This window comes from Monodelphis domestica, chromosome 3 (assembly GCF_027887165.1).
Source record: "Monodelphis domestica isolate mMonDom1 chromosome 3, mMonDom1.pri, whole genome shotgun sequence".
In the NCBI taxonomy this organism is placed as follows: Eukaryota; Metazoa; Chordata; class Mammalia; order Didelphimorphia; family Didelphidae; genus Monodelphis; species Monodelphis domestica.
The window spans coordinates 179,500,426-179,572,514 of NC_077229.1; the positions used below are offsets into that span (position 1 = coordinate 179,500,426).

Consider the following 72,089-nt stretch of genomic DNA (forward strand, 5'->3'; position numbering starts at 1 on the left):
CGTAGGTAGATAAAGGAAATTGGTGTCTTTTTTTTTAATATACACCAATCTAGGGTAAGTATATTCTAGACACCTTTGACTATGTAATGGGGCCTTGAAGGAGTAACCAAAACAGATAGCCTTTTTAAAATGGGCAGATGAGGACATTTCCTATGTGCTGTTCCCTGCTGCTAATAATAAATGTCTGACTTCAATTAATCAATCAACTGAAATTTACTAAGTGCTTTTATTATGTATAAGGCACTATGCTAAGCTCTGGGGATACAAAGAAAAAGAAAAAAAATACACCTGCATTTGAAGATCTTAAAAATTCTCATGGGAGAGAGAGACATGTACATAAATAAGTACATATGATATACATACAGAATAAATGGATGGTAACTTTAGAGGCAAAGAAACTCTGAGCTGGAAAGATTGGGAAAGCACTCTGGTAGAAGAAGGAACTTGATCTGAGTCTTAGGATTGGAGTCTTTAAGACCTGATTTTAAATCCAGATTCAGATGCTTTCTAGCTGTATAACCCTGGGCAAGTAACAACTTCTGCCCCATTTTCCTCATCTGTAAAATGGAGTAATAATAACATCTACCTAGGGTTACTGTGAATATCAAATTAAATAATAATTGTAAAGCTCTTAACATAGTAGATGGCATATAGTAAGTACTATATAAATATTAATTATTATTATCTGTTATTATTATTATTATTATTATATCTAGTGCACAGACATGGGGATAGGATGGAAGGAAAGGTGTGGGGATTGTGATCTAATTCAATGGAAAGAAAAACCTTCTCCAACCCCTTAAAAAAGTCAGCAAGGTAGCTAGAAGATATAGTAGATTTGATTCTGGCCTTGGAATCAGGAATACATGAGTTCTAATCTGGTTCCATAAACTTATTATCTGGTTGACCTTAGACAAGTCAGTCAATTTCTCTTTTGGCTTTGACCTCCTTCTCTGTAAAATGGGGATAATAATAGTACTTTTCTTAAGACTTGCTGTGAGGATCAAGCAGGATAAATATGTAAAGTGATTCATAAATAATAAAGCACCATAGAAATGTGAGTTATTATCATTTTTGAAAGCACAGTGTCTCAATAGTACAATAGTACCAAATTTTGATTCCACTATGGCACCGGCCAATGCCTTTTCAAAATGGTACCAATTTCTATGCTATCTGAAAGATAACATGGGGAATTCTATTTCTTCTCCCTATAAGCCCGGATTTTGAATATTCTTAGTTCTAGTGGATTCTGCTTGCACCATTGGAATCCTTGTGATCTCCCTGTTTTCAGTAGTTGAAGGTTAATATGACTCAAAGGAATACCATTTGAGCTCTAGTTTTCTGTGGTGCCACAGACAAGCAGCTTCTATCCCCACCTCCTATATGATGTACTCATTTGGTACTTTTAAATGACCGACATCCTCATAACCATTGTGATTATCATTGCTGTATACTGACCAGAGCTGAATATATAATTCTCAAAGGGGCACAGCCACAAAATTATGTAATATATGCACAATAGATTAATGCTGTTCATTTTAAATGTAAAATTATAAATCAATTACAATGGTGGCAAAACCCCTTTTCTGACATGCCACAATTTACTTCCAAAGACATTTAAACCTATCTTGCATGCCGAACAATCTGTAATAAATTATGATTTTTTTTTGCTTCAGAAATGAAGCTATAATTATGACAGTTGAATTCTTGTTCTGGGGAATAAGGTGGCATTTAATTCCTTGAGAACAAATGACACTCACAAAAGAACAGTTAATTATTCTCAGCTGCAAAAAAAAAAAGTGGGAGGGGGAAGAAAAATGATGAAAGAGAACATGGTGGCACTTTATGTGAAGAGTCTATTAACTAATCCTTAACTAAGGTTGAATGATAATAGAAAGTCTGTGGCTGTCTTTGGGACCAAGACAGAAACCCCCTCTGAAAGGGTGCAGGGAGCTGTGAATAATGCTAAACGTGGAGTCCAGAAAACCAGGGTTCATATCTTATTTTTGAGGCTTAGAGCTGCACAATAATGGAAAAATTATTTATTCTCTCATAATATCAGTACTCTTATTTGTAAAATGAATATAATACCTCTTGATAACTCTCTCCGGGTCTGTTCAAGGATTCACGACAGGACATATATGTGAAATGCTTTAAAAAATTTCATTGTTCAGCCATTCAGTGACCTCATTTGAGGTTTTCTTGGCAATGATACTAAAGTGAATTGTCAATTCCTTCTCCAGCTCATTTTATAGATAAGGAAACTGAGGCAAATAGAATTAAGTGACCTACCCAGGGTCACACAGCTAATAAGTGTCTGAGGCCATATTTGAACTCATGAAGATGAGTCCTCCTGACCCCAGCCTCAGTGCTCTAGGGTTATGCAAATATCAGTTATCATTTCAACTCTAAATGAAGAACTTGGATACAAGGGAACTGTCCACTTACCCCCCTCTGAGAAGTATTATTATTATATTTCAAATATGCTGACCATTTGCTTTCAGCTCCAATTATAGGAGATTGACATCCAAACACAGATAAATTAGACGGAGGGAGAGTTGTATTTTTAATTGTTATTGTTCAGTAATTTTTGATCATGTCCATCTCTTTGTGACTCCATTTGGGTATTTCTTGGCAAAGATAGTGGAGAGATTCCTCATTTCCTTCTCCAGCTTGTTTGACAAATGAGGAACCTGAGGGAAATAGTTCTACAGTGACTCACTTTAGGCTGATTTTCTTGTTTACTATCATAGTTTTAGGTTTATATCCAAAAGCAAACCAAGACAAGCTTTGTATTCCTTAGTGTTTTCCAGCTGGAAGCATCAATAATGCTAATATTGACATTCTTAGAAGAGTCTTGCCTAATTCCTTCTGGGTAGATCTTCTCTTCACCTGAATACACTAGCATAACAACTGGACCACACCTCATAGCTAATCCCTACACCATCAGCTGCCATTTGAATAGCAACTCATTAAAGATACCACTTCCTTTGACTTGCCTTTCTTCTCTTGGACCAATAGCTCCTCCAGAGAAGGTCCCTGCTGAGTCAAGTTCCCCATTTTAACTGCAATTAAGGGTTGTAACTTGATTGACTTGGAAGGCTCTCTGAAACATAGCAGGATCAACACAGTTGCACACAAAACAAGGCATAATCCACTGGGTTAAATTAATGTTAAATCAGAGATGATTGGATTAATTGCTATTACATTTTATCTTCAGTGCACATGTGCTGTTGGCAAGCTTTCAGAGTCTTTTTAAAATTAGCTTAGGATGGTATGGAAGAAGTACAGGTGCAAATGATTTGTACATTGGGTCTTTCCAGCACACTCTGGGTCCAGAAGGAGGTGTGTTTTTTTTCCCTTTCAGATTTGATTTTAGAAGCTTTTTTAAACAAACAAACAAACAAACAAACAAAAAAATAAGCCAAGGATAAAGCTTGACCCTTCTACCATAGACAGCCTGTAGGTTTGTCAAGAAATGCTGTGCATACTGTACAGGAAGACAATTTGGAGAAATGATTCAGATCTATAGAATTTCAGAACTTTAAAAAGCCTTAATGATTTTCTACTCTAAATCCTTTATTTTAAAAATGAGGCCCATCTGGTGGCAAAGCAAGGCACAGGGTTTTCAGTCATATCCCATTCTTTATGACTCCATTTGGAGTTTTCTTGCCAAAGATAAGTGGAGTAGTTTACATTTCCTTCTCCACTTCATTTTACAGATGAGGAAACTGAGGCAAATAGGGTTAAGTGACTCACCCAGAGTCATATAGTAAAAAAAAAAATATTTGAACTCAGGAAGTCTATCCACTGTTCCATCTAGATAGGGTACATATGTCTTAAAACCCATTTCAGTACTTCCTATCAGGTCCTGTTTTTAGGACTATAGGGACCCCCTCTCATAGTTTTTCTCTTCAGATTCATTACTGTCTATACCACCTTCCCTGGAAGTTGAAGCTTGTCTCAAGAGAGACTGTTCACCATTAAACAAGTGAAAATTATTTATTTAATGCTTATTTTGTGCCAGGTACTCTGGAAGTATATCAATGACTAGGGTGAGGACATGGGAACTTTGTCACAAGAGAGGGAAATGTGGAGGAGGCAGACAGCACTGTCTCAGAACTTTTCCTCTTTTTCTTGACTTATCTTCAATTGGGGATGATGAGCTTGCCCTTGGTTGGATTTTTCTCTCCCCTCACCAGGATAAAAATCTTCCCAGGTTATATTTCTTCTTTGGCTATACTTTTAGCTTCCCATTTCTGCCTTCCCTCCTAATGTCCCTTACTGCTTCCTCCAGGTCAGAAATTGTTAGTTATATGTCTGTGTGGAGGACACAAAGAAATAGAAAGTCTCTACAGGGATTAGGAGTAGGTAGGCTAAGATAATCAGTCACTTATGACACAACATATGGGTGATGCAACAAACAGCACTTCAAAATATTGCTTTTCACATATGCATATAATTTTAAAGCCAGAAAAATCCTGCTCTCTATAACCTGTGTTTGTCTTTTCTGTGATAAGACAAGCCACATGTGTTATAGTGAGGGCTTAGAGGCTTTGATGGACCTTCATATACACAAGAAGGACAATTTTCAAATCTTGCCTAGGGCGCACACATTCCTTATTCCAGTGCTATGGAAGATGTTGCACTAGAGCAAAGAGTTTAGCATCATGAGTTTGATGCTGGCCAGCAAGCTTTGATCTGTTCTTCTCATCTCCTTGTACCCTCTAGTCCATATATTGGCCAAATACGTTGTCAATGGCAGTGCCAGCCACATGGGAGACTAGCTGAGAACTTGGATGGATTAGTCTAAATCTCAAATAATACTAACTGCATGCCCAGCTCCTAGGGTTCATAGTTAAAAGAGAGCTTATTAAGGATTGAAATATAGCTACCTGTATCTATATACACACAGCTAATAAGACCCCTTTGCATGCTTTGTATACAAAAGCACAGAGCTCAGACTAGGTGAGTACCAGTGCTAACAGAAACACGGTAGTATTTGTAACACTCTAGTGCTGAATTTGTAATGTGACAAATGAGTGACATACCTATTCTTTACTTTATCACCTTTACATTCATGCCTGATTAAACCTCCTTAGAAGGAGGGCTGTGGGCTAACCCAACCCCTGTGGAAAAATCAGAAGGTTGGGCAATTCATTTTATTTTTGCACACAGTTTGGGGAGAAAGCTGAAGATTTATTGATGTAATGTAAAATATTAGCTGGCAGGTAAAAATAAGCCTGTTAATGAATATGATTAGAATAGCAGCTGGAATGAATTGCAGTGTTTGCAACATCAATGGAATTAATAGACCTTAAAATATTCAGGGAATCAATTAAAAGGCATCTTTGGGATTAAAAAAAAAATGCGTGTTCGCATGTTTAGCTTTAAAGTGAACACCAGGAAGAGAAATGCCAGACCTATGGTCAGGAATGAAGTCAAAGATTCCAAAAGTGTACTTCCTTGTTCCTAATTGCTTTTAGTTTAGGAGGGGAGTTCCAACTCAGGAATCTCATAGCACACAATCCAGACTTAAACAATCAAATGAGAAAGGAGCAAGAGAACAGTTGAGTTGAGTAGCCCTGTTATTCTCCATGAGGATGTCATTATATTTATCTTCAAGATCACAACTCCTCCCCAAGATGAAAGGATAGAAGGAGTTTATAAAAACCAGTTTTAAGTTGCCTAGTTTTTTTTTTTTTAGCAATGTGAAATGAGCAGAACTAGGAGAATATTATACGCTATAACAGCATTATCATACAAAGATCAATTGTGAATGATTTAGTTATTCTCAGTAATATGATGATCCAAGATAATTATTAAGGATTTATAATGAAAAATGCTATCCATCCCTAGAAAAGAATGCTATCCATCCCCAGAGAAAGAACTGATAGCAATTGAATGCAGCTTTAAGTATCCTTTTTTTTTTTAAACTCTTACCTTCTGTCTTAGAATCAGTACTTTGAATAGGTTATAAGGCAGAAGAGCAGTAAAGAATAGGCAATGGGGGTCAAGTGACTTGCCCAGGGTCACACAGCTAGTCAGTGTCTGTGGCCATATTTGAACCCATTATCTGCCATCTTTAGGCCTGGTTCTCAATCCACTGACCCACCCAGCTGCCCCATGAAGCTAATTATTTAAACATTCTTTATTATTCTTATTTAAGAATACATTCTTATTATTCTGCGGTACCTTTTGTAACATGGTTAATGTGGAAATGTTTTGCATAACTGCAATGTAGAATCAATATAAAATTGCTTTCCTTCTCAAGTGAAGAGAGGGGAGATGGAAGAGAATTTAGAATTCAAAAAAATTAAAAAAAATCCAAATGTTAATTGTTGTTTACATGTATTTGAGGAAAAAATTAAATGGGAAATAAAAGTCTTGGAAGGACTTAATTGGGCAGTCTAATACAAAAGTCACTGCACATAGACAGTAGCTAACATTGTAAGATTAATTTAGTTCTACTTCCTCAATGAACACATGTAATATTAAGGAGTCTTTTTAAACCCTGCTTTTCTTGTTATTTTTTCCTCTGGGGAATATCCAGTGAATGGCCCATGAGTCCAGTAACTGTGCTAATAAGCAAAGGTCTCAATTAATTTTCAGTGGAATAATAAAATAGAAATACAAGGTAGGAGCGGGTAGGAATGTGAAAGTGATGTAGGCCATTCAATTCAGTAATTGAGCAGGTCCAGGCCTATAGCTGTGAAGTCATGGCTAAATGAAGAGGAGGAATGTTTAACCAGTTTCCATCATAAGAGGATGCTGTATTGCTTGATTCTTCATGTTTTAAGATAGACATCAGGTTGGTATGTGAATAAAGGGTTGGACCTGGAATCAGGAAAATCTGTGTTCAAATCCAGACTCAGACATTTACTTCTTGTATGATCCTAGGTAAGTAATTTAAAAAAAGCCCTTTTACCTTCCATCTTAGAATAATTACTGTATATTGGTTCCAAGGCAGAAGAGTGGTAAGGGGTAGGCAATGGGGGTTAAGTGATTTGCCCAGAGTCACATAGCAAGGAAGTATCTGGGATCCGACTTGAACCCAGGCCTTTCATCTCCAGGTCTGTCTCCCAATCCACTGAGCCATTTAGTTGCTCCCCTGTAAGCAATTTAACCTCTGTTTTCATCAATTTTTCATTTGTAAAATGTGAGTAATGATAGCACCTTACCCAAAGGGCTGCTTTTAGGATAAATGAGATAATTGTAAAGCACTTTGTAAACCTTAAAATTCCATATAAATATGTTATAATTATAGGAGATAAATTGTCAGTCTTTGAAACTTCATGCTTCCCTCATCTATAGAAATTTTCTGATCTTAACCTATGCAGAACTACTCTCAGATTTAAACATTTCATATACAGATCCAGCTCCTGACTTCTCGCCCACTTCTATAGACTGATTGCCTTTGAGAACATCTGGGTTTGTCATTTGTCCAGTTTTTTATTTATCTGCATGGAATCTTCATTGGGACTATATTTCTCCTTTCTCTCTCTGACAGCAAATGGGCATGTAGGGCATTTAGTGTCGTACAACAGAGAAACACCTGTGGAAAAAGCACTAGATCAGAGTCTAAGGACCTGCTTTCCAATCTCATCCCATCATTTGCTAGCTTTGTGACTTTGGGAAAATTATCTCCCTTCTCTGAGTGTCACATTCCTCATCCATAAAGCAGAGATAGTAATGTCTATACTACTTTTAACTGACAAAAGTGAAGAAAAGTGCTTTATAAATCCTAAAGTGCTATAGAAATGCAATTATCATTGATATTGTTATCATTATTATCATTAATCCAAATAGTAAATGGTAGCAATAGAACTAGAATCCAGATGTCATTCTAAGGTAAAACTACATTTCATTACACTACAATGTTTCTCATAATAATCTTTTGCATTTTTATTGTCTTTGCCAGCTGATGCTCATCATTTTTGAGCATGAGGAGGAGATGGGCATGAAATGCTGATAACTCCCCTAAGTCTTTGAGGAAATAAAGCATCTTTCTCTGTTTCTTACCTGTAGAGTTTATGCTATATGTGTGTTATTGAAAGGGCCAAATGACAATTATATAGGCAGAAAATGCAGGCTAGACTTCCCTCAAGAGCAGGAGGCAAGAGGACTTGGGATATCAATCTATATTAGTTTATCAGAAAGAAGGAACAGTTTCCTGGAAGAATGGAAGCTGTTCAAGTGGAAAATAATGAGAGTAAACTTTCAAGAAGAGGAAAATGTATTCACCTATTTAGATTGATGGGTAGCTAGATGATGCAGTGGTTAGAGTTCTGGACCTGGAGGCAGGAAGACTCATCTTCAAGAATTTGAATCTGATCCCAGACATTTACTAGCTGTGGGACCCTGGACAAATCACTTAACCTAATTTGCCTCAGTTTCACAGAGTTGGACTGAACAACAACACTAAGATTGTGCAGCTAGGTAAATGACAAAGATGAAACCAGCTCTCAGGTCTTCTTCCTCTTCTTGTAACATGCCTTTCACCATGCAACATGATATTTATGCTTGGAGGACATGACTCCTCAAGGAAGTCAGAAAACATCATGGCTCTTCAAGGAAGTCAGAAGAAAAATTTCCAGGATGTAATATATTTTTAGGAACTTTTTAATGAATCTTAATAACCATGCCAGCTGTTTAGATTCATTAATGGATCCTTTTTTTTTAGTGACGATGCCAAAAATAGGAGAAATATTCTAGAAATACGCCAAGGGAGGTGGCGTGGGATAGTGTAGAGATAATGGCCAAATTATCACAGAATTTCAGAGAAAGGGTCAACCTGTGAAGTTGTAGAGTACCACCCACATAAGGACTGTTGTCTAGCTACATCTCCCCTTCTTCATTTGAACAGTTCATTTTTTAACCCAAGTTAAAACACTTTCCATTTTTCCAAATTAATATTATAAAAATTTGGTTTGTCATTCTAGCTTTTGGAGAACTTTTTGAATCCCAGTGATTATCTGATATGTGAACTCTCTTTCTGGGCTTTATAACACCCATAAATTTGATGATAATACCATCTATAAATACATAATTGATAAAAATATTGAACACCACATTACAAAATACCAATATCTGGGGCATTCCACTAGAGACTGTTCTTCACAATGATTTTAATCCATTAATTATCATCCTTGAAACCCAGTCACTAAACTAGTTTCAGATTAATTTTTCAATGTTAACATATAACTCAAATTTCTCCATCTCATCCACAAAATATTATTCAAGATTTTGTCCTTGCCTTTCTAAAGATACAGTTACTGTCTATATATTTCTGTAACCTAATAATTTATACAATATTAAAAAAAAAAGGAATGTTCTTGTTGGTTATCATTTTCTTCCCTTCTAAATTCTCAAAAATCAACCTTTTAAAATTCAGTTACAATCTATGGCCAGGAATAGATGCCAATCTTATTTGGTTTCTATTGTTCAGTCTTTTTCAGTCATGTCCAACTCTTTGTGATCCCATTTGGGTTTTCTTGGCAAAGATACTGCAATGATTTGCCATTTCCTTATCTAGCTCATTTTTATAGATAAGGAAACTGAGACAAACATGATTAATTTACTTATTCAGGATCACACAGTTAGTAGATATCTGGGGCCAGATTTGAACTTGTGCAGATGAGTCTTTTTGAAGTCAGGCTCTGAATTCTATCCTATATTCATTGTTCTATTTAGCTGCATTATTCTGGGACCACTTCGAGCCTTGGAAAGTTAAATGATCTCAGAGGTGAACCCACCACATTTTTAGTGGTCATTTGATTGTGAATTTCTAATTGGATAATTTTATCTGTAAAAAGTATTTAAGTTAGTCTTTCAAGCCCCATCTAAACTTAAAATTTTATAATTTAAAATTTGTCACATAACTTTAAATGGCAATTAAAATTATTGTTCTTAATTAATGAATCACATTAGGTTAATGAATACAAAACATGGAGCAGTGAAAGAAAGAACACTGAATTGGGTGTCATTGGATTGGAGTTTAAATCCTAACTGTTATAATCCTGGGCTAATTGTTTCAACTTTCTGGGCCTTAACTATTTCATAGTAAACGGAGGGAATTAAATTAGATATCTATAAAGTTCTATATTTCTGATGTCCTGAACTAAATAAAAATCAATAGAAAACTAGTGTTAAAAGTAATTTTACTGAAAAGCCAGATAATAATAGTAATACTGTAATGGCATAATGGTGTCACAATGGATAGAACTCTGGGCCTAGAATCAGGAAGATTAGTCTTTCTGAATTCAAATCTGACCTCAATCACTTAATGTGTGACCCTGGACAAATAACTCAACCTGGTTGTCCTCAGTTTCCTCATCTATAAAATGAACTGGTAAAGGAAATGGCAAACCACTCTAATATTTTTGTCAAGAGAACCCCATGTAGGATCATGAAGAATCAGTCAGGATTGAAAAATGACTGAAGAACAACAACAGATGGCATGAAAGGGGAAAAATGACTATCAAATTAAATATTGACCCTGTCCAATTGTTTGCCTCAGTTTTCTCCTCTGTCAAATGGAGATAATTGCCTCTATTTTTCAGGATTGTCATGAGGATTAAAAGAGATAATGCAAGTATTTTTGCAAATCTTAAAGCACTATATAAATGCAATGATGATGATGATGATGATATTTATATTTCAATACTCAAGAGATTCATGATCTTATGGAAGTTACTGCCTCCATCAAAGCAAATCAGAAACCACCCATGTCTTCTTGAGTCTGTGACTCTTACCAATGTCTTTATATTAATTGTTCATAGGAAGTGAACCCAATAAACTGGGAACCTTCCTTTTATCTCTTGATATTATGCGAGAATTGCAGAAGCACAATGGATCTATAGCTATAATTTCTTACCCTCACTATAAAGACCAGTGCATCTCCTTTCTTGGTCATCAATTAAGTTGATAGCTTTGATTTCATTTTTATATCAGAGAAGCATTGAGGTGGTACAGTGGGTACTGGGCAATGAATCTGGGAAACCTGAGATCAAATATGGTCTCATACTCTTACTAGCTATGTGACCCTAGGCAAGTCACTCAAGCACTCTGCCTTCCTTCCCTCAACTGCAAATGGCTTTTATCTCCTAAGGTCATTGTGTGGCTCAAATAAGATATTTGTAAAAAAGCACTTAGAACAATGTCTGGCACATAGTATATAAATGTTTATTGTCTCCTTCCCTCTTTCCCTTGTCTTCCCTGACTCACCCTCCTCTTCCCTGTTTAGTCTCTCTCTCTCTCTCTCTCTCTCTCTCTCTCTCTCTCTCTCTCTCTCTCTCTCTCTCTCTCTCTCTCTCTCTCTCTCTCTTTCCCTCTCTCTCCATCTCTCTGTGTCTCCCTCTCCCCTCTTTCTCTCTCTTGCCTTCCCTTCCTTTCCCTCTCCCCACTATATCTCTCCCTCTCCCTCTCCTCCGCTCTATCCTCCTCCCCTCTCTCAGTTTCTCAGTCTCTCTCCCTCTCCCTCTCTCTTCCTCACTCCCTCTCTCCCTTCCCCTCCCTTTTTTCTCCCTTTTCATCTCTCTTTTCCTCCCCCTTCTCTCACCTCTCTCAGTCTCTCAGCCTCTCCCTCGCTCCCTCTTCCCCCTCTATCTCTGCACCCTTTTTCCCTCCCTTCTACCCTCTGCCCTCTCTGTCTGTCTGTCTGTCTCCCCCCCTCTTCCCTCTCTCTTTCTCTTTCTTGCCTCCCTCATTAAAAGCACTTTACAATTTTAGGATAACAAAATAAACTACATGCAGATGGCTATGGAGTATACAGAATCTTTTGTTGAAATCTTTTAGATTCTGAATTCTATTCAATAAACATTGGGTACTATGGCACATGCATTACAGGGATTACAAAGAAGATTATTACATGGTTGATACCTCTTCTAATAATGTTTACAGTTTAATGGGAGAGATGAGATAATATACAAATATATGTATATAATAGAGTTGAGAGAGTTTGCCTAGGGACAAAGAAGATCTAGAGTAAAGTCTCCTCTCTGACCAACATTGGTTGTGTGACTTTGTGTTAATAACAAAAAGAATTTCATCTTTCAGTGCTCTCATCTAACTCTCTAAGACTATAAGTTGTCTGAAAGGTGCTGACCTTTATTGCAAGAGAAGTTTCTCTTTAGAATTTTCCTCTTCTAATAAAATCATATACCTAGTCCCCATCTTCATGTGTATTGAGTACATCAAACTCTATGATAAAGTTCACAAAGATTTAGATGAGTGGGGCACAAATTGGTATAGTGAACACCTGAATTCAGAACAAACAATCTTTTCTGATTCTGAAGAATCAGTTGGAACCATAGGCAACTCTTTATCAGTAGAGGGAATACTATATATTGCAGGAGTCATTAGTTATGAAGAATTTTGCAATAAATATAACTTAGTGGACAGTGACATTGAATTGGAAGTAATTTGATAGAGAACAAACTTAAAAAGAGATAAACAATGAAATGCTATTATCATATCTGTTTTCTTCAACCTTGAGGATTCCATAACACAACAGATATCATCTATTGAGATGACTTCTTGAGGCTAAACCAGCTAGCCTTTGCTATTTTATAATTTGAAGGCGAAGTTAAGATTTATAAAGATAATAATGGTACTTTTTATTTAGATAGTATAAATTTGGATTAGTTAGGTCAGGGAGGATTAGTGTAGCCTGTGAAACACAGGAGAAGCTGTTCCTTGTGGAACCTGGAAGTTTATTTGGGTGGATTTAGAATCCCTTAGAATTAGTAAACATATATGCAAATATCCATCTCAAGCCTAGACTAAAATATCATTAACCTCTATAATCAACCACATAGGAATATAATAATTACCTTACAATCACACATTAAGAAAGCTACCTACCTACATATATAAAATTAATCTTGCTTGCACACATGAAGATGGCACAAATATCCATATAAAGTTTCACTCACATGCATCAACTTATCCACTCTCACATGCATGAACACGTTAATCTTACACACTCTCATGATCCTGTAGTTCTGGATACCCGAGATCATCTTCCAAGGTGAGACGACAGGCAAGTATGTATCCTGTAAAGGTGATGGGACCAGTGACAAACTTTAAGCAACACCAATGAATGGAAGACACATTGACAACAGGAAAGAACTTTGAATCAAAGACATTATGGGGAATGGACTTCAGGAAAATGGGTCATGTAAGATTAATTACTGATCACGTTAATTTCACATATAGGGAATTGCATCCACATACACATTGGAATCTACACAGGAAGAACGAAAAAGAGATCTTCAGGCAACATGAGAAGAGGCTTTCCCGAAGAGGAATAAGTATGCATCCACCACGACATATCTAGAACATGAACAAATTTCACACTGACATTAGGGGCTGTGCTATAAATAAGGACAGCCCATAAATTGCATATCTGTAAATAGATCTCTACTATCAGAGGATGTATATATGTATATAAATAACACATAACATATGTAAATGTGTACAAATAATAGACATGTATATATGTAGCATAATAATGATCTAATCCACTAATATAGATACAAAGGAAAGAGTTAACATACTAACTATTAATAGGGATGACAGAATAGATTAGGGTGGAAAAGGGAATGTTATAACTAGAGAGGTAACATAGGGACAGAATAAATCAGATTTCATTTAGATACAAGTTAATGTTGTTGGTTGTCTCTCGAACTGAGGATGATGATTGTCTTTGTGCGTTTTTGTGCACAGACACCTGTGCATGAAGATTTAAGTGGAAAAGTCGATGCACAGAGACAGCCCCACTCTCTCGGCGTTGGAAGCCTGGGTCCAGTGGCACGAAAAGTTGTTACACCTGGAGACTTCCTCAGCTGCATTGGATGGCCGTGTTGTCCTTTGTGCTCCAACACGCCCTAAGCACTCCACAGTGCTTTGCTGCGTCGCCATCTCAGCCTTTGAACCTTCTTGTTGGTTTCTTCCACCTGTTCCACCGAAGCAGTCTTCACATGCTGGGTGAGCAAAGCCCTGGTTCACCAGGGGTCTATGACCCGATGGCTACCCTCACAAGGTTTAGCCGGCCTGTCGAAGCCGTTGCCCGGGGTGTGGCTGCTGCCACATGCTAGCAGCTACTGGGAGCCACAAGTGAGAGCTGGGTGTCAGGTGAGGGTCAGTGGCTGGAGAGCTGCCCTAGAAGGGCACGACAAGCCCTCCATACCAGAGATACTACCCCTCCCTGAGCACCGCATTACATAAGATATAGGATAGTTTAATTTTACTTAAGAGTTAAATTTTATATTGATTGCAATAGCAATAACCTTTGTATTAAGAAATTGTTATATTGTAAAATTTTGTTGGCACATGATCCTAACCCTCTTCCCACAACTCAGTCTTATCATAAAATAGGAATTTAGATTAGCAAATAGGCAGATTAGGATAAGATTTATTATTTTGAGGGGGGGTTAGATGGGAACAATAAGTAAGATATAGATTAGAATAGACAGAGAAGGTAAGTAACTGGCATGGGTCAGGGTGGCACCACAGGAACAACAGGAAATGGAGGATTTGTGACCGAGGCTGGCACATAAGAAAACTACCAGGCTGAAGAGTGTGTGAAACTGATCACCTCGATGGGGGAGGGGCCTCAGCAGTTTGGAATCTGGAGGAGGAGAAGATTCTGGCTGATGGAGGAGTCAGACTCTCAGTCAACAGAAGCTGAAGAGAGAAGGTTGAAAAAGACTTTCTCCTGTGGGTTACTCACTTTTCCCTGTCTGTGATGGAAATCTTCTCCTCCCAACATTTCCCAATTGAAAAGACTATTGAAGAGGAAACCCGAGAAAGACATTTTAAAATCTCTGTCCAACTTTACTTCAGCTCCTGGTGCTCTGAGTCTGATCTGTGGCCAAGGTGCCAAACTTAGGGTGAGTCAACCTGACTTTCTCTCAGGGGGCTCAGGCTGTCAAGGCCCCAGGTCCCCCCAAACTTGAGGAGGGAGGGAAAGGGGTTAAGTTAGAGATAGGAACTCCCTTTCCCCTTTCCTCTCCCATTCTTTCTCTGTTAGTTATTCCTTTGTATTACCCATTGGGCTGATATTAAATAGTTATCTTTTCCCCAAGCTGTGAATCAAGTGTGAATGAACAGTTCAAGGGTAGACCCTTTGGTCTCAAGTAGTGGAGGGGGAACAAGAGGGGACAAGAGCAAATCTGGGAGAACAGCCATAGCTAAGGAAGGAAGGCAGAATGGGGAAAATCTTCAAACCCCTCTCTCCTCTCTTTGAGCCAACCCTAAACATCAGCTGTCTCCCCTGAACTCTGCTTAGAGAAGGGGGTCTCCACTCTTTCCCCCTCTCTATACTGAAAGACTGAACCCCTCAATTACAACTAAACAACCCCTTGGATACAATATATGCATAATATGTATATATAATTATATTTATTAGTATACATGAATGACAAAATATAAGGTTGAATATAAAATGCATAGTGCTAAATTACACATAGAAAATGAACAGTAAAATGTACCACATCTTAGTCCAAGTACCATGTTTAGTAAATGGAGTAAGGAATTTTGAAAATTAAGTCATTTAATAGAAGCAATTTCTAATTTACAAATGGGTTGTGTTCCAAAAACTCATTTGTAAGTGCACTGCTTGGAACTTGGAGGTAATTTTCTTAGAGAAATTATAATTATAAATCATAAGAAACTCTACTTAGTCCATAATGGAACTGAAACCCAACACTGTATATTTACAATGAAAAAAATAGAAAATCCTATCATTATTACACTAATAATTAAAACGAGAGGTTTTCCTAAGGTAATTAATTGGGCAAAGGTTGTAAGAGAGAAGGAAGAGGGGCAGAGTTAAAGAGTATGTGTATGAGAGAAAAAGATTACGTGAAAGGAATAAACTGAGTTTTGAGTGGTGAGAGATAGAGGAGGCTGGATTAGTGGTTGTGATCTTGATTTCTCCTGAGGGAGAAGAAAGTAAGGTGGGAAGTGGTGTTGGGTCAGCTAGTCCTCATGCTTGCCACTAGGTGGCACCATGAGTCCAGGTCAGCTTGGCTGCAATTAGGTGCTTGCCTTAAGGGTCAGGCACAACCATCTTCCTTGGGAAGAATGGGGCAAGGGAGGCTTTTTGTTACCAGAAATGTATAGGCATAGAACATTCAAAAGGCCAGTATTTATTATTTGGAAACATCTACGACTGGGGTATTTGATATCCAAGTGACCAGTGTCTTAAGCTACTTTCAAAACAAATATCTAGTTTTTACATGATATACTTTTGTTTTTAACAAAACAATAAGTATAATATTATTCTTCTGTTTGAGGATTCCTGGAGATGACCACGAATGCTTGAAGACTGAACTTGGAGCACAAATTTTGGCAGAACCGACAGATCTGAAAAGGCTTTGATGATAGGATTAAGGACCTATCACATCTGCTTTCCCAGGGCTGTCCTGGCTAAAAATAGAGAATCTTAACAAGAGAAGGCAGACTGCAATGTGATTTTGCTAAGTTTTTTTTTCTTTTACCACAATAAGCCATTAAACTCAACAAACAAACAAACAAAACCACCTTAGTTCTGCTTGCTTCCTTTCTACTTCTACAACACTAGAGACTGAGAATCCTGGAACTTTTAATTGCAATATTAATTGAATTCCTGATATTTTTACTTGCATGACAGGGGGCACAGTGGATAGAACATTGAAAAAATGTTGGATAGAACAATTTATGGTCAAGAAGACCTAAGGAAGAATCTTGCCTGAGTTACTCTCTAGCTGTGTGACCCTGGGGAATTAACTTAGATTTACTCAGACTTAGTTTCCTACTCTGAAAAATGGGAGCAAAATAGTACTTATTGATACCACCAAGTTGTTGTGAAGATCAATGAGATTACATATATAAAGTGTTTTATAAGCCTTATGATTTGACAGAAATGCAATTATTATTACTATGACTTATATGAGTACTGCTATTAAACCTTTTTGATCCTAAGTTTCTTTATCTGTGAAATAAAGGAGTTGGACTCGATGGTTTCTAAGGTCTCTTTATAGTTCTAATCTATGATTCTATGATTTTGTCCAATGACCAATGAGTAGATGTGTGATCTAAAGAATAGAATCACATCCACTTAGATATTTTTGTTATAAATGAAATGAGGAAGCCACATTGAAGTTTAAATTGAAAATGGAAGACCAGTTATCCTGTAATTATAAAATTATAAATGTGTAGTTTGAAATGAAGAAGTGGAAGAGACTAAAAGCTTCATATTCAGAAGTCCCACACCAACAAAAATTGGAAACTTTAAGAAGAGAGTTGGGAGGCATGGATGTGGTGAGCAATGAACAGCATCATGAAAACAAAATCAAATTGCATCTCAAGAGAAAGTATATAACTGGATACCAATATGAGAATTGTTTCAGAATCAGCTGCTGAGTGTTCAGATCTCTGACTGGTTATAGTAAAGACCCAAATGAACAGCAGATTTCAGGAATGGATACAGATGAGAAGATATATATGAGATTATGGCTTCCCCAACCCAAGTTTCTTCAGATAAATTGTCAACTTTTAAAAAAGGAAGCATACAAAGGTAAAGACATTGACTTTAATGCCATTTCTTAGAGAAGTTTGAGTGATGCCAAAGGTCAACAAAATGAAGATGTTAAAGAAGGATGGAGACCATTTTAGTCAGTTGATACCCAATAGTCTACTCTTTCAAATAGACACAAAAGGTCTTGGAGTGGCAGTACTTCCTCTATCATTGATCATGTTTCCAGCCCAGGCATATAGGTCTCATCTAGGAAAACAATTCCTGTAGAGAAGGGACCAGCCATTCCCCTGCAACTGGCAATCAACTTCCATACCAGGGCAAGCAAGGCAGAGTAGATTACTTCCGTAGAGAGAGCAAGGAGGCAGTATGTGCCAGGCTAGTTGGATCATCACCACTATCTCGGGCACCATCTTCCTTTGAATTCTAATGGAGATAGCCTAGAACCTTGAACACAAGAATCCTGGGAAGAGCAATGTGCCCTGAGAAATCTTGGAAAGCAATTGGTCCACACCAGATGCAGTTTGTTAATTGCTCTTGCAAACACTATAATTGTAGTTTTTGAAAACCCACAAAAGAACGTTACCACCAAAGTTACTGTCAAATGGTTCAAAATCATATAGCAATATGTTTTGATCAGTGGAAATGACATTAAAGAAAAGGCAATAACAGCTTTGCCACTGTATCTTACAAACCCTTCAACCAACTTGAAATTAAAAAATTCTATCTATATTATTTCCCCCATTAGCTTATAAGTTCTTTAAAAGAAGGAACTGTCTTACTTTTCTATTTATATTCCCAGTACTTATCAAATACTAAATCCTTCATCCATCCATTTCTTCTTGCCAATAAGAGAGATATGTCAAGTAAAGGCAATGTTATTGGTCATTTCTAATATAATAGGCACTGCCACAGAACCATCAACTCATTTGCAAATATTGAGGAGGAAGAAAAAGAAGAAAGATTAAAGGCAATGGTCCTTTCATAAAAGAGAAAAAGGAAGTTTAAGGGAAAAATTACTGTAAAGAGAACTAGATTTAATAATCTAGTTCTACAGAGATCTGTACTCATTGGTGATAAGACTGAAGGCAGTACATTTATAGTCTGTTACCTTAGTACCCAAGATTTGCCAGTGTCCCTTTAATAAATGAAGCTTGAAAATGAGAACTATATTTTTGCATGAATATATATATATACATATATATATATTCAGGTACACATATATATACACATTATACATATATTAAATTTATATTGAAGGCAATAGAATTTTCAAAGTATTCAGTGTTCCATTTTTAAGATTTATCAAGGAGAAGATTTCAAAATAATAAGAAAAGTCGGTGAAAGAAAAACAAGTGAAGGAGGTATTAGACCATATGAACAGTTATCCATCTCCATAAATTTGTTTTTTTTTTTAAACCCTTACCTTCCATCTTGGAATCAATATTGATTCCAAGGCAGAAGAGCGGTAATGGCTAGGCAATAGGGTTCAAGTGACTTGCCCAGGGTCACACAGCTAGGAAGTGTCTGAGGCCACATATGAACCCAAGACCTCCCATCTCTGGGCCTGGCTCTCAATCCACTCAGCCACCCAGCTGCCCCCTCCATAAAGTCTTAATAAGAATGGTCTATGTATGCAGGCTATGCATGTTTTAAGAGTACACTTGATGAAACTATAAGAAAAAAATAGGATGTTGCATCGATGATTTTTCTTGCAGCAGATTCCAGGCCCACAGTGGTAAACAGAGATGATAAAATGCTAATGATTCTATGCTTTATTGATTTATTAAAATATTAAAAAGACTTCTCTCAAGGTATATTCCCCACAGAGAGATTTAATGAGTGGATGGCACTTTAGCATAGTGCCAGTTTTCTCTCCCTCTCCTTTCACACTGTTGCATATCTCACTATTTCTTTTTCCCAACTTCACTCCCTCCTTGGGATTATCTAACAGGGGAAGACTATTTCTTGCATGTTCCCATACCATAAATGAAAAATCTAGTATGGGTACTAGAATTTCAAATTATGTTATAGCCTGCATTTAGTTTTAAATATTTAAATATTTTATCACAAATATTGACCTGAAGATTATTTCATTTAATGATTCACATACAGTATCAAGTTAGGTATAAAACAGGGAAACATTTATTCACCTGAAGTACTGATCAGTGTAATACCAAAGAGGGATTCATGGTCAAGTTTGTAAATGACATTGAATTAATATTTTGAGCTTCCTGTGTGAAATCCAAACCACCAGAAAGAGATTGATCTAATTATGCATGTTGGAAACACAAAGTGGATAAAAAATTATATAGACTAGATTTTGAATGCAATCTTGATGGATCTCTTTAACAAATGTTGCAAAGGACTTTGAGTTGAGCACAGAATTGAATAGAGGGGAGTTAGATTGCATTTGGGAAATTATACAGTGATTTCTCTCTATGTTTATTCATTCATTCATTCATTTATTTATTTTTATTTAAAAAAGAACCCAAACTTCAATTGAATATCTTCTGCCTTGGAACCAATAGTTAGCATGAAATTTATTATAATTATTCTTTACCTTCTGTCTTAGAGTCAATACTAAATATCAGTTCCACGATAAAAGAGCAATAAAAAATTGGGATTAAGAAACTTGCCCAGGGTCACACAGCTCAGAAATATCTGAGGTCAGATTTGTACCTCAGATCTACCATCACCAGGCACTCTATCTACAGAGCCACCCAGGCTGCCCTTCTCTGTTTATTTTTTAAAAATTAATATCTTTTGTTTTTATATATACTTTATTTCTGGATATATCTCTTCTTCCTCACTTTTCCACGATGCCAACCCTTATAATGAAGAATGATAAAGAAGGAAAAAAATCAGCTTAGGAGAAAAAAACAACAACAATTAGACCACTTTGGGAGGCATCAGGGTGTAGAAGCAACAGCATTGGATCCAGAGCCATGGGATTCAAATTCACATCTTCTTTTTCCTGTTTACTCTCTTATCTGACTTTGAACAAGTCACTTAACTAACCTCCATGGACTTTAGTTTCCTCAACTGTAAAATGAAGATGTTGGATTAGATGACCTCTGAAGGCCCTTCCAACTCTAGATTTATGGTCCCACAGAGTTCCGCATCCATAATCCTTTACCTTTGCAGAGGAGAAGGGAGAGAGGCACATTCATAGTATTTTGAAGGATTCCCAAACTGCTTGATGCTGCAAAAGACTTTATTTGAAATTTAATTTTATATTTTCTAATGAGCAGAAGATTTCTATTCCTCTCACTGAAAAAAAGAAATAAAGGAAAACAAAACCTTTATAATAAATTTGTTCAGTTATTCAGCTGTGTTAGATTCTATGTGACCCCGTGGACTTTATCAATGGGGTTTTCTTGGTAAAGAGACCAGAGTGGATTGCTACTTCCTTTACCAGTATGTCCCCATTTAAAAGATGAGGAGCTGAGGCAAATAGGACTTAAGTGACTTGTCCAAGGTTACACAATTAGTAAATATCTGAGGTTTGAACTTAGATATTCTTAACTTCAAACCTTTTGCTTTACTACATTACTTAGTCTCCTCCCTCCCCAGGGGTGGGGACCTGCTCCCTTCTCCCTCTCTACAAATGCCTGAGGGCTTTTCTCATATCACCTGCCCCTCTGTTCAACAGCCCAATGGGTGCTCTTCCTCCCTCCCCTAGCTGGGGTAAGCTGGGGGGGCTCACATGTGGTATGAATGCTGAAGTTTGGCAACTTGGTCTCTAAAAGGTTCACCATCACTGACTTGGATGTTTCTTTTATATCAATAAATATACATAAACAAAAGAAATATGTGATGATCTACAAAAAAACATATTTCTTTCTATATCTTGAGTTCATCACCTCTCTGAAAGATGGTATCATGTTACATTATCAATTCTCTGGAATTATTTTTGATCAATTATTACTCCTATCAGAATTCTTGTCTTTCTTAGTTGCATAAGTTCATATTTCTGATCTCCTGGTGATGCTATTTGGTGGTAAATTATGAAATACCACTATGTCAGAAAAGTTAGAATTTCAGGAACCCCCAAAGGGAATGGAAAGATAAAAGGTGGTAATAAGATAGAATACTGTATATTCCAAGGAATGAATTGTATTCAGGAAGAAATATCTAGAAAATAATTAAAGATACATACAAAAATATGAGGCAGTCATGTACAAAGAGTAAGAGTTAATAGCCTGAATCCTTTATTGTTATCCCATAAATATGAAAAAAGATATTCTAGAACTTGGCTTATTGAGAATACAAAGTATGGAGTGATTGCAACCTGCATGGGCATAACACTTGCATATCCCAATGAGAAAGTGGCACCATTGAAATGTCATCCAAATGTACTGTTATTCTGGGCTATCCAGCAAGGCTACTGTCAGTGGAGGACTTTCCATCATTTATAACCAAGTACCCCCCATTTTCCTTTGCTAAATGTTGAATGAGAGATTTTATGCACATCATGCAGATTTTTTGATTCCCCCTGCCGACATTAATGTACTTAAAGGTCAATGGAATGGTGTGTGTTGTGGGAGATTATAATATAAGACATTTAAAAAATATAGATTTGACAGGTCTTTTGCAAGCTTCATTGTCTACAATGTAATGCTTAGTTTTAGCAAGATTAATATAGCCACAAAAGAAATCATTACTGGTACTTTGACTACTGAATGGTTCCTTAGCCTTCTGTAACACCAAATCCATACTGAGCGAGGGTGTGGGCAGTTCAGGAGCTCCAGCAATATAACTCAGCCCCATGAGATTATGATGTTTAAATAGCAAACAAGATCCAGAAGTGTTTTGCCACAATGTCCTCTCCATATGGTACAGTGTTTACTGATTCCCTTAGAAAACGCCAGTGTTCAAAATGACTGCTTGGTGTCACAGGCAATGAGGATGTCTGGGGGAAACATCTGTAATCCCTGAAACAGACAGGAAGATGTTCTCTAGAATGGGAAATGCAGGGGTCATTTCTAATGTAATAGATACTGACACAGAACCACAAACAATTTTAAGGTTTTCATATCACTCAACGAGATCAGATTAGAGCCAGAACAGGAAGAGAGGCCTTCTATTATAGCTTAAAAAAAATCATAAGGGTGTTTGGTGCCTAGACAGCACAATATCTGCCTTCTTTGGAAACTCAATATATGTGAAAGCAAAAGGTTTTGTGTCACTTCCCAGAAAAATATTGCTACTGTTTTCAGTCTAATCATCCCAAAAGGCTAATCATCAATACTAATAAGTAATGAAGCAGAATGCAAAATAGTTCTCAAAAGGTATTCAGATGAAGTGTGGAAAAAGGAATATTTGAAAAAAAAAACATACATTGCTCAGTTGAATGTGTTTATCAGGTATTCTACTACCCTTTGCTTAAATTCTGACTTCAGAAAGATTGCCATTGTTTTTTAAAAGTACATTTTAATCAGGTATTATTATGGATTATAATTTAATTATAACATGTATACACCTCAATATTGAATATATACATTGGTTTATAATATTCAAAATATGTGTATACATGCTATATGTAAATACACAGAGAGGCATGTCTATCTCTTTGTTTTTTAAACCCTTACCTTCTGTCTTAGAATACTGTGTTGATTCCAAGGCAGAAGACTGATAACAGCCAGACAATGTAGATTAAGTGATTTGCCCAAGGTCACACAGCTAGAAGTGTCTGAGGTCACATTTGAACCCAGGACCTCCTTTTTTTCCAGGTCTGGCTCTCTAGCTACTGAGCTGCCTAGCTGCCCCCCCCCCCCATCTCTCTCTTTTCTAGTCCAGAATCCCTTCTGAGGAGAGCAGTATGGCTTTTCAGTGGTCTCTTCTTCTGATCTTCTAGACAGGAATCAGTCTCCTTTAAAGGAGAGTCAGTATGCCAGAAATAAAAACAATTCATGCCTCCCTGTGAGCTGTATTTAGACAATCCTACGTGGCCATACACAAAACCCACGTGAGCAACATACCTACCCTGTACACTTGGCGACATGCCTGTGATTTCATTTTTATTAGGATTAATGTCCGGAAAAAGAGCTAAGCTAGTTTGTGTAGCAAGAGTAAATAGATAAAGATGGAGAGCCTAAGTCAGGAGCTGGTGTTCCCTAAATAAATATGCAGAAGACCAGAAAGAGGAATCTAGTTTGGGACTGGTCTTATATTGGAGGCTTTATGGGCGATCATACTGATTATGTGACCCCTTATCAACTTGTTTAACTACTCAGCGCCCCCAGGCAACTCTCCAAGGCTATTACCCAGAAGGTGCGATTTACTTCGGTAATGGAAGTTCCCGGATCTAAGAGTTTCCCAAGTCAGTGAAATCACAGACTCAGTGCCTGCCCCTCTCCTAAAGAAACGAAATAGGATGATTTCCATAGTCCCTCAAGTGTATTTTCTAGCAAATCAGCTCAGAAGGGGGATATCTTCTTCTCTCCCTTCTGCCAAACCCCCATCCTGAGAATGAGGTAGTGTTTGGGCAAATGATCCTTCTGGGCTATTGAGCTAAATGTTAATATGTTGGTTCTTGCAATATTTGTAAATACCCCTTTGTAAATGCTCTCTACTGTTAAATGACTAGGAAAAAAAAAAAAGAGGCAGGGGTTGCCGGGAAGGGAAAACAACCCCAGAACCGTTATAACGCCCAACGGCCACAGCCAGCGCTTCATCTGCAATCTCTGACTATCCCGGCTGTGGCCAGGATTCGTTTCCCGAGATGTGGTTTGAAATTCTGCCCGGACTGGCCATTATGGGAGGTTGCCTGATGATCCCGGGGATTAGCACCATGATCATCCATAAGTACTGCAATGGGGGCAAGGAGAAGAGAATTGCCCGCAATCATTACCAGTGGAGTGTAATGGAAAGGGACAGGCGGCTCTCCGGAACTAATCGTTATTATGAAACGAAGGGGTTGGAGAACATCAAGGAGGAATAACTGGCCCCTTGATGCCTACCATCCTGACTGTGAAAAGGTTATACGATATTGTGAATGGGGCACATTAAAGACAAACTTTAAAAAATTACTTTGTACTTGAGTATAGATTTTCTGTTAATTTACTCAGGTACATGCTTTTTTCTCTAGGAGAATGTAAGTTCCTTGAGGGCCAGGGATTTTTTTGTTTGTTTGTTTTATATCCCCATTGCCTTAGGTCAGTGCCAAAAGATTTAATTAAATGAATGGAACTGATCTGAAATGGTTTGTAGGTCATGATGAACTCTAATTTAAAAAGAGCACTAGACTTAAGAAAATCACATATTGGCATTATCTATGCTAGGTTGTATTTTTATTTATTTTGGTAAATATTTTCCAAATATATTTTATCTGCTTAGCTGAAATGGGAATGTACAATGAAGCCTGTTAACTGGGTGTTAGATACCTCTAGTTAGGATGCTGACAAGTTCAGGGACTTGCCCAGGAACCCTGAGCCAGCACCCGGTTTTAGACCAAGATCTTCCTGTCTACCAGGGCTTCCTGGCTCTAATGATAACTTCCTGCTTCTCTGTATCTTATTACACTGCTTGTCATTCAGCTTAACTCATTAGCTAAAACAGTTCTGATTGTGTGTTTTCTTTTTTTAACCCTTAACCTTCCCTTTTAGAATCAATATTGTATAATGCTTTCAAGACAGAAGAGTGGAAAGGACTAGGCAATGGGGATTAAGTGACTTATTTGAAGTCATACAGCTAGGAAGTGTTTGAGACCCAGGATCTCCAGTGTAGCTCCACTGAGCCACCTAATTGTTCCCTCTGATTGTGTTTTAATAAAATGTGATCCAGCTTCTATCTTCTAAAAAGCTTCTTTCCTATAATGATCACCTGAACAATTGGGATAAGCAAATTTTCAAAAGAGCAGGTTAGTTCTTTTGGCTGTGTAGATCTAAATGGAACAGTGATATGTTAATTAACTTCTGCCATAAGGTGTCTTGATAAAAGTAGTAATCTTGTTCTCTGGAGTTTTAAATAGCTCTAGGGCTATGGAGAATTGTAAATGCCTGGAAAATCCTGCAGGATTGAGATAAACAAGGTGATTTTGAGTCAGTTCTTGTACAGTCTCTGAGAAGAGTCAATGATAAAGTTTTTAGTGATGTTGGTATCTGGATCTGGACAGCTAGTTGTGTGGAGGCTTGACTTTCTTCTAGGTTAATTAAAGGAGAAACTAGGTAGGCTTGATACACTGAAGCATTCCATGGACTAGTAGTTATTTTGATTTTCTTCTGATAAAGGCACTGTTAGCATATTTTGTATGACCTCTTAGAAAATGGCTTTAAGGAAGCATGAACGGAGTTTGTTGGATGCCCAAAGAAACCACAGTTCATGTCTGGAGCAAGTCAGTTAATAGCCCTACCCACTTTGTCTTTTAGGGTATAAATTGCAGGGCAGAGATCACTTGAGTTCTTATGGTAACCTTGAACAGAGAATTGCCCATGTTTAGGCATCAGGGAATGTTTTGGGACCCTACCCAGGCTAGATGTTTTATAAAAGTCCAGCTAAAAATCATTGCAGTTGTCAAGGCTGATTCTGACTTGGAAGATTGACATTATTTTTAAAAAGTATATTTGGACCTGATCAACTGCCCCACACCTTATAAATAGACAAAACAGTGTCTATCTATTGTCTCTGACAGTTTCTTCAGGCTCCCTGCCAAGAAAACCCCAAGTGGGGGTCATGAAGAATCAGATATGATAGGGAAATGACTAAACAAGAATAAAGTCTTAGCAATGATAAGAGCACAATTCAGGATCTTTTGGGTCTGGGACACTGAACCTCTGCTCTCATAAGTGGTTCCTTTGTTCTGGACCCACACAGACTAACTAGGTCCAGTCCTAGGGAATCTGTTTTTATTAATTATGTGACTTTGAAGTTATTAAACCTCTAGAGGTCTTGGTTTCTTTATGCCACAAATTAGGGGGAAATTAGAGTGCTAGGCACTATGTCAAGTGCTGGCAAGAAAACGAAAGAGTGGAAACGGCCCTTGTCCTTGAGGGGCTTATATTCTAATGGTGGACACTAGATCTCTGAGGTTCATTCCCTCTGCTATGAATGCACTCTTTCCTAGTATTTATGATTCTATAGATAGCAGTAGTACATCCATATCATGGATGTGTTTAGATTTGTAGATGAGTTAAATCGTGCCCAGATTACAACATGCATTTGGACTGACAGTTCATTAGATTAGTTCACACACACACACGCGCGCACACACACACACACACACACACACACGCCTACCATTTCTCCTTCCTTCCTCTCCTCCTTCCTCTCCTCCTTCCTCTCCTCCTCCCCTCCTTCCCTCTTTCCTTCCTTCCTTCCTTCCTTCCTTCCTTCCTTCCTTCCTTCCTTCCTTCCTTCCTTCCTTCCTTCCTTCCTTGTCTTGGTATCTTTGTATCTCACTTTCTGTCTCTTTCTCATCTTCTGGGTAGGCACACAGGCACCATAAACAGCCAATGAGCCAGGAGCAGAATGGAATAGGAGGAAGAGAATGGGCTGGATTATATTTGGGAAACTGTACAGTATTTCAATTATTCTGAACTTCTCACTGCTGTACTATCCCACTTAAAAAAAAAATCCATGTTCGTTCTTCCAACAATGCTAGATAAGTAAGAATAATAGATTGCCATGATCTCAGGAGAATCACAATTTCAGGTGCCTCAAACAATAATAGATAGATGAATAGTTGTTGCGAGTATACTGTAGCATATTTACAATGATAATGTACATTACAAAGTGGTATAAATGCACACAAGACTAAAGGCTGAGGAGAGAAGATCATGGACCAAGAAGAAAGGAAAACAGACGGACAGCCCAAGTGTCCCCAATATGTGGAAATAACCAGGGAGAATTCTCCAGGGCATTGGGTGAATTCTTTGAGCAGGATTCATGGGGAATATATATATATATATATAATATATATATATATATATATATATATGAACCAGAATAATGTAGAGAACCACATATCTTTAGTGGAATAGGTAGTGTCTGCAATGAAATTATAAAATAAATGCAAATGTTGAACTTTCTATATGATGCCATGTAGGATGAACAGGGGTAGAACAAACAGGTCATTGACAAAGCTGACCTTTCTATTTCTTGGTGAAGCCAAGTGCCTGACTTATTGTTGAAGGAACCTAGTACTTTAAGAGGACTTTAAGTCCCCTTCTTGGCTGGTGAGTGGGAAGAAATGATGATTCAGTGGTCTTTTAAATTGTGACCCCACCCCAAATTCTCTCTTTTCCAGTTTAGGAAATTGTCAGGATTGTTTCACAGACACTTCTCATGAAGGATGGGTGAATTGAGGGTTGTTTTTGTCCCCTATCTCAACTGCAAGGAGACCATGAATCTATTGTACACATTCTGGCTAGGAAAACTTGAATTTAGGTTTTGGTCTTTCCATTCTGTATTCCCCCCCCCCCCCAATTACGTGCTATAGGCAGCTAGGTGGCCCAGTGAAAGCCAGGTCTGGAGTCAGGAAGGCATGAGATCAAATCCATATTCAGATACTTTCTAGCTATGTGACCCTGGGAAAGATACTTAGCCTTCTTTAACTTAGTTTCCTCCTCTATAAAATGAGCTAGAGAAAGAAATGACAAAGGAAACCAATATCTTTGCCAAGAAAACCCCAAATGGGTTCACAAAGAATCAGACTTGACTAGAATAATTGAGTAACAGCAGCAGTCTTGTGCTAACTTGTGTCTGAACTAAGATGGGTGTATCCAGGCATGGTCCTTTGAATTCACGAAATCTAGAGGTCCTTGGTTCTTTCTGGTTTGAGCTGACTGACAGTAAGAGGAGGTATTCCTTGCAACTGCTCTAGTGATCTAGAAAAAGGCCACCACCAATAAGAGGAAAGAGCTCAATTAATGATTGACTTACCAGAGGATCTTGTCTTGGAAGTCAAGAAGTGTTTCTTAAGTACATATGCAGAAGGCTCTTTGAATGTTTTAGCAGCGGTTTACTCCCAGGAATATAAAAAAAAAATCAATTCAAGAGCTCCCAGGCCAAAGAGAAAATACTACAAGTAGCAGGAAAGAAACAATTTGACTACCTTACAACTAGAGTCAGGATTACATAGGACTTCACAGCCTCCACATTAAATGACTGGTAGGCTTGGAACATGATATTCCAGGAGGCAAGAGAACTAGGTTTATAACCCAGAATCACAAACTCAGTAAATGAGTATATTTCAGGGGAAAAATGATCACTTAATAAAATATAAGGTTTTCAAGCATTCCTGATCAAAAGAACAGATTGAAACAGAAAATGTGATGTCCAAATACAAGACTTAAGACAATCATAAAAAAAAGATAAATAAGAGAAAACTTAAGAGACTCAATAAGGTTAAACTGTTTGTATTCTTACATGGAAACATGGTATTTGTAACTTAAAATTTTTATCAGTTTTAGAGCAGTTAGAAGAAGTATATATAGACAGAAAGTGATAGAGTAAGTCAGTTAGGATGACGTGATATGCAAAAAATTAGGTAGTAAAAAGGGGGATTGCACTGAGAGAAAAGGGAAGGGAGAGGTAGAAAGGGGTAAATGAAGTATCTCACCTACAAAGGCATAGAAAACCATTATAGTGGGTGGGGAAATGAGGATGGTGACAGGCAATACTTAAACCTTACTCTCATTGTAATTGGTTCAGAGAGGGAATAATCATTTGGATATCCTTTAGAAAGGCAGGAGGTAATTAAGACAAAGGGAGGGAGTAATAGAAAGAGGTGGGGAGTAGGGGTGGTAATTAAAAGCAAAACACTCATGAGGAGAGACAGAGTGAAAGAAGATAAAGAGTAGTATCAAAAGGAATATGGAGGGGACTACACAGTTGGTAATCATAAATGTGAATGTGAATGGGATAAACTCACCCATAAAAAGGAAGCAGATAGCAAAGTGGATTAAAAACCAGAATTCTATGATATAGTTTATAAGCAACTCATTTGAGGCACGGAGACACACAAAATAAAGGTAAGGGGCTAGAGCAGAATTTATTGTTCATTATCTGAAGCTAAAAAAAAATAGCAGGAAGAGCAATCATGATCACAGACAAAGCTAAAGGAAAAATAGCCCTAATTAAAAGAGGTAAGGAAGGAAATTACATCTTGCTAAAAGGTGCCATAGATAATGAAGTAATATTGAAACTAATCATATATGCTTCAAATGGTTCGCCTCCAAGTTTTTAAAGGATAAGTTAAATTAGCTTCAGGAAGTAATAGATGGTATAGCTTTATTAGTGGGGGATTTCAATGTCCCCTTTCAGATATAGATAAATTGAACCAAAAAATTAACATGAAAGAAGTGAAAGAAATTTTAGATAAGTTATAACTAAAATATCTCTGGAGAAAATTGAATGGGAATAGAAGGGAATATACCTTCTTTTCAGCAGTACATGGAACCTATGCAAAAATTGATCATGTATTAGGACATGAAAACTTTACAAATGTAGAAAAGCAGAAATAATAAATGTATCCTTTTCAGATCATAACACAATAAAAGGTGTAATAAGTAAATAGAAACATAATTTGACTTAGAAAAACACAAATTAACATTGCATTATACTGCAATTATTATTTATTTTGTTATACATTTCCCAATTATATTTTAATATGCTTCCAGGGTACTCAGAAATTTTACAGTCAGATTGATACCTCTGGTTTTAAGTATTAATCATTCTGTAGAGTAGAAAAATGGAATTACTACTTGCTTACATTTGTATATTGTCCAATGCATATTTATGTGTGTTTTGATCTAGACATGAACCACAACTTAAGCTCTAAGTAATTCCCTGTGCAATCAAGATTGAGGTTTTAGTGAACTGAAAAATGTGAGAACAAGGGGCCAACTTTTTTTTTTTTTAAGAATTCAAGTTCCCTAGGACAAAACCTGGATAGATTGGAGCAGAGACTTGTTTGGAGACATTAGGAGCTAGAAGTAAGATAATTATTGCATATTATTTGACTAATTATATGATATTAATTAACAAAATATTAGGAAGGTATTAGGTGACATCAGGAGGGAGGTAGAGAAGATATGAAAGATAATAGAATATGAAGTAAATATCTCACAGGATTATTATAATGAAAAGTGGTCTGTAAAACTTAGCATTATATAAATGCGAGTTGTTTGTATTATTAACAATTCTTAGATTTTCTGTGAGCTTTTCCCTTCTCTTCTTCCTTACAAATTAGATAAATAGAATAATTAGATTTGGTGTGGATTACAGAACTTTGAATTCTATTATCATATGCATGTTCTTTGCCCAGAAAACTGATGCCTTCTTAGGTCTATGGGGAACAATTAAGATCATCTAAATATCTCAAATATTGACTAATGCAAAGATTCTTGGATGAGACATCAAGTCAGAAACAGTGTTTGAAACTGGGTGGAATATTGGATTTCTAGGTACTAGGTATTGGGAATAAAAAGTTCAAACCAAGAGAAAATTAGATACAGCTTCAGAATTAATGTTTTAAGAATAAGTTATGAATGTCTGTTTCTAAAGAACTTATAAACAGAAACACAAAAGACATAATTTATACATATATATGGGTATGTATATACTTTTAAAAAAATCAGTTGATACTTTCTCCAGTGTCAAGAGGGGAGAGGAGAGAGAAATCTGGTAATTATAATCTAACCCATAAATTAATTAAAAATACTCAATGCTTAAAAAATGAATAAGGAGCTCATTTGCCTCTTTTTAAAATCTGACATTAGATGGCTAAAAGGATTATACATACCTAAAGCTACAAGAGACTTTAGATGTCATAAGTTTAGCCTTCTCATTTTACATATCCAGGTTAACCCTTATATAAGGGTTAAATGACTTGCCAAAGTGGCATATTAAATGGGTTGAAGGTTAGGGTGACAGAGTCTAAAAGAGGTTCAACTGTGCACCTGTGACTTTGGGAACCATCCATCTGCCTATAACTGCTTAGTAATTCTCCAAGTTATTTAAGAAGCTCCAAGATACAATTTTGATACTAGTGTCAGGAAAGGTATCATGGTAGATAAACAGCCCAGGAAATGTGAATCAGTCAAAAGAATGACCAGAAGTACAGTGGCAAAGAAGTAGAGTATTTGCCAGGAGAAAAGGTGATTTGGGAAAATTGAGGCAATAGAGACAATAGAAGTGTGAATGAGGGGAAGTGAGCCTCCTGAGAGAAAAAGTATAAGAGTGTCTGGGATTATTAGGGTTACAAATTTGTTCATGAATCTAGAGTAGAAAAGGTGAACCCAAGTCAGGAGAAATTTGACTTAAAGAAGAATAAATAAGCTAAGGCAAACGAGGCAACCTCAATTGTATATTAAGCTATGAGCGGCTGTATATGGGCCTTGGTGACTTGGTACCCTTCTACAGAGCAATGATAGTTTTGAAGTAAAATGATGAGAGGCACTTAACCAAACCAATCAGTATTTATTAAGTACCTACTTTGTGCAAGAGACCTTGCACTGAAGATATAAAGACAAAATGAAAACCAATTCCTGCTTTCAAAAAGCTCATATTGTTCTAGGAAAAAGACATTGATTCTCTGAATTGTCATTTTCTGAGACCATCATTATATCCACATGCAAAAAGAGTCCTTTGGTAAAGTGAAGAAAGTGGTGTAAACAAACCTAGAATAATTTCTTTCCTTCTTTCTTTTTTCTCTTTCTTTCTTTCTTTCTTTCTTTCTTTCTTTCTTTCTTTCTTTCTTTCTTTCTTTCTTTCTTTCTTTCTTTCTTTCTTTCTTTCTTTCTTTCTTTCTTTCTTTCTTTCTTTCTTTCTTTCTTTCTTTCTTTCTTTCTTTCTTTCTTTCTTTCTTTCTTTCTTTCTTTCTTTCTTTCTTTCTTTCTTTCTTTCTTTCTTTCTTTCTTTCTTTCTTTCTTTCTTTCTTTCTTTCTTTCTTTCTTTCTTTCTTTCTTTCTTTCTTTCTTTCTTTCTTTCTTTCTTTCTTTCTTTCTTTCTTTCTTTCTTTCTTTCTTTCTCTTTTCTCAAGTACTTTTCAACTTTTTATTCATTAAAAAATCCTCCAACTCTTAATTCCTTTCTTTCATCTCCTATAATCACCTTGGCAGATATATTTTAATCAACACAAATAACTTCATTTTCTTTTTATATCAAGTTAATGGTTATTGCTTTTATCATCCCTTTGATAAAATTCTGGAAAAATTATATCAAGTTAATGGTTATTGCTTCCATCATCCCTTTGATAAAATTCTGGAAAAATTTCCAATAATCATTATTAAGGTGACCAGCTTAATCGTTTGACATTTCTATTCTCTTTTCTTTGTTTCTTTGTTTCTTAATTTAGACATCTTCCCCTATCCATGGTTATGGAACTACTCTTCATAATCTTTATGATTGCCAACAATAGCTAAGTGATCACATTTGTCAGCAGGATACTAGGGAAAGTTTGATTTTCTTATTTTGTGAATGAAAATATCAAATTGTCTGATTTAGAAAAAGGTAAAATCCAGTATATTTTTCTGTGCTCAAAAGTATCCTGAAAATTTTGCATTGCTGAAACAAACCCTAGTATCTTTTCTAGCTTGGTATGTCCTCTTGTCTTGTGGGTGGAGATAGACTCATTTGATTGTCTACTTGTAGCTTTAAAACTGGTAACATTATATTGATCACTCTTTCTTCATGTTCTTTTCAGCTGTGTTCCCTGCCCCATCATTCTTTATGCTGTATTTGGCATGGACACCATAAACTGAACTGGTGATAGGGGAAGACCTTGCTTTCCCCTGCTTAGTTCTATTTTACTTCAGTTCCAAGAGGTAGTTTATGTTCTGTGTTGTTTTTCCTTTATTTTGTGAGATTTAAAATGGTTGAAGGTCTTAAACTGTAGTGATTAAAATGGTGGAAGATATAAATTGTGATAGATATAAGAGAATGTGAGTAAATTTGACCACAGAAAATATGTTTCACTACAGTGTCTTGGTTTTTAAATCAAATATAAGGTGGTTGCCAGGGAAATATTCCCAATTATTCAAATACCCAAGTCAACTGGGTTTTTAGAGATTTTAATTAATACAAATGTGGAATTAAAGAAAAGAGAGAAAGAGAGAAAAAGGAAATAAGTATGAAGGGCCTTAAGCCAACATGGCCTAGACCTGAGTCTTAAGAGAGAGAGATCAGTCAGTCAGTCTTTTAACACTCACCACAAAGTCTGCCTAAGCAAGGATTCTAGTGACACCAGGCCAGCTCCATCTCAGCTGACTTCACCAGAGAGCCTTCCAACCAGAGACTGTTCCAAAGGGCCTCTCTCCAGAGCCTCCAGAGGGACAGAGTCCCCTTAGGGGCGCTCCAGCGAGACCTCCTTAGAGATTGTCCTCCAAGAGCTTCCCTTCTCCAGAGCCTCTCTCAAGAGATTCTTCCCAAGCAATCCTCATCAGAGATCCTCCAAAAGGATTTCTCCAAAAGGATATATATCCTCAAGAGATTCTGCTTTTTTCTTATATAGGGGTTTTTCTCCCATGTCACCTCCCCTAAGTCCCTACATCTACCAATCACTGTAGACAATTTCCAAAGGACTGCCCATCTAAATTCCTGCTAAGTCGACCAATCTCCTCAGTAAGTCTGAATCAGAAAAAATGCTGCAGTGTCGACCAATCTCCTCAGTAAGTCTGAATGAGAGAAAACACAGCTGAGTCAACTAATCTCATCAAGAGAAAACTTGCTCGACCCTTTTAGGTACCTAGCATCCTATTGTATCAATTCTAAAAACAGGTCTGGCTCAAAGAACGCCTTGCTTTATTATAAGCATGGGTCCAAGTACTTTCTTTGTTTAGCAAGGAGTTTTATGCCCTAAAGCAGTCTTAAGTACGGGTGGAATAGAGCCTCCCATTTCTGATCCTGGCGAGTTCTCACATCAAAATGGGGAATGTTTCTCAGTAGGGAATTTGTTCCAATTAAGAATTCCCCGATGAGGAAATTTTTAACATTCACAAGTCTGAGAGATTTCAAGATTTACAATTTCAAATGCCTGAGGTGATCCCCAAGGGACTTGAAATTGGAGCTATGGCAGTCTTGGCACAAGGATTGCAGGCAAGATGGCACAATGAGGCAATTCAGCATGGAGGCCCAGAGAAACCAAGCACACACACACACACACACATACACACACACACACATTTATATTTATCTGTTCTCTTTCCCAATAGAATCTAAGCTGTCTGAAAGTAGGTACTATTTCATTGTTAAATCAGATTTTCCCAGTGTCCAACACAGTGCTTGGCATATAATAAGTCCTTAAAAGCTTGCTGAATGATGGTTGATTGATTTAATACTACTTGAACCTGAGCAATTCAGCCATATTTTTTTTTTCATGTATAGTGGAGCTATTTTTTTTATAATGAACTAATCCTGAAAATAAACTGGACTATTTAGTCAGCAATTAAAGGTATCTCTTTCTCTAAATAGACTATTTTACCTAACTAGAGAGAAAAATCAAAGAGAAATTGGATTTCTGGTTCATTCCCTGGCCATGTGTGACCTTAGCAGTTTTTCTGATTTTTTTTCATTTTCACAACAGGAATATTCATTTAAACTGAGGCAGAAAACTGTACTAACCCAGACTAATTATTGGAGAGATCAGTGTGAAAGGCCAGAGAGTTGAAATCAAAGACTTTTTGAAAAGAAAAAGCTCATTGTTTTCAAGTACATGTAGTTACTACTTTTAATTTAATTAAATTCATTCAACAAGCAACTAAGCTGATGATGTGCTACTTAGCAGGTGACCTCTCCCTACTTGCTTTAGTCACTAGATAAAAATGGCTTGTAATAAGCATATTAAACCCCCTTACAATCTGGCTGCCATTTGCCAGTCTCAATGTCTCTGTTCCCCTCTCCCTTCTTCTCCTCTCCTTTCTTCCCCTCTCCTCTCCTCTCTTCTCCTCTCCACCCACCTTGTCTCTTCTCTTCCTCCATACTATGATTCTCAATTTTTTTAATCTTGTTCCAGACTTTTTCTTGCGTGCCCAATTCCTTCCAGATGTCTCAAACTGGATGTCCATTAGCCATGTTAAACTCAATATAATCACATTAAGAAATATAACTAGTAATTCTGTCATACAGGAAAGGTTACATGAAAGCTACTTTTAAGACAACTTAACATAGAACCTAGGACTTCTCAAAGATGTTTCTCTGAAGCCACCTCTAGATGGTGAGAGAGAAGTAGGAATGAAGTGGAGAGAAGCTCAACTGTGGTGTGACTGCATTGAGGTGGGGAAAGTATCATCTCTTAGTGTGCTATCTTACCAATGCTTTCTAATAATCTGTTAAAATCAGCTGTTTCCTCTTGCTGAAGATACTGTAAATACTGTTAAACCCTCTAAATTTTATTTCCCTGTGGAACACTTTATTTGCCCTATCATATCTATATACATCTAAATATTAATTAAATATTAAATAAAATCCCTACATTTAATATAATTTAATATTTTCTTTCTCCCTCCCTCCTTCCCTTTCTCCTTCCTTTCTTTCTTTCTCTCTCTTCGTCTCTTTCTCCCACTTCCCCTCTTCTCATTCTTTCTTCTGTCTCTGATCACTGTAAGCCCAAAATTAACACTCCCTCCATATTCCATTCTCTAGTCTATATTCCTTACTCCTCTGCTCTCAGAGCTCTCAGATCTAAGCACCAGGCTTCCAAACATAACTACTACATCAATTAATAGCATCAGGAAAAATGTTCTCACAGCTCTTTCGGCTTGCAGAGTAACTACGCAGTTCCAGGCAGTTATGATTGCCTTTTGTTTTCCATGTGCATCTGTCTGTCTTTTCATACCTAAGAGTAGGTATGAAATGCTATATAAATGATGGCTCATGATGAGAGAATGTGGTATGTAAGACCTGGGACCATTTAATCAGAATTACTTGGCAAAAAATTGTCACTAATTTTTTTATGTCCTTTTATTTTGCGTCGAAAAGCGTCACCACGGATCTTTTATTGATTTATATAAGTGGTGGTGTGTGGTTGTTTTTTTTCTCCCAGATCCCCAGAGCAGAAATATGCATGCCACAGACAGTCTTTATTCTGATATCTGGATTATGTTTTGGAACACACCACATGAGGGAAACATTAGGGTGGAGAAAGAAACAGTAGCAAGAAATTAAAAAAAAAATTCTTTGACAGATTGACTGAACAGATTCTGAAGTCCCTGTTGTACACAAGGAGGCTTGCTGAGGTGCAGATGAAGTGGGTATTTTGCCAACTGTGGCATCAGTCAGAGTGTTGTCTAATGGTTTTAGCACTGAAATAAATACCAGGAATCCCAGGTTCTGTTCCTGATTCTATAAAGGCACCCTGCCTTCTTCTGCTGCCCTTTGTAAAAGGGAAACATGGCATTTTCTCTCTCCTCTGAGCAGTGTAGAGAGAAAAGTAGTACGTAGTTGGCAGGTTATTCCTTTCTCCCTCTTATCATAAATCCTTTAGAAAATTTGGGGTGGACCATAATTTCTTAGAGACAATTTATAAGAATAATAGAACAAAATAAGGGAAAACAATTCATGGTCAGATCCCCAAATGACAATAACAAATTCCATTTATATAGCTCTTTACTATAAAACTCCATTATTAAATTATTTGTGATCTCATCAGTGTAGACATTCTCTCCAAAGACACAGATTGTTCACCCTCCCCATTTATACCCACCTATCAATGTCTTTCTATAAATCTGCCACTGAGATCCCACCAAATGTCTTTGGTGGGGGTCTTCCCTATGTTCTCTTGACACTGAGAGGATACTGACGGAATATGTAGATTATACACTGGATGTACCTGGCTCTCCCTTATGCCTAGCTCCATTTTTTCTGGTTATATATATTCCTTGATGAAATCCTTCCCATTACTTCTCCTACTGAATTTTTGATCTGTAATGTGTTTCAGCCTGCACATGCATATTGGACACTCCTCCATTGATCCTCTGGGTCTCCTAGTTATGGAGCACTTATCTAAAAGATGATTGTTCACTTTGATTCTTCAAAAATTGTAAATTTCCTTTATGTTCTTGACTTTAATGCATGACTTGTAACCTAACATCCCCACAAAAACAATGATTTTTAAAAGATGTATCTTTGCTTCAGGGAGAAGCTTATGATTATTAAAGAAATATTGTAATTTCTCAAAAGGAATCCAGCCCACTCTGTTTCTCCACTTACCAGGTCATTGTCCAATTGCAGTATTTGTCCCAGATTTATATATTGCTGCATAAGTTCTATACATTTTCCATAGAATTTGTGAGATAGGACAATAAACTTTCTTTATTCACTTGCCGTTTACTATGTGAATATTTATTTTGTTGAGAGATAAATAACAGCTTTTATTGGTGTTCACATTCAACATCCACCTGCCTCAGCTGCAAATTTATTTTTCCACCTTCCATAAAGGAAGAAAGAGAAGGATAAAGTAGCCCCAACCATGCCACAGAGCAAGTCAGAATGCGACCGTACTTGCCAGGTTCTAGAACAGAATAGGGCCAAGAGAAGCTCTGTCAGGCACTTAATTCAAAAATAATACTTTTAAAAGTAATCAAAAAATGTTTTTCTGGTGGCTTTTTGGTGTTTTAGGATTTGATGCAATCAGCATAATGTCAGAACATCCAGAGGACCTTATTAGGTATAGGATATCATTGACTGGGATCCTTTTCAAATGCTTTATATGAACAACCAGAATAGCAAAATAAAGTTAAGACTATTATTATTTCTCTTAAGGTACCTAGGAATGGGGTGGAGGTATGTTTGGTCAGGAGACTCCTGATTAGTGGCTTTTCCTTAGCCATATTGACAAAATCACAGGAGATGAAGAGACAATGAGGTTTTTAAAGGAGGTACAGAGAAGGGTTTTACTTTTCTCCTTGATGGAATTATAGTATCTCTAGCTTTCAGCTAGCTAAAGTTTCCTCTCTGGTGACCCAGTATGGAAGGGCAAGTTCTAAGTAACTTAGAAAGGAGGCAACTACATTCAGGGTCAGTGGTTTCTGAGGGTTTGCATCCCCCAAAATATAGCAGAGTTACCATTATTTACCTTTGGCAATTAGTTGGTAGGTATAATTAACTCAAGCAAAGATATTTAGTGAAATGGCATAAGAATAATGGCAAAACATTTTCCTCATCATTTTGAGGCACAGACTCCTACAAATACACACAGTACCAGTGGGAACAGGGGTCATACTCTAATAATAGTGCATCAGCAGAGAGGCACGCACTTAGGCAACTCACACTTTTAGCACCATAGGGTCCCCATATCCCTTCTCTTCTCATGTTGTTTTCATGTTACTCCCCCTGGGTGCTGCATCTTTGTTGGGTCTTTGGTTCAGCTTGGCTCCCTGGGACTGTTTTATTCTATATTTCAATTTCCAGGGGGAAAATTTCTATAAGATATTGTGTTTGTGTGCATCCTTGGGATAAATGCAGTTGAGTGAATATAGTTAGTAAATCATACAGGAAAGAGAGTCAGGAAGTTTAATACTGCAATAATTTTGTTTGTCAGATTGATGGAGATATTTTTTGTCTATTCATTGGGGTCTTCCCAGTTGGGAGAGTCGAGGGGAAAGCTGGATCCACTATGACTTCTGTACATAAGGACTCACTATGTAGGTCCTGCCATCCTGAGTGGCTAAATATGAAAGACATCAGTTAAGAGAGTGAAAGAAGGAGGATTCTGTGACATTAAAAGAGAGATTATGTGATCAGAACAAGTAAAAAAACACAGGGCTGACACAAAGTGACTCATGTGCTACTGAGATGGAATAGGGACTATCAGTCTTCCATTCCTTATTGTCCTTTAGCCTTCTCATTAGGAGAAATGAGCCTACTTTATTTTTATTCTTTAAGTTTGTTTTGTTTTTGTTTTTGCTATTTGTTTAAAAAAAGTCTCTCTAAGACAACATAATAATTCATGACATTAATGATTTGAATACCTTTTCGAGATAAATATTGTTGAGAAAATAACCAAATATATATATTATTATACAGGCTAATATGTAGCATATATATTAAGCCACATTGGAGAGAGAGAAGGGGTTATACATCTATATATGTATATTTCTGTATCTCTTTCTATATAAGAGAGACAGAGAGATTATCACAGAGACCTTCACAGCTGGAGGCTCTAGATGGACAAGAGTCTATATATTAATTCAATTTTTAATACTCTCTCTAAAACAGAGAGTAAAAATGCATCTGAACCAATAACTAGGCACTATGAGCAAGTTGGTGGAGTGATGAGACAACTGGAGCTAATTTGTAAAATGATACTTTAGGTATTTTCTTTCCCATTTTCTTCCCTTTGAGGTTGAAAGGAAAACCCTTCCTATTAAATGGAGGAGTTGATGGAGAGAATGTCACTATCTTAAAGGGAGAAGCTGGGAAAAAGTGATACTTCATGCATAAAGGTAGAAGTCAACCAAAAAAGGGTAGTTGGCTCCTCCTCACCAGCCAAATATTTTCACATAGACCACTACCGAAAGCCAACTTTTATTGGTTTTCTTCTAATTGTACATCATGGTAGAGTGGACACTACTGTGCCCAGAATTTGGAATCAGGATACCTACTTTGTAGTTATAGTTGGGGGAATTTATCCCATTGAGCCTTATTTTCCTAGAAGAATGATAAGTTTAAGAAGATAAATCTCTAGCAGCAGAAATATCTCTAAGCTAAATCATCCTGGTGTTACTGACCTGTGATTGAACAGTGAGACTTTGCTGGGTTGTGAGAGAGTGTCAGGCAATTCATACTATTTTTTTAAAAACTAAAAAAAAAAAACAAAAAACCCTTGCTTTCTGCCTTAAAATTGATATTGTGTATTGGTTTCAAGATAGAAGAGTGGTAGGGCCTAGGCAATGGGGGTTAAGTGACTTGCCCAGGGTCACACAGCTAGGAAGTGTCTGAAGTCACATTTGAACCCAGGACCTCCTGTCTCTAGGCCTGGCTCTCAATCCACTGAGCCACCCAGCTGCCCACCAGCTCATCCTATTGAAAACCTGGGGCTCTTATATCACAGTCTTCAAGGTAAATGGATGGTCCTGTTACTTCTTTCTTCTATACATACCCATAAAGATACCTTTATGACTTTTTTCCTTTTCAAAGAAGCCCCCTTGATTTTATCTTAAAGTGGATTTCCTCTTGCTAAAAATGTTGAGTATGAAGAGAGGAATACAGAAAACAAAGTGTTCTTTGTTTTTAGGGATTCACTTCCTTGAGTGACCTTGCAGAGAAAATCATAGAAGGTCAGTGTGTTACATTACAGGAAGCTAGATTTGCTATCAAGAGATATGGGTTCAAGCCCTTCTAGTTCCACTTACAAGGTACATGGTCATGGTGAAACTATATTACCTCTCATAGACTCAGTTTACTTATCTATAAAATAGGTATAATGATACTGGTAATTCCCTCACAAGTTTGGTTTGAGAAAAATACCTTGTAAACTTTAAAGCTCAGTAACCATGTGAGAGGAGTAAGTATTATGTGATTGGTAGTGTTGGACTTGCATTCTGGGAGAACCAGATTTGAATATCATCTCTTCCATTTACTTGTTATATAATATAAAATGATAGGGCAAGCAACTTAACATTGAGTTTCAGTTTTCTTATCTACAAAAAAAGAAAAATGACATCATCAGCTTCACAAGGTTATTGTGAGAGTCAAATGAGATAGAGTGGGTAATGTGTTTTGAAAAATCTTAAAGTGCTATATAAATGTGAATTGTTATTATCTCATTGAGGACAAGGGTTGAAAGGGCATATTTACTATTTTATACTCTGTAGCCTCTCGCTGTAGCCTTAAAATGGAATAACAGCAGGGAGACTACAGTTCTATAACTCTCACCATTTCCCTTTTTCAGAAATAAGAAAAATATACTATTACTTAAAAGAAAATATACTCATTAAGTTGGGCAATGCTTCCTGGCTCAAACTCAATCTGTATCAGTATTTCATTCAAGTTTCAACTGGTCCTAAATGCTTCTTGACCTGAGGGCTTTGTCCCACATCTGGTCTGACTCTTGGATTTCATTAAAATATTGTGCAATGTCCTAATGTTCCAAAGATGTGGGAATTACACTGAGGAGGGAGGAACATTCAAAACAGACAAAAACAAAACACAGTCAGAAAGACACATGGTCATGGCAGGGCACCAACTTCACCAGATGTCCCAGAACTACTGACAGGCTGTAACTGTCAGATTTCCATGGAGGGCATCACTAGACATATTTCCTACCTTTGTATGGCTGTGCTGCTTGGCCCCAAAGGGAGGGGGGGGCAGAACTAGGAGCAATGGGTGGAAGTAGCAAAGAGAGATCTTGGAGATAGAAGAAAATCTATTCAAATTATTAGACCTGTCCAAAAATGGAATGAACTGAGACTGATCACCTCATCACTGGTAGTCCTCAAACAGAGGCTAGTTCAATTTTTAGGAATGTTAGGAGGATGGGGAGAATCTTATTAATGTAAGAGTTGGACTCAATGATTTTTTAGGGACCCTTCCAGCTCTAGAAATCTGTGATTTTATTATCCCAGATAAGCATCCCTGGGTTTCTGACCTCTTTCTTCCCTTGCAACTCCTTTACTCTTACTTCCACTTGAATCCTTAAAAATGTATAGGAACACTAAATATAGTAATTACTCTGGGTCTGTGACATCTGTTAGAAGCTATTTCTACAAGGAGATCTTGATAAAATAGAGAGAATTATGCTTTTTTTTTCTAAGAAGACTTTCATCTCTTAAGAGATAGGGAAAACTATGAGCTACACCAGACACTGTCCATCCACTTGTTTCTCTTTCTAACTATTGATCACAAAATATTAAAGTTGAAATGCATGTCAGAAGCCATCTAGAAAAAGATGTACCTGAATAAGAAGTATTACAGTATTCCAAAGAGAGGTCATCCAGTCTTTGCTGGAAGACCATGAAGGTGGAGCCTCTTGGTAGCTTCCCCTTATTGCCTCCAGCTCTGAATCTGATAAGAACAAATTCTTGGGTTTCTGACCTCTTTCTTCTCATAGTAGAGGTCTTCAAATGCCTGAAGATGACAGTCATTGCCTTTCTATATTTACTTTTCTCCAGAGTCAAGATGAATGCTCATTAATATGATTGATATCCAAATATCATAATGTCAGTGCCCGTCACCTGCTCAGTTATCTCTTTTGGATGGTCTCCAGATTATCAGTAACCTAGCTAAAATATGGTCCCCACACCTGGGCATGGCATTCTAGGTGTGGTTTTACCGTACAGGGTTGGTTGCTTTGGAGCATAAATCTATATGATTATGAACAAGTTTCTTAATCAACTTGAGTCTATGCAGAGGACTCCCCAGTGACTCTTTATATACAGTCCTAATTTCTTTCCTGAGGAGTCCCACCATCTGCCTAGTGGACATTTTGAAGAGTATGTACTATAAGCATCTCAAATCCAACATGTATAAAGAGAGCTTACTATCTTTTCCTCCAAACCCACGTGTTTTCTGAATTTCTCCATTTCTTTGGAGGCCACCACCTTTCCAGTCACCAGGTTTTGGAACCTTGGAGTAATTCTTTTTATTCTCATTGATGTCCCCAACCCCCAAACTCTTTTTCCAATCAGTTGCCCAGGCTTACTTTTTCTATATCCATAACATTACTAGCATCTATGTTTTTCCCAATTACACACCATGACCACTCTTACTGCAATAGAATATTCACAGTTTTCCCTGACTGAGGGAAGACCCTTCCCTTCCCAATTTCTCCTTACAGTTAACAAAATTATTTTTCTGAAGCACGTCTAACTATATATTACTTTCATAATCCATAAATTCCAGTGGCTCCCTATTACTTCTGAAATAAATACAAACTTCTATTTGGCAATTAATGATTTCCTTAATTTAGTTTTGATCAATGTTTGCAGCTTATTGCCACTCCCTTCATGAATTTCAGGGGTTAGTTAAACTAGCTTTCTTTCTGTTCCTTCCATAATAACTCTTAACTCCATGCTTTCACATATATCCCTTTTTGTGTAGAATACTCTCCCTCCTTACCAGCACTTAGTAAAATTCCCATTCTTCATCAAAACTCAGCTACTTGAGGCCTTTGCAGATTCCCCCATATGTTAGTTCCCTCTACCCACATCCCATTACCTTTATTATATATAATGCTGCTATTCAGTCATTTCAGTGATGTCCAACTCTTGTGACTCCATTTAGAATTTTCTTTGTAAAGATACTGGAGTGTTTTGACATTTCCTTTTACAGCTCTTTATACAGATAAGGAAATTGAGGCAAACAAAGTTAAGTGATTTGCCCAGGGTCACATAGCTAATAAGTATCTAAGGACAGTTTTGAATTCTTCCTGACTTTAGACCCAGAACTCTATCTATTGTCATCTAATGCTCATAAACGCACACACACACACATATACAGACACAATGTATATATGTACACACATATATGAATGTAGACATATACATGTATGTTTCTGTGTATTTTACATGTTTCATCTTTGAGGATAGGGACTATTTTGATTTTGTCTTTGTGTCTCCAGGCTAGAATATAATAGAGTTAATAAAACCTCATGAATTGACTGATTAATTTTAGTTCTTCATCTCTAAAAAGAGAGGGTAAGAGTAGATAACTGCTGAATTTCCTTCTGGCTCTAGGTCTATGACTTGAAAAACATCATTTCTCTAGAATGGGATATAATGTTTCTTTTAATACAGTTACAAACTAAATTAACTTTTTTGGCTGCCATATCACATTATTGATCCATAGTGAGCTCATGTTTCCTTAAAACTCCCAGTTCTTTTTTTATATGAGCTATTGTCTAGTTATACTGTTTTAACTTATGCTTGGAAAGTTGATTTTCAAACAAAATGCAAAATTTCACATTTATTTCTATTTGCTTTTATTCTATTTTGTCTAATTTTCTAGCCTTTAAAAAACTCTTGGAATCCTAAATCTTGTAATATAGGAGCAGAATGGGGTCACTTATACTCTCTCTGGAACTAGAGAGAGATGTGGAGAAGCTAAAGAATGGAGAGAGGGAAGAGACTGATCCTTCCTTCTCCTCCCCTTGGGGGAAGGTAACACAAATTGTCTTCAAGAGGGACAGAATATGGCTCCTCAGAGATTATATTGACTGTGGAGGTTAAGGACTAAAAGAGAAGGTCCTAGAGAGTAGGCCCACTGCCTCCCTCACTTGATCTTGGCTGTTGTAGGAGAGCAGAATAATTCTCTTGCCCCTGGATTTCCCAATCTCCCAACTGCCCTCTTTCTCCCTTTGGACCTGAGTCACTCTACAGCCTTGTTTGAAACGGATTCTTCTTTATGAGGAGAAAGGGTGAGATTTCCTCCTAAGTCTTGGTCCCCTTCAATAATGTTAGAAAGTAGTTCTGATCTAAAAGATAACTGTTTATTCTAGGGGACACACAAGGCAGGGAGAATGGGGTTTTTAAATGAGGAAAATGGGAAATGGGAATCCCTATAAGCTAACAACTGACACTCCCTGCCCAAGATATTGAGGATTCAAACTGTCTGCCTGACCCTCTTTTGGTTCAGTTGTGGGGCTGTCCTTCCTTTTGATCTAAGTTGTAAGATGAAGTTCAAGGACAGGTTTTGGGTATAGAGAGGATCTTCTTTAGTCGATGGCTTTTCCCCAAAGTCCCGATCTACTTTTATCATCTTCACCAGGAACCAAAAGAATTTGGGGTTCCAGAGAAACTCTCTGTATCAGAAGCTTCCTCTTGGACCATCAACTCCAGGAGGGCTCCCAAGAAGAAGCGAAGAAGTGAAGTAACTGTTTTTGAATCTTTACAGCTCATCGGTTCTTTTCCTAGAATCCTGGGTCTTCCTTGCCCTTCCCCTGTTTGGGTTGCTCCTTAGTCATGTTGAATCTGATTTCCTCTCTTACAGATTCCCCGTTTTGTGCAAATTTGTCACCTTGACAATTTGCATCAGCTTTGAATACATTACTTACCTTATTGTTATTATTATTACTACATTTCTATCTATCTCTATTCTCTATTCCCTTCCCCCCCAAAAAAATCTCTTAACCCTTAACTATGTTCTACTCTAATTTCTCTTGGCTAATTAAACTATGCTATGATAGGGTTTCTGTGAAGAGGATTAAGATAAGTGTGTTGGTTACAAAGATTGATACAATTAAATAACTTTGGTTTTAGAATTAGCAATATCTCTGAATAATGTGCAATAATGTTGATTTAACTCTGTAGTAACAATATCTTCATGAACTCTAGTTAAAAGTAAAATTCTTGACGGTCAAGATGGAGGCGTAGAAGCAGCAAAAGTTCAGACCTCGGAAACCCTTCCTTACCGATCGCAAACAGAGTGCTCCTAGGACACCGAAATTCAAGCTGAACAATAGGATAGACCTGGGGAACCCTCCTCCTGGACCTGGATCAAAAGGTACAGCACCCCAAAAGGCAAAACTCTAGATCACTAGGATCTAAGGGGTAGGCAGAAGGAAGGTCCCAGGACCCATCCCCCCCAACCCAGGGTGCTGAGCCCACGGCAGTAGCGGGAACCTCAGGGCTCTGAGGATTCACCTTGAAAGCAACCTGAGCCAGTCTCTGGGGCACCCAAAGACGGTAGGGAAACATAGAGAGAAGGGGGAAGCCTGTAGCCCCCTGGCTGGGTCCTTCCATCTGAGTCTCAAGGGAGGTCCCAGCTTTAGGGCACCAGCTGAACCCAATCCCATCAGGAGCCCTCAGAGCTACTGAAAGGACAGAAAACTCAGGGCTGGCAAAGGGGTTGCTCTGAAGAGCTTACCTTGAAAGTAACCCGGGCCAGTCTCCGGGCATTCAACACAGACTGTGGAGGAGGAGGTTGTTTTTTTTTTCTTCCTTTTTTTGGCTCAGAGATCAATAGGTCCCTACCACCTGAACCTAATCCCATCAGGAGCCCTCAGAGCTTCTGAAAGAACAAAAACCTCAGGGCCGGTGAAGGGCTTACCTTGAAAACAACCTGGGCCAGTCTCCAGGCATTCAACACAGATTGTGGAGGAGGAGGTTTTTTGCTTCAGGGCTCATTTGGCCCAAACCAGGTGAACCTAATCCCATCAGGAGCCCTCAGAGCCCAGGCAAGCCACAACCCCTCCCTCCTTAGAGGGTCTTCTGAAAAAAACAGAAACCTAGAGGCAAAGTCAAGATGGCAGCCTAGAAGGAGCATAGACCTGGCAGCCTGGCCAGAGCTTTGGAGTTCCTCCATATTTGTTCCAGCCATCCAGGAAATTTAAAACTCAGAGTAAATCCAGCCCAACTAAGCTGAACTCAATCCCATCAAAAGTCTCCAGAACTCAGGGAAGCCCAGGCTCCCCATCCATCCTCATTGACTGCTGGACTTTAAGCCAATCAAAAGCCTCCAGAGGACAGGAAAGCTCAAACTCCAACAACCCTCCCCCAGAGATTACACCAAGAGATCTTCTGTTAAAGCTCCAAGAGGGGAGACCGATAGAAGTCCCCAAAAAACAAAAATATGAGAGAAACAAGAGCACAGACAAATACGGGGAGTAAAGAAGGGGTGAATTTGAACAAACAACAGAAACAGAAGAAAGAAACTACAATAGACAGCTACTATTCAGCAAATGGAACAGAGGGGGAAAGATCAGCAAATGATAAACCAGAAATCCCAGTGAATTGGATACAGGCTGTGGAAGAACTCAAAACACAACTAAGAGAGGCTGAAGACAATTGGGAAAAGAACTTAAAAATTAAGATAAGTCATCTGGAAACAGAGGCAATTGAACTAAAATGAGAAAATAGTGTCTTGAAAGCCAAAATCAACCAGCTGGAAAATGAGGCAAAGGAGATGAAAGATGAGGCAAAGGAGATGAAAGACGAGGTAAAGAGGATGGAGATGAAAGATGAGGTAAAGAGGATGAAAGACAATCTTCAAAGAAAATCAGACCAGAAGGAAAAAGATGACCAAAAAGCCAGAGATGAAATCCAATCTTTAAGAACCAGAGTAAAACAACTAGAATCAAGTGACCTCACAAGGTAGCAGGACACTATAAAACAAAACAAAAAGAATGAAAAAATAGAGGAAAATGTGAAGCATCTCATTCACAAAACAGATGATTTAGAAAATTGTTCAAGAAGAGACAATTTAAGAATAATTGGACTGCCAGAAGACCACGATAAAAGAAAAAGCCTGGACATAATACTAGAGGGAATTATCCAGGAAAACTGTCCCGAGATCCTAGAACAAGAGGGGAAACTGTAGATTGAAAGAATCCACAGATCACCCCCTGTATTTAATCCCCAACTGACAACACCAAGAAATGTTATAGCCAAATTCAAAAACAATCAGATGAAAGAACAGATATTACAAGCTGCCAAGAAGAAGCCATTCAGATACCATGGAAACATGGTGAGGATAACACAGGATCTGTCTGCATCCACACTGAAAGACCAAAAGGCATGGAATATGATATTCGGGAAAGCAAGGGACCTAGGTCTAGAGCCAAGAATAAAATACCCATCAAAACTGACTATATTCTTACAGGGGAAAGTATGGTCATTTAACACAACAGAAGAGTTCCAAGCATTCATAAATAAAAGACCAGACCTGAACAGAAAATTTGAATTCCACCCACAGAACCCAAGAGAATCATCAAAAGGTAATTAAAAAAGAGGGGAAACAACAACAACAACAAAAAAGGTTTTTTTTAAGAGACTCAATAAGTTAAAATGATATGTATCCCTATAAGAAAAGAGGTCATTGGCAACTCTTAAAAACTGTTGCTATCACCTGAGCAGCTAGAAGAACTACACTCAGAGGGAACAGTGACAAACTGTATAGGATGAAAGGACAAGACATAAATAGGTATATAGATATATGCATGCATAAATACATATACATGTGTATGTATATATATATATATACATGACTAAAGCTAAAAAAGAAAAGAGGTTATGACTAAAAGAAATGGGAAAAGAAACAAATGGGGGTAAATTTATATGTCACAAAGAAGCTCATGGTGGGAGGGGGGAGAACATCGATACACTGGAAGGGTAAAGAGGTTGGAGATAGGAAATACTCAACTCTTACATACTTTGAAACTGTCCCAATGAGGGAAGAACAATCCAATCCATTCGGGAAGAGAATAGATTTGCACCCTATAGGGGGGTAGAAGGGTAAAAAACAGACTGGTGGGGGGGAAGCAGTACAAGGGAGGGAGAGGGTGGGGAGGAAATTTTAAAAAGACTACAGGGGAAAATAAGGGAGGGAATAAGAAGGGAGGGGGGTAGAAAGGGAAGTACAAGGGGGGCTGATTTAAAGTAAATCACTGGACTAAAAGGTAGAGCTGAAGAAGAAAGGTTAGAATTAGGGAAGGATATCAAAATGCCAGGGAGTCCACAAGTGACAGTCATAACTTTGAACATGAATGGGATGAACTCACCCATAAAACGTAGATGAACAGCAGAATGGATTAGAATCCAAAACCATACCATATGTTGTCTTCAAGAAACACACATGAGGCGGGTAGACACCCACAAGGTAAGAATTAAAGGATGGAGTAAGACCTTCTGGGCTTCAACTGACAGAAAGAAGGCAGGAGTGGTGATCATGATATCTGATAAAGCCAAAGCAAAAATAGACCTGATCAAAAGGGATAGGGAAGGTAGTTATATTTTGTTAAAAGGGACTTTAGATAATGAGGAAATATCACTAATCAACATGTATGCACCAAATAATATAGCACCCAAATTTCTAATGGAGAAACTAGGAGAATTGAAGGAAGAAATAGACAGTTAAACCATATTAGTGGGAGACTTGAACCAACCATTATCAAATTTAGATAAATCAAATAAAAAAATAAATAAGAAAGAGGTGAAAGAAGTGAATGCAGTCTTAGAAAAATTAGAATTAATAGACATATGGAGAAAAATAAATAGGGATAAAAAGGAATAAACCTTCTTCTCAGCACCACATGGCACATTCACAAAGATTGACCATACATTAGGTCACAAAAACATGGCACACAAATGCAGAAAAGCAGAAATAACAAATGCAGCCTTTTCAGACCACAAGGCAATAAAAATAATGATCAGTAATGGTACATGGAAAACCAAATCAAAAACTAATTGGAAATTAAACAATATGATACTCCAAAATCGTTTAGTTAGAGAAGAAATCATAGAAACAATTAATAATTTCATCGAGGAAAATGACAATGGTGAGACATCCTTTCAAACCTTTTGGGATGCAGCCAAAGCAGTAATCAGAGGTAAATTCATATAACTGAGTGCATATATTAACAAACTAGGGAGAGCAGAGATCAATCAATTGGAAATGCAAATAAAAACTCAAAAGGGACCAAATTAAAAACCCCCAGCAGAAAACCAAACTAGAAATCCTAAAAATTAAGGGAGAAATTAATAAAATAGAAAGTGATAGAACTATTGATTTAATAAATAAGACAAGAAGCTGGTACTTTGAAAAAACAAACAAAATAGACAAAGTACTGGTCAATCTAATTTAAAAAAGGAAGGAAGAAAAGCAAATTAACAGCATCAAAGATGAAAAGAGGAACATCACCTCTGAGGAAGAGGAAATTAAGGCAATCATTAAAACTTACTTTTCCCAATTATATGGCAATAAATACACCAATTTAGGTGATATGGATGAATATATACAAAAATACAAACTGCCTAGACGAACAGAAGAAGAAATAGAATTCTTAAATAATCCCATATCAAAAAATGAAATCCAACAAGCCATCAAAGAACTTCCTAAGAAAAAATTCCCAGGGCCTGATGGATTCACCAGTGAATTCTATCAAACATTCAGAGAACAGTTAATTCCAATACTATACAAACTATTTGACATAATAAGCAAAGAGGGAGTTCTACCAAACTCCTTTTATGACACAAACATGGTACTGATTCCAAAACCAGGCAGGTCAAAAACAGAGAAAGAAAACTGTAGACCAATCTCCCTAATGAATATAGATGCAAAAATCTTAAATAGGATACTAGCAAAAAGACTCCAGCAAGTGATCAGATGGGTCATCCACCATGATCAAGTAGGATTTATACCAGGGATGCAGGGCTGGTTTAATATTAGGAAAACCATCCACATAATTGACCACATCAACAAGCAAACCAACAAGAACCACATGATTATCTCAATAGATGCAAAAAAGCCTTTGATAAAATACAACACCCATTCCAATTAAAAACACTAGAAAGCATAGGAATAGAAGGGTCATTCCTAAAAATAATAAACAGTATATATCTAAAACCATCAGCTAATATCATCTGCAATGGGGATAAACTAGATGCATTCCCAATAAGATCAGGAGTGAAACAAGGATGCCCATTATCACCTCTACTATTTGACATTGTACTAGAAACACTAGCAGTAGCAATTAGAGAAGATAAAGAAATTGAAGGCATCAGAATAGGCAAGGAGGAGACCAAGTTATCACTCTTTGCGGATGACATGATGGTCTACTTAAAGAATCCTAGAGATTCAACCAAAAAGCTAATTGAAATAATCAACAACTTTAGCAAAGTTGCAGGATACAAAATAAACCCACATAAATCATCAGCTTTTCTATATATCTCCAACACAGCTCAGCAGCAAGAACTAGAAAGAGAAATCCCATTCAAAATCACCTTAGACAAAATAAAATACCTAAGAATCTATCTCCCGAGACAAACACAGGAACTATATGAACACAACTACAAAACACTCCACACAACTAAAACTAGACTTGAGCAATTGGAAAAAACATTTACTGCTCATGGATAGGATGAGCCAATATAATAAAAATGACCATCCTACCCAAACTTATTTATCTATTTAGTGCCATACCCATGGAACTCCCCCAAAATTTCTTTACTGATTTAGAAAAAAACATAACAAAGTTCATTTGGAATAACAAAAGATCAAGGATATCCAGGGAAATAATGAAAAAAAAAACCCCACAAATGAGGGGGGCCTTGCAGTCCCAGACCTCGAACTATATTACAAAGCAGCAGTCATCAAAACAATTTGGTACTGGCTAAGAGACAGAAAGGAGGATCAGTGGAATAGACTGGGGGCAAGCGACCTCAGGAAGACAGTATACGATAAACCCAAAGATCCCAGCTTTTGGGACAAAAATTCACTATTCAATAAAAACTGCTGGGAAAATTGAAAGACAGTATGGGAGAGATTAGGAATTGATCAACACCTCACACCCTACACCAAGATAAATTCAAAATGGGTGAATGAATTAAACATAAAGAAGGAAATCATAAATAAATTGGGTTAACACAGAATAGTATACATGTCAGACCTTTGGGATGGGAATGACTTTAAAACCAAGCAAGACATAGAAAGAATCACAAAATGTAAAATAAATAATTTCGACTACATCAAATTAAAAAGCTTTTGTACAAACAAAACCAATGTAATTAAAATCAGAAGGGAAACAACAAATTGGGAAAAAATCTTCATAAAAACCTCTGAGAAAGGTTTAATTACTCAAATTTATAAAGAGCTAAATCGGATAAACAGTTTTCAGATAAGGAAATCAAAACTATTAATAAGCACATGAAGAAGTGTTCTAAATCTCTTATAATCAGAGAGTTGCAAATCAAAACAACTCTGAGGTATCACCTCACACCTAGCAGATTGATTAACATGATAGCAAAGGAAAGTAATGAATGCTGGAGGGGATGTGGCAAAGTAGGGACATTAATTCATTGCTGGTGGAGTTGTGAACTGATCCAACCTTTCTGGAGGGCAATTTGGAACTATGCCCAAAGGGCGACAAAAGAATGTCTACCCTTTGATCCAGCCATAGCACTGCTGGGTCTGTACCCCAAAGAGATAATGGAGAAAAAGACTTGTACAAGAATATTCATAGCTGCGCTCTTTGTGGTGGCCAAAAATTGGAAAACGAGGGGATGCCCATCAATTGGGGAATGGCTGAACAAATTGTGGTATATGTTGGTGATGGAATACTATTGTGCTAAAAGGAATAATAAAGTGGAGGAATTCCATGGAGACTGGAACAACCTCCAGGAAGTGATGCAGAGCGAGAGGAGCAGAACCAGGAGAACATTGTACACAGAGACTAATACACTGTGGTATAATCGAACGTAACGGACTTCTCCATTAGTGGCGGCATAATGTCCCTGAACAATCTGAGGGATCTAGGAGAAAAAACACTATTCATAAGCAGAGGACAAACTGTGGGAGTACAAACACCGAGGAAAAGCAACTGCCTGACTACAGCGGTTGAGGGGACATGACAGAGGAGAGACTCTAAACAAACACTCTAATGCAAATATTAACAACATGGCAATGGGTTCGAATCAAGAACACATGTGATACCCAGTAGAATCACGCATTGGCTACGGGGGGTGGGGAGCAGGAAAAGAAAATGATCTTTGCTTTGTCTTTGATGAATAATGCATGGAAATGATTAAATAAAATATTATAAAATTTAAAAAATTAATTAATTAATTAAAAAAAAAGAATCATTCTGAAAAGGGGAAATATTGTGACCCAGAGTTAGGTGGAGACATACTTATTTTAACCATTCTAAAACATTCTCAATGTATTGCATTTATATTTTGTCAAATCTTTTCTTTTTGGGAAAAATGATTAAATAAGCTGCAGCTGGATGGATTTCCAACAAAAAAAAAAGTAAAATTCTTCAAACTCCTTATGTTATATTATGCTTTCATTGCTTTCCTAGCTATTACAGTTTACCATGTACACGTGATTTATGTTATGTTCATTCTATTCTTTCCCTATCTCTGACTCTAAGTTTTTGAACTTCCCTTTTCGACCTTGACTATCCTCTGTCCCTGATTTAAGAAAATTTAAGAATGTTAGTTCATTGTTACTCTATGTTAGTATGTTAGTACTCCAAATATACATTATGTACATGTATGCTTACTGTACAATCATTACACATTATACATGCATATTACATATACACATTAGTTCTACTTTGGAGTCAACTAGACAGAAAAGTTTTTCTAGTACTTTTCTACCTGTTGGATTTTTTTTCAAGAACTTTATTTACAAGTATATACATTTTTCATCATCAAGGACCTTGCTTATCTACGACAAGGTCCCTAAATCAGTGTGTTTTATGATTATGTTCTAGATATGTTCTGTGGCATGTACATATTTACTCTCCGCAGGTGTATCCTCTACCCATGTTGACTGTAGTTCTATTTTTCTTCCTTCTTATATGGGTTTGTGTGTGTTGCATGCATGTCAATAAAATTGAAGTTAATATGTATGGTGATTCATCTCATGTGACATGGTTTTAGAAGTTCTTTTCCTACACAGTTCATGAGTTACAGTTCTTTCCTGTGTTTCTTTTGTCCATTTGAAATCTCCGATGTCCTGGAAGGATTTTTCTGGTCCCTATTCTTCCTCTCTACAGGAAAACCAATCTTGATTGTCATCTCACTTTGCTTGTAGATTCTTTCCTTCTTTTGCAGGAACATGCATGCATGTAAGATTTGTCAACAGTTTATGAGTGTAAGTATGAGTGGTTCAGATTGTGTGAGTGTGAGTAAGACTTTGTGTGAAGATTTTTCTTGTTTGCTTTATGATTTGAATGTATGTCATGTTCTTCTTGTAGTATGATTGAGAGTGAGTGAGGATGATATGGAGAGTTAGATAGATATAGTTAGATGTAGAGGGGGATTAATGTATTTTTCTGCTTCTTGGGTTATGATGTCTTTCTTCAGTCATTGTTCATATATCCTCATTACTTTCTTTGGGGCTGTATATATTTTGTGTGTCTTCATTCTGGTCAATTTCTCTCTGGGTTTGTATTTCTTCTGTGTGGTCTGGGGTATTTTCTGATTCAATTTCTTCTGGGCTAGATGAGGCAAAGTGATGTTTGACATGGAAAGCATGGGACCACGGCTATTTCCCTATGATTTTGATTGTGTTGTGATCACAACTTGGAATGGACCATTCCACTTTGGCTCTGTTGCTATGCTTCTGGTAAAGTTTTTCACATACATCTTGTCTCCGGGACTGATGTTGTGCAGTGCAAATTCTAATGGTACTCTTTGCACCATCAATCTTAGATTTCTCAGTTCTTTTAGCCTATCCTTTATATTTGTTAGATTTGTCTGTAACTGGCATTCTCATTCCAGCATGGAAATGTAAGATGGCTTTGCAGTCCTACCATGCCAGAGAGGTTGTCCAAACAGTATTTCATATGGGGATATGTGCAAATTTCCCCTGGGTTTCATCCTCAAGTGGAATAGTGCAAGTGGAGAACTTCTGTATACTTGAGGTTTGTTTGTATGCATCATTTTCCCACTGCAGTTTTAAGTTCTCTATTCATTCTCTCCACCTATTCTGAACTACCTGGATGATAAATTGCATGTAGAGTTCCCTTTATTTTCAGATTCTGATAGACTTCTTGTAATATTTTGGATGTGAAATGAGTTCCTCTATCAAAATCTATGATGTTTGGAATGCCATATCTGGGGATAATTTCTTTCAGGAATGTCTGGACAACAAATGCTGTGTTACTCTTTTTTTGCTGGATATGCTTCTGTCTGCCGGGTTAATCTGTCCACTATCACTAATACATACTTATATCCTTTGTCACTAGGCATGTTGATGTAATCTATCTGCAAGCATTTGAAGGGTGTAAAAACTAACAGTCTACCCCCTAATGCTTTGCTTTTGAAATGACCTTGGTTTTATCCCCTGTGTGGAAAGGAAACTAGACTAACAGTTTGTGTGTGGGAGGGCCAACTGGGAGTGGCAGTTGGGTCTTGTGACTAGCACTTCCTTCCTGCTGGGGCAGGGCTTGCATCCTGGGGTTGGAGGAGAGTGGAGCTTGTTCAGCCCAGTCTGGAGTGGCATGCTCTTCTTGGTTCAGCCCAAAGACACAGGCTTCTAAAGGTTAGAATTGTTCTTGTTTGCTTTCTGTGTAGTGCTAAGATTCTGAATTAGAACAACGAGAGTAGACGGGAGTGGGACAAACTCTCCGCCAGCCTCTGGGGCCTGGCCTCAAGTCTGAAGCTGAGAAAAACTCCAATCCCAACTAGTTATTAAACGTTATATTTTGAATTCGCAGTCAGATAAGTGGACTATCTTTTCTGGTCATAGAGGGAGCTGAACTTCAGTTTCAGTCATTCAAAGACAAACCGTCCTTATTGGACCCCTGCTGTTTCCTCTCAGCAGGGGGCATCTCCCTCCCTTGCCTCTCCAAGCAATATTCCCTCTCTCCCCTCTCTCCCCTCTCTCCTCCATACCCTGCTACAAACCTCCCATTTATTCCCATTTTTTCCAATCCTATTTCCTTTCCCAATGACCTTGGTTGTATCACCTGCAGATATCACATGCCTGGCATACTCATTGCATATGTAGATATCCATGGAGCTGCCCCAAATCAGTTTATTTCATCTAACAATACCATAGTTCCATAATGTCCTTTGGAATGTATGACACTGCAGAGATGATGATACAATATCTTGGGCAGAATGGGTTTCCCTTCTTCTGCTATCCAGATCCCATTCACTAATTTTGCTCCCAGTTGTTGTTTCCATGACTGAACTTCTCCTTTGTTGTAAGCATGTATGATATCTTTGCTTTTCCACTAGAGAGAAGTTTAGCACTTGTGTGGGACCAAACCGGGCTCCAAATTTTGCCGTTATATTGGCCCTGTTGTTACCCTGGGATATCTTATCTTTACTGGTTTAAACTTTGCAATGCATCACTGCTACTTCTCTTGGCAAAAGAACTGCATCTAAAAGCTATGATATAAGTTTCCCATATGCTATTTGTTTCCCAGCTGATGTAATGAACCCTCTATTCTTCCAAATATTCCCACCTCCATGTAAAACTGAGAAAGCACACCGACAAAAAAGACATTGATTCTTTAGTCTTTCCACAAGATGAGAGCTATGGTAAGAGCTTTTAGTTCTGCTCCTTGAGCGCTTACATGGCTTGGCAGAGAGGCATGGCAGAGTGTGTCAGTTTGTGTGACTACAGATGCACATGTGACTCGTGTGACTCTTCTATTCTAGTATATGTAAGAGGATCCATCTGAAAATGACTCTAGGTCTGGATTGATGAGGGGGGTATCTTTTAGATCCTGTCTGTACTGTAGCACTAGATCTATTGTTGTGCACAGTTCTGCAATGGCTCTTCTGCTAATGGAAAGTCAGGAATCAGAGTTGCTGAGTTTAATGGTGCACAATGGTGGAGGGACAGATTTTCATTGCCTAGTAAGATGACTTCATACTGGGATAATCTGGCAGGTATAAATGCTTGCATGTCACTCATTCTTAATATCTTTTCAATTTGATGAGCAGAGTATACATGTAGTCTGAATCCCAGAACTAAGTCATTAGCTTTCTTTACCATTAGGGAGGCTGCTGCTATGCATCTCAGGCACTGAATCACACCTTGGGCTACTGAGTCTAGTATGGTGCTATAATATGCAATTGGCCTCATCTGTAGTCCAAAGGTCTGGGCTAGGACTCCAGAAGCTATCCCCTTTATTTCATGGACAAATAGATGGAATTCCTTTGAGTAGTCTGGAATCACCAAAATTGCTTGTTTCATCTGTGAGAGAGCATGCAAATGTTCTTTGATAAGTTTCATGGGTTCTTCCACTTCATTTTTTGTTAAATAAGTGAGACCCTTGGAGATATTTGAATATGGAAATGAATATGAAAATGAACCCATTGCCTCAAAAATCCCAAAACACCCTAAACTGTCTTTTTTGTTCTTTGGACTCCTAGCTTTTGAATGTCTGCTATTCTTTTGGTGAAGATTTTTCTAGTGCCCTTCTCTAAGATGAAGCCAAGATATTCTACGCTAGGTGAGACCCATTGCAATTTTTTCTTTGAGACTTTATGCCCTCTTTTCTATAGTTCTATTAGTAAGTCTTTGGATCTTGCAGACATATTTTAGCAGATGGGGATGCAAGGAGGAGATCATCCACATAGTACACTATCTTGCTATGCTTAAACTTTATGGATTCTAGATCTCCCTTCAGTAGCTGGCAGAATATTGATGTGCTTTCAGAACAGCCCTAAACTAATTGGGTCCAGCAGAGCTTATGGTCTCCCCCATTGGAATGAAAAAATATTTTAACTTTTGGGGTACAATGGGACCGTAAAATATGTGTTGGTGAGGTCCACAACAGTATACTAGTTAGCTAAACTGGGTATCTCTGATATGATGGCATTTGGGGATGGAGTGATCATATGAGTTCTTTTCATAAAATTATTGATCGCTCTCAAATCCTGAACGAATGTCCAGCTTGGTCTTTCATCAGGGTTTGTTTTTTTCTTTTTAATTGAAAATATTGGGCTATTGAACTCTGAGATCCTCTATGGCCTCTTTGCTTAATTCATATTGAGGGATTTTGGAAGGTGTCAATATATTAGCTAATCTTTCTAGTTTTACATCATTATTAAGAATATTAAGTAGTTTGGGGCCAAGCATCAATCCTTTGGGATATGGCCCTAGAGATTTCTTCGGTTCACCAAGCCATTTGTGGTGATTTTTTGAGATGGGTCATTCAACCAGTTCTTTATCCATCTAACTGTCCTATTGTCTAGCCACATGTGGCCACTGTTTCTGCAAGAAAACTCTTTCAAATGTTTACTGAAATCTATGTTATCCAAATATGCAGCATTTCTTTTAACTACCAGTCTAGTAACCTTATTAAAAAATGAAGACATTCTATCTTGATCTACTTTTTATGAAACCTTTTTATGGCCACTTCTTTTCAGTAGATGCTTACTAATAATTATTTTACTGATAAGTTTTAAAACAGGGCTGGCCAGACTTTAGCATAGGGGCCAAATCCAGGAGCTGCCTCTTTGTATATGACAACAAGGTAAAATGATTTTTACATTTTTGAGTGAAATTTTATTATATTAAAATGTAAAAAACATTCTTAACTCCTCAGTCATTTAAAAATAGGGCAGCTGGATTTGGCCATGCAGCTGCAATTTGCTCAGTTCTGGCCTAGAATTGCCAGAATTAAAGTCAAGCATACTCATCAGAAATTTGAAGATTCTCCTCTCCCTTTTCCCCAGAAAATTGGGATGTTTGTATATCTCCAAACCCTATTGTATCTTTTCTATTTTCCATGGTATTTCAAAGATCATTGACATTGTCTCAGTAATCATATCCATCAATTCTTTCCATACTTTAAGTTGTAGTTCATCTGGTCCAAGTTAAACTGAGATCCTGTCTTCACTGAGGGGAGCTAGATACTTTTACTATCTTCTTACTTATGTTACAACTCCCTGTGATTCTTTTTTTGATCTTTCCCTTTGGGTTCAAAAATATTTCTCCTCTGCAGAGAAAACAGAAAATGATAGTTAAAACAGCTGTCTTCTCTCTATTATTCATTATTATCATTATATCCACGCAAAGCAGAGATCTTATTCAAACTTCTTAGACCTTTCCATGCCCTGCTAGCTCTATTAAGATCACTACATCCACCTCCTCCTTTAAAATAACCTGATATCTGTCTTTGGGATCCTTGGGTCTGACATGTCAATTTTAACTCGATGTGACTCAAAACCTTCATGCCACTTTCTTGACTTCTCCTTGCCATATTTCATATCATTCCCTTTCTACATTTCTATTTCCCCATTGTAATAGATGATTTTGAGGTTGCATATATTGATTGATACTAGATGACTAATGGATCAAGTTTTGCCTACGCTCCTCCCATTTTCCTCCCTCTTCAGAAGCCTTTCAGCTTCCCCTTTCCCCTTTCTTCAGTCTTCCTCAAATCACTCAGTGTGAGCTATGAGATTTCAGAAGAAATACTCTTTTCTCATCTTTTCTCAAGTAAGGATTTATTTGGGGAAGACAGGACAAGGGTAGAGGATAAGGTAAGAGGAGTGGGATATCCCTATTCTCTATAGAGAGTGTTAGATTGGAAGATATTGGGGGAAATGGCAATTCTGTCACAGACATGAAATAGAGTCAGTCAGAGAGAGTTATAGGGACAAGTGTCCTTCTTCCTTCTAATCAGTCAGGTCACCTCCAATTTGATTGACTCAAGTCCCAGAGATACAACTTGCTTCTTTCTCCACATTAGCGAGAAGCCAAAAGCCCTTCAGCTCAGTCCAGCAGTTGACTTGGTTCCAACTGCTTTTCCCAGTAACATTCCAAATGGAATTTTCATTTGACTGACAGATGATCCATCCTCAGCTTTCTGTCTTGCATACATGCCTCCTCCACATCATACTGTCTTTCTCCATTAGAATATAAGGTCCTGAAGGGCAAAGATTATCTTGCTTTTTTGCATTTGTATTTCTAACCTTAGCACAGTGTCTGGAACATAGCAAGAACTTAGGAAGTTCTCTCTGTCTCTGTCTGTCTCTGTTGTTGTCTCTCTCTCTCTCTCCCTCTTCCTTTTCAATTTTTATTTTTCTCTTAAATGGAAAAGCTCAGAAATGAACATGTCCTCATTGGATAAAGGTTAAGTATAATGGGAAGATACTGTCATTACTACCCTTATTTATGGAACTCAACATCAGACTTGCTTATTAACAGTTTTTCAGGGCTCAGATTGATTTACATATAAATCCCTCATTTCTCCTATCTCTTCCACTTTAAAAAAATACACAATCTCCACCTTGTTTTCATGGACTTTATTTTTCTTCCCTAAAAATTTTACCCTACCCATGAGCTTACACTGCAATATGAGGTTTATTCTGCTAACCAAAGCATACCCTTTCTAATAAAAAAAATGATAAATATATTTTTACTTGCAAACATGGGCACATATTTCTTGCATATATGTAGTTTACAGATTACTATTTGCATATATTTTAAAAAATAAATTACATTTCCTATGCATGCCTAGTTTCCTCCCATGCATGTTTTTGTCAGGATTTTTGACACTGTAAACACAAATATCTTCCATGTGGACTCAAATTGATTAATTAAAGGGGAAGCTTCATTGCTAAATTGCCAACAGATGTTGGCTGGAAGAGAAGCTTGGGAGTCATCCACTAGAAAGGTTCAGAATGGGGCCAAGCAGCTCAAAAAAGGCTTAACCTGCCTTTTGTGCAAAGTCACTGCTACTTTTACTCAATTCATGATTTTGTGTGTGTTGGAGTTTTTTGGTTTTCTCTAGGTCAGGCGGATTATTTGTTGAAGTTATTCTTTTCATTCAAAGCAAGTTCATCAGATTTAGAACTACAAGGGTCCTTTGGATCTAGTCAAATCTTCTCATTAAAAAACATTCAATAGAAATAAAACTTTTCATCACAAGGGGGAAGAAAGTCATAATGTGCTCAAGAACATAGTCATCTCTTCCAATTCAACAAACATTTCTTAAGTACCTGCTGTGTTCCAGGTATAGTGATAAATAGTAAGTACAAAATTTGTTTAACATATGGTCCTTGCACTCACAGTTCTTACATGTTTAATAGGGAGATATAACATAAATTACTATGACTAAATGCATGCTTGAAAAGATGTATGTATGTATGTATAAATGAAAAAGCAGTTAAGTATTTAATATATTCTAAGTACTCTTAAGCACTGGGGTACAAATAGAGAAAGCTAGACAGTTCCTGACCTCCAAGAGCTCACAGTCTAACGGGGGGAGGGGGAGGGAGGAAATATATTTTTTCAAAAGTGTAGCAGCAGCGAGGTGCTTTAGTGAATAAAGACCTAGGTTTGGAGATTGAACATCCTCAATTCAAATCTAGCATTAGATACCTTGTGACAGAGTCTGGCACATAAGAAAAGTGCCAGGCTGAAGAGTGGATCTGATCATCTCGATGGGGGAGGGGACCCAGGCGATGGGAATCTTGAGGTAGCAGAAGATTCTGGCTGGTAGAGCAGTGGGGCTCTCAGTCAAGAGAAGCTGAAGAGAGAAGGTTGAAAAAGACTTTTTTCCTGAGAGTTACTCACTTTTTCCTGTATGTGACTGGAAATCTTCCCTCCCCCTCCCCTCCAGCATTTCCCAATTGAAAAGGCTATTGAAGAGGAAACCTGAGAAAGACATTTTAAAATCTCTGTCCAACTTTACATCAGCTCCTGTTGGCCTGAGTCTGAACTGTGACCAAGGGGCCAAACCTAGGGTGAGTCAACCTGACTTTCTCTCCAGGGGCTCAGGCTGCCAAAGCCTGAGTTCCCCCCAAACTTGAGGAGGGAGGAAAAGGGTTTTATATAGAGAAAGGGACCCCTTTTCCCACTTCCCTTTCCTATTCTTTTCCTGCCAGTTATTCATTTGTATTATCCTGATTGAGTTGACATTAAAATAATTATCTTTTCCCCAAGATGTGAATCAAGTGAGAGTGAACAGATCAAGGGGAGACCCTTTGGTCTGGAGTAGTGGAGGTGGAACAAGAGGAACAAAAGCAAATTTGGGAGAGCATCCATAACTAAGGAGGGAAGGCAGAAGGGGGGAAATATTCAAACCCCCTCTCCTCTCTCTGAGTCAACCCTTTACATCTTCTGTCTCTCATGAACCCCACTTTGAGGAGGGGGGGTCTCCACTCTCTTCACCTCTCTCTATACTGAAAGACTGAACCCCTCTATTACAAATAAACAACCCCTGGAATACAACCTCCTATCTGTGTGATCCTGGGAAAATCACTTAACCCCAATTGCCTAACCCTTAGCACAAAGGTGATGTCAGGGTTGGAAAATCAGATCTAGGGAAACAAGTTTTATGTAGCCTAAAGCAGATGGGTGCTAATTTAATAACAGAACAGTTTATGAAGAATTATTAGAGGGTAATAAAGAGTGACTCTCCTATCTTCACTCTGGACTATGAAGAAATAAAATTTAAATGAAGCAACATGGATTTAGGTTAAACATGAGGTGGTACTATCTGAGCATTGAGGTTTATTAAACTACATAATGCAGAATCTGAAGAATTTTTTCATATGAAGTTTGTAAAAATTATGACTAATTCTCACCTGATTGGGTGAAACTTTGCCTATCATTCACATAGACTAGATCAGTGGTCCTCTGATCCCTTGGTGTCCTTTCATGGTATCTGCAAGGTCAAATCTATTTTCATAATATTCCTAAGATACTGTTTGCTTATTAAAATACTCTGATTTTCCAACTTCTAATCTGTGTGAGGCTTCTTATACTTCCTAAAAAAGAACATCTTACAACAGGTTGAATGCAGAAGAAGATATGAGAATCCAGCAGCCTTCTTTTTAAAAATCCTCATTTTCTGTCTTAGAATTGATACTGGTATTGGTTCTAAGGTGGAAAAGCAGTAAGGGCTAGGCAATGGGGATTAAATGATTTTCCTAGGGTCACAAAACCAGGAAGTATCTGAGGCTATGCTGAACAGAGATCCTATTCTAAGTTCTTATAACTTTCCATGCCCTACTACCTCTATTAGGACCATTGCCCTCCCCACCTCTACCAAAATAACTTGGAATCTGACTCTGGCTTTCAATCCACTTAGTCACCTAACTAATCCCTATCTATGTTCTCATAGAGAGTATTTGGCCCCAACTGTTAACATCTAGCTGAATGGCTACTCTGGGTAGCTGCTGGCTGATCCCTGTTCTGGGCTTAAAGTGGAGTCCTAGACCTCTAGAAAATCCTGGTCTTCTTGGGCTTGGCTCAAGATCAGGCCTATGAACTGCTTAGGTTTGGAGACTTAGAGGTTGGGTCCATGATCCCAACCCATCTCTGTTCCATAGTTTTTGCCCTGATCATTTGCCTATGAGTTGAATTTGTGATTGGGGTGTAGAAAGATTAGCCACTATGATTTCTTTTTAAATTTCATGATCACTACTTGGTCTTACATTATTCTTAGATTTTTGTGGGGGTGGTTATATAGGGAAAACTGGGCTTCATTACTTTCTTATTGTCCACCATCTTGATTTGTCTCTTGATATTAGATTATTTAATGTAGATGCATATTTGAGATGAATATAGAAGAGTAGCTAATATTTACATAAAGTTTTAAGGTTCACAAAATGTTTTTGAATAAACTTTTCATTTTCATCATACTTTCAGAAATGTGTTCCTACAGGATAGAAAACTGAGCTCTACCATATAAAAGAAATTATACATAACATTTTTTTTCAAAGGGTTTTCTTCATCAGTTAGCCATTCAGCATTTAATGTGATTCAGGTGAGGAAGAACATAAAAAGATTAATTGAATTACTACCTCAATCCCCAGACTCACTATCCCAATATCATCATCATCATTATTAACATTTCATTTTAATCTTGTGTGATTGAGTTAATAAGAACTAATATTGAGAAAAATCACTATTCTATCATGACTCTCTTATCTTTAAAGTTTTACAGACCATTGCACAGGTAGGTAAAATAATGGATATTTGTATTTTAATAAAATATTAGAATTGAGGAGTCACAAATGGAATGAATACTAGATGGAATAATGAGGACCTGAGTTCAAATACCATCTCACACATTTATTAGCTGTGTGACTGGGTATATCACTTAAAGACTGTTTCAGTCTCCTCATCTATAAAATGGGAATAATAATAGCACCTACTTTCCAGTTCTGTTATGAAAATAAGAAGAGATAATATTTGCAAACTTTAAAACACTACATAAATATTGGCTATAATTAAGTAATATTTTAGTATGAGTAATTTTATAGTGAAAACTACTAAAATGGTGTTCTTATATTTTTATGGATCACTTATGCTTTGGTGATTATAAACAATAGTTATTTCTGTGATAATTCCTTAGTTCCCAAATAGTTTATCCTTATTATTCAATTATTATTATCACATTTTAATATTTTTGTGGGATTCAAAGAAAAAACGGTCCTAGGACAAGCCACTACCCCACAACACTTATTTTTACTTAAAGTAATATGTATCATTGCAGAGGTATGGAAAATAATGCTGTTTTTGGTAATTATATTAAACTGTTGTTAAATTCATTCTTTGTGGGCTCCTTGAAAGCTATTGGTTCAACTCCAACAGCAGAGAGGGAAATAAAGATGATACATACCTCTTTCTGTTCCAATGTGATTTTTATCTTCTCCATTAAATTTCTGTATTTTGAAAAATTTTTGTTTTAAATAACTTGGATATATGTCAAGATTTTATAAGGTGACCTGTATTAAAAAAGGAAACTACTAGACTATGAGGCTTGAAGTGAGAGAGCAGAGTTTGACATTTATTAACTATGGAACCCTGAGCAAGTTACTTGACTTTTGTCTGTTGCAATTTCTTCATCTGGATCTTCATCTGGATCTTTGTCTGATAATTACAGCACTTCCCTCTCAGAGTTTTTGGAGGACCAAATGAGATAATATTTTATAACATATTAAAATAACATATTGGATAATAAATATAAATCATACTTTTTCTTACCATAAAATAATATAATAAAAATCACATAACTAGTTTTTATAGTGCTTAGAGTTTTGCAGTGTTTTGCAAACCTGTAAGCATTATATAAATGCTATTGATACTATTATGGATCAATGTTATTCCTGGGTAATTGTTTTCAGTCATTTCACCTGTAGTAATGATTAGCTTTAGTATAGTTTATGAGTAGACTTCTGCAGAATTTTTTGAAGTATAAAGTTATTGGATGTAGAGTTGTCATCTGCCAGTGCATGGAAGATAAACTAGCTGAGGATGTAGAATTCTGGCCAACAGCTCTTGTCTTGATAGGTAATCCATAGGTGAAATTTTACATCCTAAAGAGCTGTGTTGCTATTTCCACCATTTCCTTAAACAATCTACAGTGACTTTAAGTATTTGTTCCTTAATGACAGCCTATCTATAGTTCCTGGTGCTGATGACCTTTCATAAATTCACATAAACAAATCTGTATGACTTAAGCATTTTAGAGTGCTTCTTTGCTGACATATTATTGAACAATTGCATGCAGATATTTACTTTTGATGCTTCTTTAGGATATTCATCATTTCCTAGATTCTGTCTGGAGGTAAACCATTTTGTTACATTGGATGAATCCAGTGGTATCTGCCTTTGCCTTAACTTGGTGTCGTGATGGATATTTGCTTGTTTCAGAACTTTTCCTGTAAAATTTTACTCATTTATTGTGTGATCATCATCATCCCCTTTAATATCAACCATTGGTTATGAAACAATGTTAAATTTGGTTTGTTAACATCTCTGCCTAAAGGGTTCCTCTGATAACTCTTTGTGACATGGAGGCATTCATGGGTCCTCAAAGCCCACATAGGTCAGCAAAGCTAAAACTCTGGAAACTCCTACCAGTAGTGGTCCAGAGATAATCTATGGTTTGTTGCTCTACAGTCATCTTAGCTGAGATCATAGCTAAGATACTTATCTCCAAAGAACTGACTCCTATATGATCCCTTTTTTCTATGTGCTCATATAAATTCACTAAAGAATCTACAGATATAGTAGTGGTAGTCTCTCAGTGACCGAGAATGACTATTGTATTTGTGCATTATCATCTATTGATGTACCCTCATGTGGCTTTGAAGTCCAAAGGCTGAGGTGCAGAGTTTGTGGCACATGGGGCATGGGACGCCAGTTGTTGCGGGAGGTGCGGTTGTGGCCTGGTGTCGGCGTTCACGCGCAGCGGCAAGACGTTGACGTCGCTCATCTTCAAAGGTGGTGGCGGCATGGTTAATGTGGGTTCGCCAGCTGCTTCTGTCAGAGGCAGCGAGTTCTAGTTGCTTTGGTGTTATGCCAGCCCACTTCAGGTTTGACGTTAGCTGATCCTTGAATCTTTTCTTTGGTCGACCTTGTTTCCTGAGTCCAGCTGACAGTTCACCATAGAATACCTGTCTTGGTATTCGCTGTGGGTCCATGTGGATGACATGTCCAGACCATTGTAGCTGGGTTTTGAGGACCATTACTTCGATGCTGGTGGAGTTGGCTCTGTTGAGGACTTCCTGATTGGTGATTCGGTCCTGCCATTGGATCCTCATGATTGACCGGAGGGAACGTTGGTGGAATTGCTCCAGCTGTTTCATGTGCTTCCGGTACAGTGTCCGTGTCTCACAACCATACAGGAGTGAGCTGAGGACCACTGCGTTATACACTTTGAGCTTTGTCGCAGTGCTTACACCACTGTGTTGGAGGACTTTACAGTGCAGCTGCCCGAGTGCCTGGCTGGCCTTTTGGATCCTGGCATTGATCTCATGGTCTGGGGACCCATCATTGGCGATGGTGCTACCCAGGTACTTGAAAGTGTTGACGTTAGAAAGCTGCATGCCATTGATTGTAATGCATGGCTGGTTAGTTGGCCTCCCTGGTGTGGGTTGGAACAGCACCTCTGTTTTGCGGAGGCTGATAGTCAGGCCAAACAGTTTTGTTGCTGTAGAGAACCTGTCCATAATGGTTTGAAGATGATTTTCTTGGTGGGCCATGAGAGCACAGTCATCTGCAAAGATAGCTTCCAAGATGAGTCTCTCTGTTGTCTTTGTTTTTGCAGTCAGGTGGCAAAGGTCGAATAGTCAGCCATCCAGCCGGTATTTGATGTAGACGCTCAGGTCTAGATCCATCACAGCATGTTGTAATATTTGGGTGAAGTATAGGTTGAATAGTACCGGAGTGAGGACACAGCCTTGTTTCACGCCATTGGAGATGTTGAAGCGATCAGAAGCCTCTCCACCAGATAGGACTTCCCCTGTCATGTCGACATGAAAGAGCTGAATCAGTTTGATGAATTTTGCTGGGCAACCAAGCTTGCTGAGGATCACCCACAATGAGTCCTTGTTGACTGTGTCAAATGCCTTTGTCAGGTCTATGAAGACAATGTAGAGACTTAGGTTCTGCTCAAGGCATTTTTCCTACATTTGCCTCACCGTGAAGACCATGTCTATGGTGTTGCAATCTGGTCGGAAGCCACATTGTGATTCAGATAGGTTCTGCTCTGAAACAGATGACAGGAGTCTGTTGAGTATAATACGGGCAAGGATCTTTCCAGCAGTGGAGAGTAGTGAGATGCCTCTGTAGTTGTCACAGGCTGTTCGTGAGCCTTTGTTCTTGTATAGGGCTACGATGGAGGCATATCTGAGTTCTGGGGGGCATGTCTTCCTCTTCCCATATGCTGGTCAGCACTATGTGGAATGCCTGGAGCGCCTTTCCATTTAAGGCCTTGTACACTTTGGTTGGGATCCCGTCTTCACCAGGTGCCTTGCCTGCACTCATTTGTTTAATGGCTTTTTGGACTTCCTCTATTGAAGGAGGGACGTCAAGTTGTTCAATGGTGCGGTTTTGGGGGATCTGGTCAAGGGCGCTTTGGTCGATGGAAGAGGGTCGGTTGAGAAGCTGACTGAAGTGTTCTTTCCACCTGTTGCTGATGCCTTTTTTTATCTTTTATGAGAGTGTCACCATCAGAGGATAGCAAGGGAGTGGTGGTGGGTTTTAATGGCCAGTCTTAATGGACAGTCTTGAGGGCACTGAAAAATTGTTTGTATCGTATCAGCAAAACGCTGGATTTCTTCTGCCTTTTTTTCCCACCATCGGTCTTGCATCTTCCTGATCTCACGCTGCGCCGTGGCTTGGAGAGACTTGAATCTGTCCTTTTTAGGAGCAGAGTTTGGGTTATTTTGCCACTCCATAAGGCTTTGTTCTTTTTGCTCAATAGGTCTTCAATAGCAGTGTTGTTCTCTTTGAACCAGTCCTGGTGGTTGCGTTGTTTGGGGCCTAGGACTGTCTTTGATGTTTCCTTCACTGCGTCTCTGAACTGGTTCCATTTCTCGTTTGAGCTTCCAGTGGGTGGTCCCTTGGCAGACAGCTTGTTGTCCAGGAAGGACTGGAATGTTTGCAAATAAGATGGATCTCTAAGAAGACTCACGTTGTAAAATGCGTGAACTGTCTGGGCGCGTTTTGGATGGCGAGGCGCAATGCGCATTTGAAGAGTCGCTCTAACCAATTGGTGGTCTGTCCAGCATTCAGCTCCTCTCATGGCTATGGTGATCTTTACATCCTGGATGTCTCACCTGTGTACAATGATGTAGTCAATGAGATGCCACTGTTTTGATTGTGGGTGCATCCACGTTGCTTTATATTTGTTCGCCATTCTGAACACAGTGTTCGTGATGGTGAGTTCGAACTCTGAGCATTTGCTGAGTAGCATTAGGCCATTGTTGTTCATTTTGTCTAAGCCGTGTTTGCCGAGCACTCCTTTCCATCTTTCATGGTCCTGGCCAACGCGGGCGTTGAAGTCTCCCAGTAGTATCAGCTTGTCATTTGTGGGCACTGAGGGCAGGAGGGCACTCAGGTCAGAGTAGAACTGCTCGATGGTCTCCTCTGTGCTGGTCAGTGTTGGGGCATATGCGCTGATGATTGTGGCATATCGATCTTTGCTGAAAGGTAAACCGATCTTCATGAGCCTCTCGCTGATGCCCACAGGCAAGTCTGGCAGCTGTTTGAGCAAACTTGTCTTGATGGCCAGGCCAACACCATGGATTCTGTCTTCGTTTGTGGCTCTACTTTTCCAGAAGAAGGTGTATCCAGTGGTGGGTTCGCTGAGTGATCCCTCTTCTGGTAAGCGTGTTTCGCTTAAGGCTGTGATGTCGATGTTATATCGTGGCAGTTCTTTACCGATTAGAGCTGTTCTTCTCTCAGGTCTTGGGGTATTCTCTCTTTCAAGTAATGTTCTGGTGTTCCATGCTCCTAGTAGGAGTTTCTTTGTATTTTGTTTCTTTTGATTTCGACCGCTTAAAGGGATGACCTGCCAGCCACAGTGTGCTGACCGGGTGTTTGTAGGGCAGGCAATGTTTGGGACACCTTTTATAGTCCCCTCCCTTGATTAGGGTGAGCAGTGCTGTCCTAGAGAGGGCTGCTCAGTCGCCCAGGATGCTGCCGAATGTCCCTGCTGCCCACAGCGCCTATGTGCAGGATCGTGACTACAACTGCCAGTGGTCACCTCCACCTGTTGTGTCACCACTCCCCCATCGCCGCAGGTCTTGAAGAGGGTGGACGGGGTCAGGATAGATGAGTGTGCACAAAGACACTTGTGCATTAAAGAGATTTAAGTGGAAAAGCCAATGCACAGAGACAGTCCCACTCTCTCGGCGTTGGAAGCCTGGGCCCAATGGCACAAAAAATTGTTACTTCTGGAGACTTCCTCAGCTGCACTGGATGGCCATGTTGTCTTTTGTGCTCCATCATGCCCTAAGCACTCCACAGTGCTTTGCTGCATCGCCATCTCAGCCGTTGAAACTTCTTGTTGGTTTCTTCCGCCTGTTCAGCTGAATCAGTCTTCACATGCTGGGTGAGCAAAGCCCTAGTTCACCAGGGGTCTACGATGACCTGATGGCTACTCTCACAATGTTTAGCCGGCCTGTCGAAGCCATTGCCCGGGATGTGGCCGCTGCCGCATGCTAGCAGCTACTGGGAGCCACAAGTGAGAGCTGGGTGTCAGGTGGGGGTCAGAGGCTGGAGAGCTGCCCTACGAGGGCATGACAAGCCCTCCATACCAGAGATACTACCCCTCCATGAACACCCCATCCACCCCCTACAGATATAATCTGCATAGATAATGTGGATGAAATTTAAAAAATCTTTGAGGGAATGAAGTAACATTTGTCTGATATGTTACAAGTCCTTTTTAAATGAAAGATTCTGAGATGTTAACAAATTCAACTAACTAATAATTTTAGGTTTGTAGGAAGGAAGAGAAGTTAAAACTAAATGGTACCTGCTTGTAGGGAAATTTACATTCCACCAGATGCAATATGAGCACAAATAAATGGCAAAGTATTAGGAAACTGTAGAAAGTAATTTCAAGAGGGAGAAAGTGCTAATAATAGGAATCCTAACATATAGAGGGAATGAGAGAGGACATCCTGGATACAGGAACATCCATGCAAAGGTCTGGAAGTCAGAGTTGGAACAGAATCTATAGGATAGCAGTAATGGTCCAGTTTGATTAGAACAGAATATATTAAAGAGAGAATTCAGAAATGATTGAAAGGGTGGAAACCAGATAGGGAACAAAAGAAAAATATGTGTGGGTAAGGGTAACTAGATGGTGAATTGGATAGTGCACTGGGCCCAGAGTCAGAAAGATCAGAGTTCAAATTTGACCTCAGACACGTACTTGTGAAGTGTGAATCAGACTTTCTTTGTCTATCATCAACAACTTTTAAATTGATCAACCAAAACTGAAAACACCCCAACATAATATGTTGTAAGCCATCAAATAAGAGAATTCACAAGTCACTTACTTGGAGAGCTCCATCCTTTTAACCCAATCAATCAGAAACTTGTTAATCCTATGATAAGAGTTGACAACTTCAGAGGATGAAAGATGTGAATCCCATATACACTGCCACACTGGCAGTTCTAGGCAATTTGAAAGCTGTGATTGGCCCCTATGAAGAGGGGAAAGGAGAAAAAGGACTATAAAAGTCCTCATCTTCTTTGGTGGTTGTTTTCAGTAGTCGTCTTCCCCTTGAGCTTCAGCTTAGAGGATCTTGGACTGGGACTGAGACTTGGAACTACAACTTGAACGTTGGCTTCAACTTGGGACCTTGGTTCTTGGACTGGCTCTTGGGTGAGTGAGTAGCTGGCCTTCTTTTCATGGTTTCTGGAGAGAGTTTAGTTCCATAGAGGCCTTCCCCTCTTGGAGGAAGCCTCATGTATGGAACCCTAGGTCCCCCAGTCAAAGGGTTAACAAGCCCTGCTGGGCTGAGTCAAACACCAAACCAATATTTAGTGTGATAGGCTAGACATCTTCTCTACCTTCTTTTTGTATTTCTCTTACTCTTTCTACCTCTTTGTAAATAAAAGGTATTAAAATTCATTTTAACTTGAGCTATAATATTTAAATTGGCTGCCACCATATTATTTTAGAATTCTCACATATTTAGTCAAACCGTAAATTTAATTCCTCACATACTAGTGGTGCGGCTCTAGGCAAGCCACTTAATTCCTCTCTGTATAAAACTGGAGAGGAAAAGGAAAACCAATATATTTGCCAAGAAAACCCTATGTTCCATGAGATTATGAAGAGTCTGATACCACTGGACAATAACCACAATCACGTGACAGGCATTGTGCTAAGTGCTTTACAATAATCTCCTTTGATTTTCCCAACAACTCAGTGAAGTAGGTGCTATTATTAACTCCATTTACAGTTGAGGAAACTGAGACAGAAGTTCAGTGATTTTCCATCTAATAAATGTCTGAGACTGATTCAAACTCAGGTGCTCTGGACTCTAGCTTTCATGTTCTATCTATTTAGCATTGGGATGAGGAAAGGGCTTAAATTCTAGGGTATTTTTCATTTTAAACTAGAGATAATAGGGAGACACTGAAGATTTTGGAGTAGCTAGATTATGTCAAATTGGAGAATATGGAGAGAACATGAGGAGGAAGGTCTAGGGTGGACCTTTCAGCAACATCAAGCTTTTAAGGAAGTGGGGAAAAGACAAGGGGCTAGCAAAAGAGACAGATTTCTTAGAACTTTTGCCTAAAATTTCTTGGAGTAGATAACCTATGAAATCACTTCTAATGAGGTGTTTGTCTGATTAGAAAATTTCAGAAGCCCAAATGAGGGAATCTCTTCAGAGAGCTCTTTGCCTTTATTTTCAATTAGCTTGCTCTGCTTGGTTTCAATTCCAAAATTGTGCCTTCCCCAGAATTGGCCTGAAATCTCATCATTATGCCAATTGACTCAGTTTTGATACTCAAC

At 38.0% G+C, this 72,089-nt stretch overlaps 1 protein-coding gene across 1 annotated transcript; it reads left to right on the forward strand.

The window, feature by feature from the left end:
* Positions 1 to 24,146: 24,146 nt before the first annotated feature.
* LOC100029657 (NADH dehydrogenase [ubiquinone] 1 alpha subcomplex subunit 1-like) lies at positions 24,147 to 24,555 on the forward strand. Its single transcript, XM_056820865.1, has one exon. The coding sequence runs from the start codon at positions 24,249 to 24,251 to the stop codon at positions 24,465 to 24,467; it is 219 nt and encodes a 72-aa protein (XP_056676843.1). The 5' UTR covers positions 24,147 to 24,248; the 3' UTR covers positions 24,468 to 24,555.
* Positions 24,556 to 72,089: the final 47,534 nt, after the last annotated feature.

Excerpts from the sequence above, each read along its gene's own strand:
- LOC100029657 (XM_056820865.1), top strand. The coding sequence starts at position 24,249 with ATGTGGTTTGAAATTCTGCCCGGACTGGCCATTATGGGAGGTTGCCTG.